Below are 72,089 nucleotides of genomic sequence, written 5' to 3'. Positions count from 1 at the left end.
TCCTACCTGAGCCTTGGCCACCACAGCAGGTTAAAAATAAATCATATATACATATGTGCATGTATTCAATGACATCTGTGTAAGTACATATAATATATTTTATGTATATAATATTCATATATACACATGTGTATGTGTGTATATGTATTTAGCTCATTTAAAATACATCTTCTGGGCGCCTGGGTGGCTCAGTTGGTTAAGCGACTGCCTTCGGCTCAGGTCATGATCCTGGAGTCCCGGGATCGAGTCCCGCATCGGGCTCCCTGCTCGGCGGGGAGTCTGCTTCTCCCTCTGACCCTCCTCCCTCTCCTGCTCTCTGTCTCTATCTCATTCTCTCTCTCAAATAAATAAATAAAATCTTTTAAAAAAATAAAATAAAATAAAAAAATAAAATACATCTTCTTACATGGATACAATTTTTATCCATATAAAAATTACGTACACCTATGTGTATGTGTGTATATATAGCTGGTTAAAATTACGTCCATGTACATGCATACATACCATATTGTATATGTGTAGAATTTCATGCATACAAAATTATACATGCATATACATATACACATCTGCATATGATACAACTTTTTAAAAATTATATATCAATATGTATCTACACACATATGTAATGTATTTTGATACAATTAGAAAGCTGTGGTTAATATAATATATATTATATTTTAAACATATAAAATTCTATACATCCAAAATTACATATATGTATATAGACATGTGTGTATATAACATGCATACACATACATATGTATACATATATATAATTCTGTATGTGTAAAATTATATATACACAAAAGTATATATATACACACACAAGTATATATATACACTATATCTATATATACTATATACAAAAGTATATATACTATGAATATATATATACTTTAAAATCAGCCGTGATACTCAAGGCAGGGTTACATTAACACAAGTGGGATCAACACTTCAGGCATGAAATTCCAAGGGGCACAAAAACATTCAATTGAATGTAATATTATAACAAAACAAATGCCCCCCAAAATCCATGATCAACAAACTATCATAATTTTTAGTAAAGAGACATTCCCTTAGTGTGAAAGAGACTATTTTCCTGTCCACTGTGAAGCCTCGATCAACACCCTATACCTGGAGACTGACATACCTTTCCCTTGTTTTGCCTGGGTCCTCGTTGGGATTGGGCACAACCCTAATTGGATTAACACACTGAGGACTTAATCGGGCTTCAGTTGGGCCCACCTGCACAGAAAGCAGGGTAAGCTGGTATTGATATGACCATATTAATTGCCAATTTCCAAGGCTGTTCATGGACTCATGGACGATAACCAAGACCACTGTCTGGGATTGGCATTTTGCAGAAAGCTGGTTTCTAGCACACAGTCCATGGGAGTTGGTTAAGTCACACCAACCCAGGAAGTGATGGTGCTTTGGGAGCCAAGTTTGCAGAGATAGGATCAGAGAGTGGGAAGCATGCATCTCCCATCAGGAGGCTAGGACATAAAAACTGTCTCTCCAGGAGCTTCATGAAGGAATCCAGAGAAACGACCGATGGCCACCATGTTCCCCGGAAAGCTTCCATGAGCACCATGTAAGTTAAAAACCATGGCCACTTGTGAGTCCTTGCAATTTAAGAACATGGAGAAAACTGGCCTGTTTTGGCAAGCGTTGTGTTAGAATTTTGCCAACCGAGTCCTCTGTTCAGAGCCTTCAGACAGACCAATGCCCTGTGTCTACGGTGGGCATGCAGATGTCTAGTTTGTACACTGAGATTTACTTAGGAGTGCACGACATGCTTGCACATGGTCTCTAACAGGAACCCACCACAGAGACCCTTCACGTGCAGCTGAAGAACACTGACCATAATGAGATGTCTGTAGTGCCCCCCAAAAGGGCACCATGAGAAGACTCCATATTCACACAGTCCCTCCTCTCCCTCCATTGACCACTTTCATGGAAACCGGGGAAGGAAGAAGGGCAGAAGGAAAGCACCCCACACAAACAAGGGAGGGTCCTGCTCTCAGGTGGCCTACATAAGGATGGCTGACTCCATATTTTCCACGGCCAAATGGGTACCACCCTTGCTCATGGGGCAATAGAAGGACACTTCTGCTATTAGCCTGACTCCACAACATGGCCAACGCCATGAACGCAAGCTCTACTTCCTTTACAGAAACAACAATTTCTTGGTTACTGTGAAGTACCTGGCAATAACCCTGAGTTTGAAGAATTAATTCCCCAAAAGAATCCTAAAAAAAGAACACAGCAGAGAAGCTGTCCTCTACTACCCTTTCCAGTAAATTCTTCCAGCCTACTGGGCTTTTCATTTGGCAAATAGCAACCACATGGAAATCTCTCTGCCAAAGGGAACTCTCTTTGAGAATATGTATTTACTTATTTGTGGGTTTTTTTTATTTAATAAACTATGAGAAAGCCAATTTTTTCCTAACCACAACCTAATGCATTCTAAACAGTCATATTTAATTACAGATGCCATTTGTAAAGGCATCCCATTAACCCCTTGCCTTTTCAAAAAAAAAAATCGACCCAAAGCCAATATTTACAGAAATCTAATGCATTACTTTGAGTTTGTTCCATAGCTTTAGCTCCTAATGATACCCAGGAGTGATTCTTAGGTAATTTTTAAACATGTACAATGGCTAGTCTTTGGGTCTTAGGCGATTTTGCTCATAAGGCGGAGTCACTGACTGCATTATTCGCCTGAATACAGAAAACACGGGTTATAACCACAGGGATGAGGCCAGTGGTTAATGACGACGTGGTCTAGGAAGAGCTGATCTTCAGGAGGACAAACGTCTCAGCCTCCTGGGAGGACAAGACAGTACCCAGGGGAGGAAATCAGAGACGCGTCCATCTGTATGGATGAGCAGCGGCATTTCTTAGGCATCTGTTCACAGCCAATGGACCATACTGCAGCTCTGAAGCCACATCCATGCTCACTTTATAGAAAGTGAACAGGCTCTTTTGTTTAAAAAGTATTTGTGGGAAGAGAAAAAAAAAAAACTTTTCTGGCCAGCTTTGTTACTTTGCTCTGAAATGCTCCCCTGAGCCATCAACCACCGATAAAATCCCCACAAATAATGGATCCAGTGGAAGCCTCCCTGTTGTGTTCAGCACTCCGGGGAAAAACACATGCTTTGTGCATGTGAGATGGAAGTCTCTTTGTATCCGCTGAGTCAGGGAGATTCAAAATGAAGAGGTAAGCACCCATAGCTACCTTGTAACCCCACCTCCCTTTGTTAATACACAAAGGGGTGGACCTTTGAATCACGCACTCTTGTATTTGAACACAAAACAAAATGAAACTCTGTGGGGTGGTGATCCATATGGGCATCTGGTTTCAATGGACCCAAATGTAAGTTTTTATGTTGACCTTTTTTTTGTTTTGTTTTTTGGTCCATTGCAAGTCCAGGACTCCTTTAAAAATAGCCACGGGGAAATGCTTATGGAGCCTTCCCCCATTTATGTGTTTTAAAATCTGATTTAGAATGGATATGAACCCCCAAAATAAGCATGAGGTCTGAAGTGTGGATCTGTATGATCCGGTCCTCAAAGAAGGGAGTTGACTCAAAGAGCCACTAATGATTATCTAAATACAGAGTGGGGAAAATACCAGTGACTGGCATTTCAGGTGGTCTGCTTTTGTGTCCTTTTCTCCTTTCTTCCATGGGGGAAACAACTATAAAAAGGATGACCATAAAGGCACTTCTTTTTTTTTTTTTCATTTGTTGTTATGTTAATCCCCATACATTACATCATTAGTTTTAGATGAAGTGTTCCATGATTCATTGTTTGTGCATAACACCCAGTGCTCCATGCAGAACGTGCCCTCTTTAATACCCATCACCAGGCTAATCCATCCCCTGACCCCCCTCCCCTCTAGAACCTCAGTTTGTTTCTCAGAGTCCATCGTCTCTCATGGTTCGTCTCCCCCTCCGATTCCCCCCCTTCATTCTTCCCCTCCTACTATCTTCTTCTTCTCCTTTTTTTTCTTAACATATATTGCATTATTTGTTTCAGAGGTACAGATCTGAGATTCAACAGTCTTGCACATACCCTCCCCAGTGTCTATCACCCAGCCACCCCATCCCTCCCATCCCACCCCCCACTCCAGCAACCCTCAGTTTGTTTCCTGCGATTAAGAATTCCTCATATCAGTGAGGTCATATGATACATGTCTTTCTCTGATTGACTTATTTCGCTCAGCATAATACCCTCCAGTTCCATCCACGTCATTGCAAATGGCAAGATCTCATTCCTTTTGATGGCTGCATAATAGTCCATTGTATATATATATACCACCTCTTCTTTATCCATTCATCTGTTGATGGACATCTTGGCTCTTTCCACAGTTTGGCTATTGTGGACATTGCTGCTATGAACATCGGGGTGCACGTACCCCTTCGGATCCCTACATTTGTATCTTTGGGGTAAATACCCAGTAGAGGAATTGCTGGATAGGATGGTAGCTCTATTTTCAACTTTTTGAGGAACCTCCATACTGTTTTCCAGAGTGGTTGCACCAGCTTGCATTCCCACCAACAGTGTAGGAGGGTTCCCCTTTCTCCGCATCCCCGCCAACATCCGTCATTTCCTGACTTGTTAATTTTAGCCATTCTGACTGAAGTGAGGGGGTATCTCATTGAGGTTTTGATTTGGATTTCCCTGATGCCGATCGATATTGAGCACTTTTTCATGTGTCTGTTGGCCACTTGGATGTCTTCTCACAAAGGCACTTCTAACAATTCTGCAGGTGCCATGTTTGCCGAGCACCAAATATTTCCTGTTCTGTGCTTCTGCACACACAGCATGAGTCCCCCTGTAGCTGAGTGGGGACCCTGCCATCAATTCTGACCTGTCTGCTGTGATCCAGGAGAACAAAACCCATAGGCAGGACTGGAAGTGACTCCAGTGAGCAAGAACCCCTGGAGACGCTCCGTGGGCACAGGATGACATGAGGAAATGAAACTTTGCTGGCTTAAATGCTGACACTTGGGGGACCTTGTCACTTAACCCCTCCAAGTGAACATGACTGATCATGAAACCGGTGTTTCCACCTTGACCTGTGAAGACATTGGAGCTCAAAGAGCCAAAATGACTTATCATAGGTCATGAACCCATGGTTGGTAGAGACAGAAATCGAACTCGGTTGTTTCTGATACAACTTCACGTGATTACATAGTTTTTACATAGTTTTACATGAGGAGCTGTGATTAGGGCAGTGTGGGACCAGGGAAAGGGCAGTGTGGGACCAGGGAAAGGGTTTTCCTTGCACTCTACAACACGCCTGCCCCTCTCAGTTGAGAACTGTGATCTTCATTTTGCATGGACTGAGCAGCAATGGAATGTAGATGCATATCACCATGGCACTAGAAACACACTGGCTTAAGTTCAGACTAATGCAATGACCATCACCTAATCCTTGTTGGAAAGCAGTCTCCCACAGGGAAGTGCAGAGGGCACCACGTGGTTTGGGTAGAGGCAAGAGCTCATGGAGACAAGGTTGGTACTGGGATGGAGGGAGCATAGTGCGGAGAGAAATAACCCAGAAGCAAACTGCCATATCTATCCGTGCTGGTGGCATTTAATGTTGAGCAAGGTTTGGTAGGAAAATACGAAGACTTTGAATACAAACAATGTTTGTTCTGCTTCAGACGAAGCCGGTCATGCTTTACTTGCCTTTGGGAGAAAGTATTGTGTGAGATGTGTAGGCCACACATTCCAGACTGCAGTTCCGTGTGGGAGGCACTTGAGGGTGAGCAAGGACTGTAAATATACCCAGTATGGCATGAGCCAAACACCTCTCTCCTCTCTCTCCACACAGCTAATCCTACAGCCCAAATGCTTTTCCTTAATTGACTGGATGTACAAGAATTGAAGACATGTCTCAACAATGGCCAGGAGCATGCAGAAAATTTTGTAAGTCCCAATAAGGAACAATTTTAAATTTTAATTTTGGAAATCCTTCAACAGATTATCTATCTATCTATCTATCTATCTATCTATCTATCTATCTATCTATCTTTCTATCTATATCTATCTCTCAATCTCTCTATTGATCAACTGATGTATTGATCTATCTCTCCATTCATCCATCCATCATCTATTTATCTCATCCATCCATCCATTCATCCATCCATCCATTCATCCATCCATCATCTATTTATTTCATCCATCCATCCACTATCGATCTCATCTATCTATCAATGCTTTCCCTTGGCCCTGAGATACAAGTATTATTACACACGTTCCCATGTGAGGAAATGGTTTCCAACAGTCAAACAGCCATCAGGGCAAAGTTGTAATGCAACCCCAGGTCCAACAGTTCTGAACTAATGGCTTCATGTATTCTAATCCAGGCTCAGGTTAAATTGCAGATGAGCTCCTAACGGAGCTGCAAATAAAAAGCCAGGTCCAGAGTTCAGTCCTAAAATGGAAGAACCCAAGCTCTGTATACAGGGCTTAGCATTCCACACTGGGACTTTATTATTCCTACACAGCGCTTAATCAATCCCAGTAGAACGCTGGCTTTCGTGCGTTCTGCCTCCATTGTTCTTAATGACATCGTAATGTTCACTTAAGTGTACGAGTTATTTTTAGTAAGTTTACCGAAGTCTGCGATCTCATTGTTAACCAATCTTACGACATTTCCATCACGCCAGTAAATCCCTATGAGTTCATTTACAGTTAACCCCTTTCCACTGGCTCCGTTCCCAGGTAATCTGCTGTGCCTATAGATTTACTTTGCTGAGCATTTCCTGTACATGGAATCTATAATGAGTGGCCTCTGGCTTCTCCCACTTACTGTTATGGCTTTTAAGATCACCCATCCAGTAGCATGTATCTCTTCTTTAAATAAGATGTTTTTATTTTTTTAATTTAAATTCAATTAGCCAACATATAGCACATCATTGGTTTCAGATGTAGTGTTCAATAATTTATCAGTAGCATATAACACCCGGTGCTCATCACATCACGTGCCCTCCTTAATGCTCATCACCTCATGCCCCCACCCACCTCCCCTTCCACATCCCTCAGTTTTTTTCCCGGAGTTAAGAGTCTGTCATGGTTTTTCTCCTTCTCTGATGACTTCCCCTTCAGTTTTCCCTCCCTTCCCTTGTGATCCTCTGTGCTGTCTCCTCTATTCCACATATGAGTGAAACCATATGATTATTGTCTTTCTGTGATTGACTTATTTTACTCAACATAATACCCTTCAGTTCCATCCATGTCGATGTAAATGGTAAGTATTCATACTTTCTGAGGGCTGAGTAATAATATTCCATTGGATTGAAAGAATAAATATTGTTAAAATGTCTATGCTACCCAAAGCAATCTACACATTCAATGCAATCCCTATCAAAATAACACCAACACTTTTCACAGAACTGAAACAAATAATCCTAAAATTTGTATGGAACCAGAAAAGACCCCAAATAGCCAGAGGAATGTTGAAAAAGAAGACCAAAGCTGGGGGCATCACAATGCCTGACTTCAAGCTCTATTACAAAGCTGTCATCATCAAGACAGTATGGTCCTGGTACAAAAACAGACACATAGATCAATGGAACAGAAGAGAGAGCCCAGAAATGGACCCTCAACTCTATGGTCAACTAATCTTCGACAAAGCAGGAAAGAATGTCCAATGGAACAAAGACAGTCTCTTCAACAAATGGTGTTGGGAAAATTGGACAGCCACATGCAGAAGAATGAAACTGGACCATTTCCTTATACCACACACAAAGATAAGCTCAATACAGATGAAAGACCTCAATGTGACACAGGAATCCATCAAAATCCTAGAGGAGAACACAGGCAGCGACCTCTGTGACCTTGGCCACAGCAACTTCTTGCTAGACACGTCTCCAAAGGCAAGGGAATCAAAAGCATAAATAAGATGTTTTTAGAGTAGGTTTAGGTTCACAACAAAATTGAGAAGCACGCGCAGTTTTCCCGTGCACCCCTCCTTGTCCCCACACATGCACAGCTTCCCCTATTATCAGCATCCTCACCAGAGGGTGCGTTTGGCGCACGTGATGAGCCCGCGGCCACACAACATCACCACCCAGATGCATAGCTTAATGTGCATTAGAGTTTATTCTTGGGGGTGCACATTCTATGGATTTGGGCAAACGTACAATCACATGTATGCATCACTATGGTGTCATACAGAATAGTTTCACTGTCCTAAAAATGCTCTGTGCCCCACCTGCTCATCCCTCCCTCCCCCAATCCCAGGCAACCCCCGATCTTTTTACCATCTCTGATGTTTTGCCTTTTCCAGAATGTCCTAGAGCTGAAATCATAGGGTGTAAAACCTTTTTAGATTAGCTTCTTCCCCTTAGTGACGTGCATTTAAGTTTCTTCCATGTCTTTTCGTGGTTTGACTGCTGAGTTATTCTTAACACTGAATAATATTCCATCGTCTGGGTGGACCCCGGTTTATTTATGCATTGACCTGCTGAAGGACACCATGGCTGCTTTCCGTGCATTCCTGGTCCTTGCTGCGTACACCTTGCCCTGTACCTTCACATCACACCACATACACCTGCTCACCAAACAAGCCCCTTGTGCTTGCTGCAAAGGGTCTGTGCCCCTCATATCTGAAGCAGGCTCGGGACATGCCTCAAATGACGATTTCATTCTCAGCCCCACTCTGTCTGCACGTCAGGAACCGCTTTCAACTGTGGCCTTTTTACCATAGACCATCTTTCCACCCGCCCGCCCCGTTGGCTGGCGCTGGCTTGGGACAGAGGGAAACAGCTTGCAGCCAAAGTATCACAACAGACCCGGTGCCATGGAAACCCCGCGGGGACTTCCTGCTTTCTTCCTAATTCCTCCTTAAGGGTGTCTGGCAGACAGAATCCAACAGAGCCTGCCCCCACATCAAAGCCTCGGGGGCACTGTGTAAATCCCGTCCCCCCTGCCCCTCCTCCTCCTCCTCCTCCTCACCATTTGTGATCCCCTTGGCATCGCCTTTTGTTTCTCGACAAGTACACAAAGCAACTGTCATCACCCGGCCGGTCCCACGGGGCAGTTTGCTCAGCCCTCGGAGCTGTGGGCTTGCTGACTTTCAGGGGGCCAGGCTCCCATGTGCAATTTGAAGGCCCTGGGCAGGGAACTCCCATTCTAAACAAACTGAATGCAAGTGAATTCCGCTGAAACCCTGTCAGCGCTTCGGGGCTGGTGATCTCACCGCTGCCTAACTTCAAAAGTGAAGACATTCCCAACAGATCCTACCCACTATAGGAGGGGAAGCTTTGCTTCCACAGGGGAAGGGATGGCGATTTACCTCTCCACAGGCAGCCCCTCTGCCTGGCCACCTCTCCTTTGTGTCTCGCTAAGGGCTAGGAAGTGGCTTGTTCTGTTGGTGACGGTGGGGTCAGATCATGCTCCTTCTGCCTCCAGGAATGGGCACGCACTTTCCCCGTCTGCATGAATGCCCTCCACCACCAGCCCCATGGCTGCACAGTGCCACCTGCAGCAGAGACCAGCATATCTGAGCTGGCTCTGTGGGCCAGGCTGCTCTGAAGGCCACCATGAAACCGTGGTGCACACGCAATCCTCCATGGGCAAAGGGCACTCATGAAAGAAAGCACCAGAGAGACGGTCCACAGAGAAGCTTCCTCGCTCAAAAACAAAGATTGGGCCTTTCCACAGATGGACTTTTTTCTGTCAAGTGCTATAATAATGATTTCAAGTGGAATAATAATAATGATTCTAAGATGAATTTTCTAAGAACGCTAGCCTGACGTCTCTCACGACTTTTCTTTCTCTGCTCCATTCTCTGGTTGGCAAGAAAAGATGGACATAAAAACCTCAACAATATCTGCTCTGTTAAGAACACCCCCCATAAACTAACTTAAACATGAAACAGAATTATATGTATGGGTATGTGCTCAACTGTCAACTTCCCTCCGGGTTGTGTGTCCAAATATTCAGTCTAATTAGCAACATGGAAATGACTCTTTGCTTTCCCCCATAGGTGGGCTCTCCAGGGTTCTTGGAAAACCCTATGCGCCATTTGTGGAGTTCCCCAAGGTTCTTCCTCTGGTCTCAATCTGCTCAACTCCCGTCCCTACTACATGGCGGCCACCATATTGCCTTCTCCTACCTGGACTCTTAGCACCAAAACCTGTGTTACAAGTTCTCATGGGTAGAAGAATTTTATGTCCGTGTCCAGTGATCCCACTGCCAAAGAGCCTTTCTTGGTCCCCTCAGATTTCCTCCACCATCCCACCTGTGCTTCTTAACTATTCCCTGAGTCCCACCTCTCCTTTACAGCCATGTAGTCCTTCCTGCACAAATGAGAAAAATGGTTTCCATCAAGCTCAGTCCTGGCCTGTGTCTGTCTACTCTATGTAATATGACATCGCTGGAGGCAATACAATGATCTTTCCTTTAAAGGAAAAGAAACATGGGCGCCCGGATGGCTCAGCTGGTTGAGCAGCCCATTCTTGATTTCAGCTCAGGTCATGATCTCAGGGTTCTGGGATCGAGCCCCGTGTTGGGTTCTACACTCAGCAGGGAGTCTGCTTGAGGATTTCTCTCCCTCTCCCTTTGCCCCTACTCCTGCTCTCTTTCATTCTCTTTCTCTAAAAATAAATATATCTTTTTAAAAAGTAAAGGGAAAGAAAGAGAGAGAGAGGAATGAATCTAATGTCTGCAACAAAGTTTAGAGCTATCGAAACATGCGTAGAAGAAGTTTCCACCTCAATCCAGCCAATGCGACTGGACCACTGGCATCGGGGATGGGATTTTCAGCATCAGCATGGACAGATTCCTGGAGACCTTCTGAGGGTTCCTGTCTGTCAACTGGCCAAAGCATTCAAATTTCCAGTATGAGAGGCAAATACACCTGTAAACATTAGACATTGAGTTAGAAGCCCCCAGGACCATTACTGAGGCCATTTGTGCCATCGTTGTGGTCATTGCTCAAGGGCCAAGGGCCTCAAGAAAGGGGTCAATGGGACATGCACTGCTTGACCTGAGGAAGGAAGAGAAACATTTCTAGAACATGGAAGACCCTCTCGGCAGCGCAGACACAGTGAACGTCTCATGTGGGCAGGGAGATGCCAGAAGGATGTCTTTTGGGGGCAGCAAGCCTGCAGGAAGTGGGACTACAGGACCCCCAGAACAAGTTTGACCTACTCTCTACTCAGTTTTTCCCAGGAGCCCACTCTGTCAGGAAATCTTGAGCCTCTTAGACAGCAAAGCATTCTTGGACCAGAGACTGATGTAGAAAATCCTACATTTCAAACTTCTGTTCTAATAAAACTGGAAATAAGATGATCACCATCCACTATCTTGGTTATTGAGTGTTCCCTCTGGACAGAGACAATCAGAGACAATCAGAGCTCACCATCTTGGTCATAGATATGTTTTTCCTGGATAGAGGTGATCACGATCATGACCAACCAGTCACAGATTTTTCTCTCTGGACAGATGATCTCAAACACCACCCATCAGTCATAGACCATCCTCCCTGGACACAAGTGATCTTGACCACCACCAATCAGTCACAGACTATTCTTCCTGGACACAGATGATCATGATCACCACCAACCAGTCATAGACTATTCTTCCTGGACAGATGATCACAACCACCACCACGTCACAGACGGTCTTCCCTAAACAGATGATCATGACCACCAGGGTTGTCATCATTTAGAATCAAACTGAGCATTCATGTGTTTATTTGTTCTTTTGGAGACTGTAGTGCGGGCAAGGTACACGTGTTACCTGGAAAGGAAGAGTTGCAAGGGAGAAAATGTAAACTGTAATAAATCAGAACAGAAGGAGATAGAAATCTTCACCTGAGGGAGACAGAGTGACTCATAGAGCACAACCAAACTTGAAGGCATGTATGAACATACCCAGAAAGAGGAGAATGTGTCATCCAAAGAGTCTAGTGAAATGGAACAAAGAAGAAGAAACCTGTCAAGGCCAGGTTGGCAGTTCACAGATAACCCTGCCCAGAGGAGGGCACACCCTGCCCAGCCGAGGTCAAGTCAATGCCTCCAAGGGCGTGCACCACTTTTTTTGTTTGTTTGTTTTTTTTACTGAGTTGAGCTCTACTCCTGTTGCCTCTTGCTTTAGGAAACATTCAAATCACTTCAGTGTTTCGACACTGTGAACACTCATACCCAACCCATCCCACCACTTCTCCAGGTGTTCCTGGATCAGCTACACCACTGTGCAAAAAGCCTTATCTCGAACTCCTGTGTTCATCAGTTAAGCCAAGGATGGGACAGTTGCTGGAATTACCTGCTAGGGTCAACGGCAAGGGGGCAATTTCATGCCGTGACTCCGTTCCAAGGCCTGAGGATGCTCAGACAACCCAACTACCAAGATGGACCTCTTAAAATTGTCCCTTCTCTAAGAGCCTTTGGGTGTCCTTGTACTGATGATCTGGGTGAAATGGCAATGTGGTCAAGGACAAACAACAATTTCAGCTTCATGAAAAATGATTCCATCAGATGAGGGCAGATTGGTTAACAAAAAAGAAGAAGAAAAATAATGAATACTTGGCAGGCATATGAAATATTCCTATTTATATTTTTCCTATCTTCCCTCAATAATGACTTTGGAATGGAGCAATTAGCAGCTATTGAAGATAATGCATACTGTCATATTTCAAGGCAAGAATGAGGTCAGGCTATGGGGTAATTGGGGCCAAGATAAAGTCACAGGAGTAAAACAAATAATAAATCATAAAATATGGAATATACTAGCATATTTCTCATTCCTTTTATTCATTAACACAGATCAGGTCAAGCCAGAGGCTGAGCCATAATTGTGACTGATTTATTTATGGCCAGAAGGCTCGATTGGGGGAATGAGAACATGTTAAGTGACAGCTGTTTAAAATTCCTAGCCCTTCACATGTGAATCATTATTGATCATTAACAAGTTAACGTCTTGCGTTTGAGTCAGTGGTTCAAAAGGGTCACTGAGTTCTCGGGCTGGATTTCTTTATTCCATTAGCAGATCTGTTTTATTGGATATACCATTACTCAAGGTTACCTCTTTTTGTCTCCTCTCAAATTTACACCTGCTTCTACCTGGGTATTCTTATTTCATGAAATTTAGATGTGCTTTATAACCTTCTGCCACTTCTCGTGCGAGAATTGCATTTAGTAGGCATTCTGCTGTGAGAAAACCCACTCCAGGTCTTACTCCTTCCTCAAAAGGTAGTGACAACTGAGTCATCCAACATTTCTCAAAAGTGAATCATCCTTTCTGGTGTTGGAGTAAAAATTCACCTTGAATAACCTGTGGATGTCCCATATCTCATTCCCAAAGTTTTAGTGGAAACAAGAAATACAACGGATGAAAATCTGCCTGCATTACCAAAAATAAATGAATAAAAAAGTTTGGGAAAATTATCTTGCTCTTTCTTACGTAGGACTCAGAGAATTTCACAAGGGATGTTCGAGACGATCCAGTTCAATCTTGTTTTGAAGGAAAGGCTGAAATTGCAAGAGAAGAGCTGATCCATGCAGTGTCACATGACAAAGGATGCATGCATGGTTTCTGCTTATTGCTCTGTGTCTTAGCAGTCAGCTCTGCAGGTGCACTCCCACGCCCATCATCCTGGGAAGATATAGGTGAGATAGAATCGCAGGAGCACTCCCACACGATCGATCTTGGGAAGACATAGATGGGATGGGGCATCTTCCTCCACCTACCATTGGGGTGATGTCCTGATAAACCCATCTTGATTGGAAAATATCCTAAGTCAAAATGCATTTAAAACTCAGGACCTCCCAGACATCATAGCTTAGCGCAGCCTGCCTGACACATGCTTCCAGCACTCATGGTGGCTACAGTTGGGCAAAGTCATCTCACATAAATGTGTGGATGATCTCAGGCAATGTACCGAATCCTGTACTGAAAGGAACACACAGAGTGGTTGTGTGGATGCAGAATGGTCGTCAGTATACAGGTTGCTGACCCTTACAATTGTGTGGCTGCTGGGAACAATGGCTTGCTGTCCAACATGGTGACAGAAGATGGTACCACATGTCCCTAGCCCCAGAAAATGTCCAAATTCAAAATTCCAAGCACAGTTTCCACCAAATGCCAATCGCTTTTGCACCATCATAAACTCGAACCATTATAAGTGGAACCATCGTAAATCAGGGACGGTCTGAATAACTCTCAAAGCCCCCTCCCCATTAACTGATTGGCTCTCTGGATCTGTTCATCAGCATCCTCCTTCTCCAGTTGAGTTAGAGCAGAAGGATGCACTTGTAATAAGGGTCTAAAAATTAGATGTTTTCAGTGAAGCCATTCAAGGAAGGAAGGAAGGAAACAGGAAGGAAAGACGAAGGAAGGAAGGAAGGAAGGATGAAGGAAGGAAGGATGAAGGAAGGAAGGGAGGGAGGAGGGAAGAGAGGGAGGAGGGAAGGAAGGAAGAGAGGTGGGAAGGAAGGGAGGAGGGAAGGAAGGGAGGGAAAGAGGAAGGAAGGAAGAAAGGGAAGGAGGGAGGAAGGTATAAGAGATGGGAGAAATGTTATTACCCACAATTAGAAGAAATTGAAGTGGGTATGGTTGGTCGTTCTGGATTCATAAGTTCTCTGCACCAAAAATTAAAGTGATAAATAGAAAAGCAACCTGGAAAATTATCTGTAAAGCCTGACCAACAAGGATAAACAGTATTCACAAAGAACCCTTTTTTATTACATCTTCGTTTATTTTGACATTTGCTTGTGTTTGAAAGTCAGACATGGATGGGCACTAAAGGTTTTTAAATAAAGCCTCAAATTCGGAAAACAATGACAATAAGCAAGTCCACACCGATTTGGAAACACCTACATTTTTTGGTTCCAGGGATGGAAATTTCCAGAACTCCCGGCTTGCACAGCTGCATTTACTTTGGGCAGAACGGTTGCTAAACTCAATATAGCAGAGAAAATATCTCATGAAGAGGTTCCACACCAACTTGTTCTGTATTTTCCACCATAAACCCACCAAGGTCACGCATGGTTCCACCTTTACGTACGTGTGTACACACTTGAACCCAAGACAGCCATACAAATAAATGTGCATAGACACATATAGGTCCTGCCCACTTTTGCATATAAACAGGGCTTTATTGTACATGCTAATTTTTTTCTTTTGGTTTAGCTTTTCACCTAAATAACCAACTTGCTAAATACCTTTCTAAAAATTGTGGGAAAAGAAGAGAAAAAAAAAAAAAAAGAAAAGAAAAGGAAAGGAAAGAAAGGCAAAGGAAAGAAGAGAAAAGAAAAGAAATAAAAAGTATGGTCAAATCTACATGGCAAAATTGACCATCTTAACCATTTTTAAATGTCCCGGTCAGTGGTGGGAGGTAGATTCACGTAGCTGTGTCATCCATCTCCAGGACTATGGCATCTTGCAAAACCAAAACTCTGTGCCCATTAAACGCAAACTCCCAATTTCTCCTTCCCTCCAGCTCCTTGTTACCTTACTTTTTTTTTTAAACAAGGCTCCACAGGTGCATCTATTGGATGTTACGAGTAATGTCGCGAAACCCATGCTGGGTTTGTAGCTTTGACAGATGCACCATGTCCAAGGAAGCTAACCTGGGTGCAAATGTACCTTTGCAATTTCCTGCACATCTAAAATGATTTCAAAATAAATCCTATTGCAAACAAACAAACAAAAAAACCCAGAAATAATTAAATATACAAAGATCTGGTAGCTGTTTTCGGATGAGTGCCAAGATGGGAAGGAATTAGGGGCTATATCAGGGGTCATCATAAACCGGACTCCCTGGAGCATGGGAGGGGGTGTTCGCTGCTCAGCCTTGGAAGGCTGCAGGTCAGCATGAGCTTGCACAGAGGACACGTAGAAGGGCAGACTCCACCCCAAACCCACTGTCCCACAAACTTTACAGGGTAGGGGGCAACAACCTGTGCGTGATCCCAGCCCCCCAGGGCATTCTGATGCAGAAGCAGGTCTTGCACAAAGTCTGGGCAGCTAATAAACCACCTCTGCATGGACATGAAGCCCACAAGGTTAAGGACCAGAAATAAACCCCATCCAGCCGGGATAAAGCAAGCAAGAGCACAGTGGGAAGAAATCGGGTTTGAGAGACTTAGTGGGGCTTTAAATGGGCAAGGCAAGCCGATTGCATATTTTTGTACCAGCTCTTGCAAACGTGTTGGAAGGATGAACCCAAACTGGTGAATATTATAAATCCTGCATTTGCTGCTGATTTTGGACTAAGAGGTCACAGTGTTCAAGAGCCAGAAGACATGACAGAGAGGGTGCCACGGTCAGGGAGAGATCTGATAGTCAGTTGGGCTAAGGGAGTAAACGAGATGAGTTTAGTGCTATAGTTGACGTGATGAACTGAAGAACAACGTGGGGGAAAATAAGGAATAGTGAATAACTGCAGACAAGCTTTTGGGAAGCAGATGTGCCATTTTCCAAGTCCCGGGCGTTGAAACATTGACTGCAGTTGGAATGAAAAACTTTCCCTCTATGCTCTTAGATACTGTTCCTGGAGGCTGTGAATTAAACTGTTAAAGGACAGTCTGACATATAATTTTATGAATATTTCAGAGGCACTGACGTTTCCAGAAAAGAAGTGAAAACTCAAGGAAGTAGCTACATTCAGGAGTATATATACCATTTTAAGGAAAGGGGGTTTGGGCTTTGAGAGGTGCTAAATTGTGGGAAGGTGACTAGTAGTTACGGGTGAAACTAACAGAAGATGGGTGGGTTGTAACGGGGTTTTTTTTTAAGTTTTTTTTTTTTTTTTACAAGTTTTTCGGTAAGTTTTCTTTTGGTAGACTCATCTTGGTGCCCACTCCCCACTTGCCATGTTAAGAGTCACACTGCTCTTCCTCACACAGGACAAATCTATGCCCTGCTTTTAGGCAGATAAGGGCAGGACAGAGAAAAACTCCTCCTGTGTCTGTGGGTTTCCCACTGCCTTCAGTTCAACACTACTTTTCCCTCACAATGGGGTCCTTAAAATCTAACTCATTGTGGTGCAGACGCCCTTTCTCTGAATGCTGGTCAACTGGGGTCAATTTGTCAATTTGCATGTTTATTACCCACTTTGAACCGTTCCTGCTCAAACCTGTCTGCTGGTCTGACTTCCTGTGGTGGTTGTGGGTCTGAGCCATTCACCCTTCACCTTGCTTTTCTCAAGCTAATGTGACGGGTCACCTTTAGATTATTCAATGCAAAGCATACGTTTATTTCAGGTTTGTTTTTATTATGCTTGCTGGATAAGAATCTCAGGGAAAAAACAAAGAAACAAAAAACCAAGAACTAACAGGGACACAGGAGGATAAGAAAAAGTATACAGTGTTGTACTTTTCCTGGGTCGATTCGCCGGCAATGCGCTTGTAACCAACACCGTCTGTGACCCATGCTATACATCAAGGAAGCTGCCTTTGGAAAAATAAAGGTTCACGAGTCCTTCCAAAAATCCTTTGCCTCATTTAATTCTTTGGACATATCCTATTATACCTTTCCTCATAGGTGTAGAGAACTGTCCTTCCCCAAAGAGCATTTCTGGGTCAAACAGAGTCGGAGCAGATTTTCCTTATTTTCATGCCACCCTATCCACTTTCTTTCAAATCTTTATTCCATCCGGTGGACGGTCGTGGGTTCCCAGGTCTGCAGCACTCTGCAAGGAGTGTATTGTATATTGTATGTATGTCGTATATTGTATATATTTTGTATATTGTATATGTATTGTATGTTGTGTACATTTTCTATATTGTATGTATATACTGCATATATATTTGTATATACATACATGCATGTGTAGACAGATAGCGTGTGTCCTGCACATTCATGGGGAGGAAATGAGAAAAGTGGTATATATATATATATTTTGTAATTCTGTTGCTCCTTCAACTTGAAAGGGAGGAACATGCCCTTAAAACCAGTGATGTCTTTTATTTTAATGAAAGCATCCCTGTTTGGTCTCGGGGTACTGAGGTGGACAAAAGCCGCCAACGTTTACTGCTAAGAAGGGTTTGCTGTGAACTGACTGTTTCAGACGTGGCCCAGACGTGGCCCAGGCAGCAGGAGAGGGAAGCCTGTCACAGCATACACTTTGCTCAGCTGGGCGACACCATCCCATAATAGAGGAGAAACAGGACACCGTCTTAAAATGCCAAACACAGCTAGCATTTAGCTGAGAAATCCTGCAATAAACACACCGCGTTTGTAATTTCTTCTCTGGCATCTCTTACCCTTCCTTCTCGAATTCACTTCGAATTCACAAACCCAGCACTCGAGAAATCAGCCGTCAGCAACCCACGCCCACCCCAGCGCCTTGTGCGGCCTGTCTTTGCAGGGCCCTTGAAACAATGGCTTGTATATTTTTAAATGGCTGCGGGGAGGGGGAGGAAATCAAAACGGAACTAGTTCACGGACATGTGAAGATTATATGGAACTCACATTTGCGTGTCTATAAAGTTTTACTGGAACACACTCATTCGTTCGTACTGTCTATGTACAGGTGGGCTAGCTGACTTCACGCGCAGTAAGGAAAGCATTTGTGCAAGGGGAAACTGAAGCCGACAGCGTCTGGATTCAATCACCCGCATGTCAATAATTTTAGCAGAGTAGGTATTATTAGCTCAGCAGTATAATCAGTTAAAATAGCATCAGAAAAGAACACAGCTTTTCTGAATTATGCGTTCCATACGGCCCCATGCCTGCGTAGAATCACACACACACGCTATCTGTCTGCACATCATGTATGTATATACAAATATATATACAGTATATACATACAATATGCAAAATGTACACAACATATGGTACATATACAATATACAAAATATATACAATATATGATATATATACAATATGCATGTATATATACAGATATATGTACAATATACAGTATATTTATACAATATGCAAAATATATATACAATATACCAAATATATACAACATGCAATATATTTATACAAAATACCAAATATATACAAGCATACTAGGTATGCTATATGTACAATATACAATATATAATATACAATATGCATGTATGTATATGCTATATATACAACATACAATATATTCATACAATATGCTCTATATATACAATATACAATATATTCATACAATATGCTCTATATATACAACATGCAATATATTTATACAATACGCTCTATATATACAACATACAATATATTTACACAATATACTCTAAATATACAATATACAATATGCATGTATGTATATGCTATATATACAACATACAATATATTTATACAATATGCTCTATATATACAACATACAATATATTTACACAATATACTCTATATATACAACATACAATATATTTACACAATATGCTCTCTATATACAACATACAATATATTTACACAATATACTCTAAATATACAATATACAATATGCATGTATGTATATGCTATATATACAACATACAATATATTTATACAATATACAAAATATATACAATATACTATATATACTACCTATACAATATGCAAAATATATACGATATACAGTATATACGATATACAATGTATACAATATACAACATATGTACTATATATACACAATATACAAAATACATATTTGTATGTACATACGTGCATGTGTGTGTCTGTGCATAGGGTGACTATCACCAAAAAGAAAAAAAAAAGTAGAATACCCAAAGTTTACGACTTCCTCCAAACTGGAAGGAGCCCAATTGCTCCACAACCATAAAATGAGTAAATAAACACCGTGTGTTCATACATATTCCACAGCAGGGCACAGACACACTGAAGCGACATGCCCCAGCAAGGACGGATTTCACAGACATTACCCCCGGGGCTGGGAGCCAGACACAGGAGTTTGTGACAGAGTCTGTGTGCCTGTGGGGTCCACGTCCGTGTCCTCGGCTGTAACCAGCTTCCACCTTCCTAGCTGATGATGCCCATGAGGGCATTGCCGACAATCGGCTCCCTTTTGGGGGAATGGTAGGCAGGTGAGTTCGCAGCGAACCACACCTGCCGGTTTTCAAGTGTCGGCAGCTCAAAATAATCAATGTGCCAAAGACACACGTTCTGGGGCTGGGGGCCTGTCCCCAACCTCCCTCTTTCCCTTGACACCACAGGAGCGACGTTTCAGTGAAATGTGTTTACGGAGAAAGCACACAGCTCTCAAAACGCCTGCAAAGGACGTAAGCTTTGTGCTGTTTGTGCAGATCCAACGTTGCTGTGAGTTTGCACGCATGTGTACCGTGTGCTTTATGGGCTGTGACTTTTCATTGACTTTATTGTTTGGTCCCATGTGCCTTCCATTCAGTGGGGGCTTCTCACACTCTACTCAGCTGATCCCTGCCTCGGGAGGGAAGTGGACCCTCTTAGGGTCCCCGCCTGGATGTGAAAATGAACCCGGCAAGGACACATGAGCAGAAGAGACATATCCAGATGTACAGAGTGTGCATTTTATGGGAGCCTTGGTAAGGACATGGAGACACAGGTGTTTGGTGCTGGTTTGGGGAGCAGTGGGTGGACAGCTTAAGGGGTGTGAGTGACATGGGGCAAACGGGGGAAGCTAGCACGGCCTGGGTCTTGGGCTTCTGTCTCCATGACCCTCTGTTTCAGGGCTAAGGATACTCTTTTCCTCGGTTTCCTTAAAGCATATTGCACTCATGCTGCTCACTTCACCCCTCAATCCTAAACATGGGATGCTTGCCAATTTATGTTCTTAAAAAATCACAGGGTCCCTTGTTGGCTTATGGCCTCTGCAAACGTCTGCAGGGCATTTTCTGTGTGGAATAGCATGACCTTTCTCCACCCTTTGTATCTTTTTACCAGACTGATTCTCAGATGGATGCCAAGCGAGCAAATTGATTTTTACAAATGGTTAGCATCCAACTGTCAGGGATCGTCAATCCATTCTGCTTGCATCCCCCTGGATCAATCCCATCCAATCGAGGCATTCCGTATCTGCAGTGGATACTGCAGTGGACCCACGTACAGCGTATTTGCCAAAACCCACACAACCCACAGCTTCTGGAGTGTATCCGGATTTAAAGGGAGGATGCCGTGTAACAATAATGTATCACCCTGGCCTCATGGTTACCTTCATGGTAACAAATTAATTCAAGATATTTACAATAGTGCAAACTCCGAGGGCGACTGGGTACAGAAAACCTCCTGAACTTCCCACTTTTTTTTTTTTTCTGTAAACTGAAAACCCCTCTGAAAATAAAGTCTACCATCTAAAAAAAACCACAAAGCAAAAGGAGTGCCTTTTCTTTGGATATTTGTATTTGGGGTTGTGTGTGTGTGTGCGATACCCATAGTTTTGCTAGAAAATGTAGGTGAGACCTTGGAAGTGGAGATGCTGAGTTCCCTTATTCACTGTGGCTAAGAAATGTGTATTCTTTGCTTAGATATACTTTTATTTATTAAAAAAAAAAAAAAATTTTTTAAGTAGGCTCCATGCTGGAGCCTAATACTTGGATTCTTGGATAGACTTTTAAATGCCTCTCATTCTCCTCCACCCCCCCACCCCTGCCCCCGTGCAAATAACAGGTGTCCTTCCCCCAGGCCCTGCAGGCTGTAGGATTTCCTGGGGGGTCAAGGCCAGGATACTTCTCTTCCCGGCCTGGGGGCTGCCTGGGAAGTCCCCACTAGGTCAGTTCCAAGAAACCAGCCCCCACGTGCTGCAGGAATCCGGCACGTAAATTGTGTGCTTTCCTGCACCTTCTCCCACATGCATCCCCGGGTGATCCGGGACGAGATTTTACTCCTCATGAAAAGACGTGCCCCTTACTTTGTTTCCTATTCCGCAGCATAAAAGCATAAAAGCAGAGCACCTGTGAACTCCGCGTGCATTAACGAAAAGGGACTCATAGTCTAGACGGACATTGCAGGGAGCATCTGAGAGTTGACTGATCCCCTGCACGTGGGGGCAGAACGCAGGCTCCGTCAGGCTTCAGCCCCTAGCTTCCTATCTGGGCCTCAGCCTTTTCTCTTGCAGAACGAGGACAATAGTAAGGAAATCCGGCTTCCCAGCTCTGTGGGGCCTACGGGAGCTGAACCATGGAATGGGGTTTGTTTTTGCAGACCCCAGCATAAGTCATGTTGGCTAATCTTCCCAGGAGGATTCTTTGTAAAGGGATCAACACATGCTCACCTTTCAGTAGAAGGAATAATTCATTATTTTTAGATAGATTTTTTTGTAAAGGGGTCAGCACAAGGATTCATGCAGGCTAACTTGTCTTTGGAAGTAATGACTCATTATTTTTAGATACAGAGAAATAGATGAGATATGTACACACATCTTCCTATTATACACATATACACACATTCTTTGGGTTTTATATCTACCTACACATATATGCTATTAGTTATATTTAATGTTTATAACTAATATATATACATACTATATATAAACATAACTATATATATGTACATGTATCTAAATACACATACACCCTATTAGCTATATTTAATGTTTATAATTATATACATACTATATATAAACATATAACTTTATATATATGTACATATATCTAAATATACACACATACACACCCTATTAGTTATATTTAATGTTTATAACTAATATATATATTATATATAAACATAATTTTATATGTATAAATACACATGCAAATACACCTTATTAGTTATATTTAATGTTTATAACCAATAAATATACATACTATATAGAATTACATATATAACTTTATATGTATGTACATATATATAAAAATACACACACATATACACCCTATTAGTTATATTTAATGATTATAATCTATATATATATACTATATAGAGTTACGTATATAACTTTATATATAAAAATACATATGCATATACACCCTATTTGTTATATTTAATGTTTATAATCAATATATACATACTATATAGAATTACATATATCACTTTATATGTATGTACATATATATATAAATACACACATATACACCCTATTAGTTATATTTCATATTTATAATCAATATATATACATACTATATAGAGTTACATATATAACTTTATATATATATATAAATACACATGCATATACACCCTCTTGTAACTTTATATATATATACAAATACACACGCAAGTACATCCTATTAGTTATGTTTAATGTTTATAATGAATATATATACACACGATACATAGTTACACAAACAACTTTCCATATATGCACATATATATATAAACACACACACATATATACAGAGAGACTTATTATAAGAAATTAGCTGATGTAGTTATGAAGGCTCACCAGTCCCACGATCTGCAGGGTAATTTGGCAAAGCTGGAGCACCAAGATACCTACCCAATAGTGTAAGTTCTCATCCCAATGCCAGCAGGCTCGAGACCCAGGAAGAGCCAACATTCCACACACACTCCAAAGGCAGGAAAACGGGGATGTCCCGGTTCAAAAGCAATCAGGCAGGAGAAATTCTCTCTTACTCAGGAAAGAGCTACGTTTTTGAGCTAGTCGGCCTTCAACTGATTGGATACGGCCCACCCACCTCAGGGAAGGCCATCTGCTCCACTCCGTGGTCTGATTCAGGGCTAATCTCTTCCTGAAACACTCCCACAAACACATGCAGAATCATGTGTGCCCAAACGTGGGTGCAGCCTATGGCCCCGCCAGATTCACACACGTGGCGAGCCAAGAGTCTCCCTCAGTGGGCTCTTCTCAGCAAACTGGCGATGGATTTCTAGGACACACCTTCCCCTCCCCCCCGCTCTGCTCCAGCCCTCTACCTCAATGCGCTGTATTGAGCACTGCAAGATGTGCAGTTAATATTACACCAACTCGGAAAGCTGTGGTGTCCAGCTGTTTGGTCAAACACTAGTCACAGCGCTGTTGGGAAGCTATCTTGCCAAAGGGATGAATATCTACAATCAATTGAATTTTAATAAAGTAGATGATTCGCCACAAGGTGGGTGGGCCTGGTCCAATCAGTTGAAGACTTTAAGCAAAAAAAGGAAAAAGGAAAAAACCAAAGCGGGCTCCCACCAAGAAAAGGAGATTGTGTTGGAGCTCCCAGCCTGCTGCCCTGCAGAATCCTGACCCCAGACGGCAACATCAACCCCTACCTGGTTGGCTGGCCGGCCCTACAGATTTCAGACTGGCTGGCCCCCCCACTTGATTGCATGAGCCAATTCCTTAAGACACACCTGCACGTGCCTATGTATCCTACTGGCTCTGTTTCTCTGCAAAACCTTGACAAAGACGAAGGTAAATAGAGGCAGCTAGCCATCACCCCTATTCCCAGGGCGTTCCCCTGTGTAAGGAAGAGGTACACTGGGCAGAAATGCAACTCAATGCAATGCGCAAGGAAAGGAGTACCCCTGCACTCAGAATTATGGGATCAGGAGTGGGTGCCCAGGCTTTCTTGGGGGCATTTTCCTGAGGGTGTGGTTCCCCACCAGTACGTGGGGTCAGGCACGTGACCGCATGCACTGGGTGTGGGAATGGGGGACCACGTGGACCCAATCCACAGGTGGTGTGACCTCTCGGTGGACAGGTGCAAGCATGCCTTCAATGATGTCATTATGCACACGGGTCTATTACTACCCTGTATATGACTGTACCTGCCCTGGCCCCCGTCCTCCAGGTAAGGGGGAGTCTGCCGTATGTAATATAGTATATGCCCAGCTCCAGTCCTCCAGGTGAAGGGACTGTGCCACATATACGGGAGTATATGCTCAGCTCCAGACCTCCAGGTGAGGAGGACTGTGCCATATATATGGGAGTATATGTCCAGTCCCAGTCGTCTAGGTGAGGGGAAGCCTGCCGTATATAATGTAGTATATGCCCAGTTCCATCCTCCAGGTGAAGGGACTGTGCCACATATAAGGGAGTATATGCCCAGCTCCAGACCTCCAGGTGAGGAGCACTGTGCCATATATATGGGAGTATATGTCCAGTCCCAGTCGTCTAGGTGAGGGGAAGCCTGCCGTATATAATGTAGTATATGCCCAGTTCCAGTCCTCCAGGTGAAGGGACTGTGCCACATATAAGGGAGTATATGCCCAGCTCCAGACCTCCAGGTGAGGAGGACTGTGCCATATATATGGGAGTATATGTCCAGTCCCAGTCGTCTAGGTGAGGGGAAGTGTGCCGTATATAATGTAGTATATGCCCAGCTCCAGTCCTCCAGGTGAAGGGACTGTGCCATATATATGGTAGTATATGCCCAGCTCCAGACCTCCAGGTGAGGAGGACTGTGCCATATATATGGGAGTATATGTCCAGTCCCAGTCGTCTAGGTAAGGGGAAGTCTGCCGTATATAATGTAGTATATGCCCAGCTCCAGTCCTCCAGGTGAAGGGACTGTGCCACATATAAGGGAGTATATGCCCAGCTCCAGACCTCCAGGTGAGGAGCACTGTGCCATATATATGGGAGTATATGTCCAATCCCAGTCCTCTAGGTGAGGGGGAGTCTGCCGTATATACGGTAGTATATGCCCAGCTCCAGACCTCCAGGTGAGGAGGACTGTGCCATATATATGGGAGTATATGCCCAGTCCCAGTCCTCTAGGTGAGAGGGAGTCTGCCGTATATATGGTAGTATATGTCCAGCTTTAGGTCTCCTGGTGATGTGGACTCTACCGTATATATGGTAGTATATGCTCCAGCCTTCCAGTTGAGTGGGAGTCTGCCATATATATGGTAGTATATGTCCAGTCCCAGTAGTGCAAGTCAGGTGGACTCTACCATATATATGATACTGTACGCCTTTATTATGTTCTCCATGTTGCAACAATGTTACTGAAGGGGCATAGGCTGCATCCATCTCCTCAAAACGAGGTGGGTTTTTTTTTGTAATTATCTGGTTAACTCAGTCAGTTAAATTTGCCAAAGTTATTCATCATCCCTAAAAGTCTTATTTCTTGTTCTTTCTCTGATATCACCCTAGAGATTTTTTTAACAATTAAGTTGTGGCAGCATTTCTTTGCAATAAAATAAGCACATTCTGCAATCTTTGCTAAGCATGGCTTTTTCCAAATCTCAGTTAAATTCCATCATAAGTGATTTATCTTCCTGATTCACTTTTGAAGGGCCCACATTTCCCTGTGGGATGTAATGTAAGTGAATGTTTAGAGCTCCAACTACTTTTGGCTTTGATGTTGACATTTTCACATGTTTCACAGATTTCTGTGTCCACATTCCCCCCCCACCCCATTTATTCAAAAACCAATTCTGGGAAAACCACACATTACCTCATTATGTGTTAAGAGTTCCTTGTTCTGCAAAAACACTGGCTAGTCACAGTGTCCTTGAGCTCACGGTGTCTGGGCTTTATCTGGTGCTGACAAGACGTGTGTGACTTTCTAATTCATCAGACCTGGTGATGTGAGCTGCAGAGAGCAGGTCTTCACTATGACGATGTACAAGACACTGAATCATAAGTTATCCCATGTTATCAAGACCACTTTTCCCTATTTATCCCTTTCATGGCCATGGGTGTTTCTTGCTCACCAACTCTATATATGGTATTGAGAAAATCCACGAAAGGTGCAGAAAGGGGACATGAATAATGTGTAGGCACAAAGCACTCTATGATGTTCTTGTCACTTAGTCCCTTGTAAGAAAGATATGGTGACTAGGAGATGGGATTGACCCAAGGGAGCCCAGCCAGCGAAGGGCATGGACCCACTCCTGGAGCTCTATTTTTAATCTTTTTATCTGATGCTGAAATTTCTCCACTTTTTTTTTTTTTCCCCAGAACACATTTGATTGGCAAGCATAAGGATGAGTCTGTAGGTCACGAATCCTCCTTGTAGCAAGCCACCCTTGATTCAAACCTCATTATATTTTGAATCAATATTCTTTTTTACACTTATTTTTTATTTTATGTATTTATTTTTTAAAGATTTTATTTATTTTAGAGAGCGAGAACAGGGAGAGGGGCAGAGTGGGGAGGGAAAAGGACAAGAAGACTCCACGCCGAGCACAGAGCCCCACGCGGGGCTCAATCTCACGACCCTGAGACCATGACCTGAGCCAAAATCAAGAGTCGGATGCTTATCCGACTGAGACACCTGGGTGCCCCATTTTTATTTTATTCTTAAGTAGGTCCACCCCCAGCGTGGAGCCCAATGTGGGGCTCAAACTCACAATCCTGAGATTAAGACCTGAGCTGAGATGAAGTCAGATGCTCAACCAACTGAGCTACCCACGTGCTCCGAATCAATATTCTCTTTGGAGGACCAGTAAATTATTGGTCATTGACCCAGACACACACATGCACACAAACACACACCTGAATTCAGCCCCCAGCATCCTTGTCATTATATTCGGACACATCCCTATTCATCTTGTCTCTCCCCCCTTTCCCTGGGTCTCAGCTCTGGCTGACTCGGCTCGTATAATTTGCCTATTTTGGCCGCCTGTCGACGAAATTACAATCTGGGTACACTCTTCTTCACTTCTCCTAGCTGTACTACTTCTGTTTGTGGCCTTTTCTCCTTCAGACCCACTCCTGCCTCTCTCATGCTCACAATGCATGTCTTTGTTCTGTCGGCCCCGAGCAAAGTAACCTAAGACGCTCGTTCACAATGAGGTATTTGAGGCTTCGAGAGGTACAGAAGGCTTCCAAAAACACCCAGAGTTTCAAGCCTATAGAAGGGTAAAACACACACACGATCATGACACATGGTTTTCATCTCGAGGACTAAAATAATTCAAAAGAGGTCAGCATTTTTAAAATTAATTAGTGCTCTGCCTCTTGGTGAAAAACCAGAGAATCGTCTGGTGTGCAGCAAACTGAGGTCATGATTTCTTTTTCTCCCCCCTTCTATTTTTTTCTGTTCAAGCAGATGGTTTGCATTAAGAATGATACTGGCTAAGGGAATTTCAGCCTTTGGGGACGTTCCTCCAAATGGAGTTTCATGAGATGCAACTGCAGTGTTCGGAAGCCTGCAGACAGCAAGTACAGACAGCAAAGCACCGGGAGAGAGGTTTTCTGTCCTGCATCCTCCTGGGGGGAGGGGGGGCGGGTCACACATGCCTGATGCCACCAAGAGGCAGCTGGCACCCCCAGACAGGCTCAGACAAATCCCCGGGAACCTGCTCGCTTTCGGGTTTGCACATGGAGCCACTCTCTGCATCCGGAACGCTCCTCACAGACACAGCTGATTTCTCCCATCACAGAAAACCCAGTGCGTGCAGGACAGAGGACACGGAAGGACTCGATGGATAACAGAAGAGAAGGAAAACTCCCTGAGCTCAGACACGTCCATGACCGTCATTCCCGACAAATGCTCCTGGATCCTTACCGTGCAGAGACCGAATATCCAAACGGGCCACGGCCACACCAGCTGTACAAACAGAGTTCTGACCCACGACCTGCAAGCGAGCTGCCCACACAGCCCAGGAACCCCCGAAACCATCGGCCCCAAACGTCCAGGACTTGGATCAATGACTGCCAAGATCTCTGTCACCCCTTATTCCACCTTAGGATCAACCCCAGACAGCACAATATGCTCCCCTGAAGGATCTCATAGGATGTCCTGCTTTGGGTGAGCTGCTTCTGGCTTCTTTCCGTGACAGGACACACCTGCATCCTCCCTTTTATCCTGGAGTCTCTGCCCAACACAGATGCCGATGGCCGACTCCTTCGCCGGCTCTGAATAAACGGCCTTTGCATATTCTTGCTTGGGTCATCTTCATGATTCCCTCACCGTATCTCTACATCTTTCATAAAGTGTCTGTCCCCTGGTCCCTATTTTCAGCACCCAATGTCTGCAGTCTCACGGCTCTGAGCTTTGGCACCTGCTATCCCCTTGCTAGCAGCCCTGAGCCTACTCCTCTCCTCTCCCTTCTAGGTAATTGTCATGGGCCACGCATCCTGCAAAGCCCACCCAGGTGCTCTGGCCTCTGTTCCCGCCCACGTCCGCGTCACCTGTCCCAAGCTCTGCAGACCTTCTGTTTTCCCACAGCTCACATCCGTCAAATCTCGTGTCCCGGCTGAAGACAAGGCAGCCTGACTCATGCGCTGGGAGGACGGGCTCAGCCTGCGTATTCATCTCTGTCTGTAAAACACAGACGAGCAAATCCTCTGGGCTTGCATGATGAAGCTATTTACCCTGATCTGTCCAGTCTCCCCTCGGTAGGCATTCATATGGCTCACCTTTATTTCCATGCTATACACCACGTCACGACAAATATGATCCCCCCTGCGATTTTAACATATTTCCTGATATGCCTGGATCCCTGGCTTCTCCCAATGGTCTGTGCACTCACAAAGCTGCTTTTTGAGGTAGAATCACACTGCTAGGAATGCCTGAAACAGCCTTATTTTTCACGGGTGTCGGGAAAACACATTGGGAAGAGCACCTGTCAGGTTCTTGGAAAGGATGGTTCCCAGCCTCGCGGAGCCGCCGTGGACGGCGTCAGCTCCAATACACGGATACGCGGCTGTGAATCCAAGAATCCGATGAGCCACACGTCTCACTGCCGGATCTCTGCACCCCCAGCAAACCCTGAGCTTCCCGAGGCTTTGGGATCGATGGGGGACCACATGACTCAAGGTTGGCTTTAACACCTGTAAACATCTCTTCGGGGAGCAGGAAGCCTGATATTTCATGAGTGCAAGTATCAGTCATTTCCAAAAGCACAACAAAGGAGAGATTCACGGGCCCTGATGGTGGGTTTCCACGGAAGACACACACAGTTCCAGCTTCCCACTGATTTCTGTGTGTGTGTGTGTGTGTTTATAAATTCATCTCAACCCCCAACACGGGATTCGAACTCACAACCCTGAGGTCAAGAGTCTCAGACTCCACGGACGGAGCCAGCCAGGCGCCCCTGACCCTGATTTCTGACCGACAGTTGGCTGCCCGCATGAAGACCATGAGGACCCAGGAGGACCACAGCCGTTGCATGTAGACAAGCCTGTTTTCACAAGGACGTCTCACATTTTATCCATGGATCCTTACGTAAAAATATACATATATTTTTGTAAAGTATAAGGAGAAAATTATTATTAAAAAAAACCATATGCTTGAATGTTCTAAAAAGGCACGATGGCTCATTTTCTACACCTCTCATCTGCCGAGAGTCTGCCTTCCGGGTGGCGGGAAAAGCAAGCCACTCCAAGGGCCACTCCCATAAAACATGTCAGCTGACAGCGTGGTGACCTTTCCGCACACGGCTCACCCATGTCCAGCTCATGCAAGCAAGGTGCACGTGTGGCCCACAGGTGCATGAACAGGGGCTCGACATCACGAGTCACCAGGGAAAAGCACATCGAAACCGCAGCGAGGGATCTCCCCACACCTGTTAGGGCGGGTATCACGGAGAAGACACGTGGGATGCCACGTGTTGGCGGAAACGTGCACACAAGACAGCCTGAGCCACAAAATCTATTCTTGTAGGATTATTAGACTTGCAGACGCCACGCTCATGCTGTGTGCTTAGCATCTTGTGCCAGGAAGTGACGTTGCTCAGACGAGTCGGGGAGGTGCGGAGCCCTGACCGAAGGGAGAAAAATGCACCCGTATTTGAAAAGATCACTCTCTGATGTCTGGCCTCCCATGCTGGATCTCTCTTTATTAGGACCCCCTCTTCCTGGCCCAGCATTTGAAGGATTCTCCCCAATTTGTAAGTCTGTGGCCCACTGTCCATCCAAACACCGAACTGGAAAATGGGTGTCTTTGGGGGACCCCAGGTGCCAGAGACTCCCCTTGACCCAGAAGGTGCTTCCCCACCAGAACTGACATGGTGGGGGCCCCAACCCCAAACCAGAGCCTCAAACCGCCCCACCCTCCCAGTGTGGTTTCAGCCTTCCATGCTCCGAAAACATCAAGACTCTACTACAGCCGACCCCATCCCAACACACGTAATAGGTAACCTCACCACGTACTTCCAGGAAAGACAACACCCATCAGCAGGGAATTCGCCCCGCTTCCTGCTCCCAGACCCACTGACCTCCTCGTACCTCCTTCCCATCTTCTCGCAGAAGATGATGCAAGGCGTGCCCTTGAGTGCTGTCGTGGGTTGAACGGTGTCCCCCCTTCAAAATGCGTGTCTCCCTGGAACTTCAGAACGTGACTTTATTTGGAAAGAGGATCATTGCAGGTTAAGGTGAGGTTGTACTGGAGTAAGGTACACCCTGAATCCAAAGGCTGGTGTCCTTCGAAGAAGAGGAGAGGACACGGATCTAGAGAAGAAGTGCTTGTGAAGACAGAGGCGGAGATTGGGCTGATGCTTCTACAAGCCAAGAGTAGGGGAGAGAAAAACCTTTTTCCTCTACCCTGTTGTGTTCTGTCACTGGAGCCCGCAATTTAAACTGATAATAGACTCATAAGAGAATAACTAGTTTGAATTATGTTTTTATCTACCCGTGGGAGTTCACAAAGAAAGATATAGTTGAAGGAGGCATGGCTGGTGTCCTTCGAAGAAGAGGAGAGGACACGGATCTAGAGAAGTGCTTGTGAAGACGGAGGCAGAGAATGGGGTGATGCTTCTACAAGCCAAGAATAGGGGAGGGAAAAATCATTTTCCTCTACGCTGCTATGTTCTGTACCTGGGACTTGCAAATTAAGCTGATAATAGACTCATAAGAGAACAACCAGTTTGAATTATGTATTATGTGCCCGTGGGAGTTCACAAAGAAAGATGTGGCTGAAGGAGGCGGTCGGATGATTAGGGTTTGTGTAGCAACTTAGACTATACAAAGGAAAAGGAGTTTGGGCTTCCTGTAGGAGGAGGCAAGATACGGGAAGGGAGGGGAGGAAGTGTGTGATAAATAGTATTGTCTTGTTATGTATACGGGACTCTCTCAGGTAATGAGAAACGTCTCTGGAATTAACTGTCTCTCTAGTAAGAGACATCTCTGCAAATGTAGATTTCCTTCTACAAAAGGGAAAATTTATATGCTTTATCTTTAGGAGTTTGGGAAAGGTAAAGAGCTTTTCTTGCTTCTGTGGGTTCGCAATCACCTTTAGTTCACCGTATACATAATGCTTGATTCTTCTATGCGTACCATTGAATTCAAAGATTTATTTTTCTCATTCTGCATGTTTTAGGCCATTTTTTTGGTAGCAAGACAGCACCGTGTACAAGGATAAGTTTAAATAAACGTAAATCCGAGTGGAGTCTGTCCGATGGCAACAATAATCCCCATTGCATTTTCTTTGGCAGACAAGGGTTTCGTATCATGTATGTTCCACCTTCTTGGCTTTCATGCTGCCCTTAGCTGGTGAAGCATTTTCACACCAAGCAGCGTCAACTGGCTCAGAAGCTGGGTCCGTCCAGTTGTGCCTGTGATCCGCACCCAACACCAGCGACCTTCCTAATTCCCCTCGTCTCTGACCCCACAACACGCCCCGGGGAACACCAGCCCTCCCGCCCGCGCACAACACTGGCCCCCACCATCCCTTCTCCAAAACGAAAAAGTAGAATGAAAAGTAGAGGTCACACCCTGAGACCACAGATTTTGAGGAAAACTTCATGTTCTTCCAGATATGGCTTATGTGCTCCCAGTTTGGAAGATTTAAGAGAAATGAGGCGGAAATGTGCACCATGCCCTGGGCTTTGCACATAAACACCCTTCACTGGGCAGCCGAGGGGCCAGCATCTCTGATGGGGAAACAGGTGCACAATGAACAGGGACTGGGGTGCGTGCGGTTGGGGGCGGGGAGGAGAGCCCGTTCGGGAATAAATATCTCGGCTCTGCGTCTGTGTGTGTATGTGTGTCTGCCTCTGTGCCCGGCGTGGGACCTTTCATGTGTGTTGTGATCACACTCCGCAGCTCCACGACCCCAGAGGAACCCGTGACCCCAGCTCCCGCAACCTTTCCCTGGTGGAAGCCTCGGGCGCTTTTCCGTCCGTCCCTTCCAGGTTGCCTCCATGGGCCTGGTAAGGAAACTGACTTCAGGCACAGCGACAGGAGGAAAGAGACATCGGTTTAATCCTGTACGAATGGGGCTCATAGACACAGGAGCCCCACGGAGGGAGGGGACCCGAGCTGGCTGCCTCCATCCCCTTCAGACAAGGAAGCAACAGATCGGTCAGGAATCCACGGGGCAAACGAGGCTGGGCTGGCACACCAAATCAGGAAAAGTAACACAATCATTGTGCATACAGCCTGGTGGACCCCCGGCTCCCCGTGTCTGGACATCAAGACGCCTCCCCACATCCAGGTGCCCAGCGGCCACCAACGCACACTTCTCTCCTGCATCCAGGCCACAGACGGAGTCCCCATATGCGTCCTGCACCAGCTGTGTCCTAACCAATTTTAATTCAGAGTTGGCACATTTGGGGGCGGCCAGCCCCGAACCCCAGCAGCCTCCCGCACGACCTGGACTGAGATAAATAAAAAGCCGACCGTCTTTGCAAAAAAACTACACATACCTGCCAATTTCACTGTAGTGAGAAAAACAGGTGGTCAAGTTCTGCCACTGCTAAGCCAACCTGAGATTGAAGACACCAATTCTGGAGCTTACAACGCCAGAAGACGGTGAACCCCCACATGGGACAGTAAGGGATGGAGAAGGCAGGTGTCCCGGGTCCCCTAAAAGTATGCAGATAACTGTAAAGAGTGTCAGCATGTCTCGATGGTGGGCACCAGACGGTCCTACAGTTTCTTAGTGTCCTTCCTTGCAATGGGGAGACTATTCCAAACATCACAGGGAGAAAAGACACGTTCCCCCCTTCAACCTGATTCTCAACAAAACAAAAAGCCTCGGATCAACACATTCTCGGCACTTGGAAAATCGCCCCAGAGCTCACACGGGACATACCATCCGGGTGGATGCACGGTGGCACAGAAACCAGCCTGCCCCACCCCCCAAACCACCCTGAGCAAGACTGAATCCGCGGATGCTGAGGAGGAGGACTCCTGAGGAAGGGGTCCAGAAGAGGAATGGGATTGGGTCAGGGGCCTTTGTCTTCCCTGCCCTGCAGCTGGCTGCATTCCATCCTTCTTGGGAGACCCCCGGGTAGGGGGTGTTTGTGTAAATAAATGCCATCACTCTCCCCCCTGGGCTTCCATGGGGGCGGCTCATCTCTGCAAAATGAGTGGGTAGGGTCACCCTCAGAGCCAGCTGTGAATCACCCTGCTGAGCTGCCGAGACCAAGCGTGTGTATATTTAATAGGCAAGAAAGACACACAGAGACAGAGAGACAAGACGGAGGCGGGGGGGAAAGGGAGGTCCCACTTCATGGGCAGGTACATTTAAAAAGCCAACACACCCCAGGCCTCGAGCAAGACAACTAGACAGAAAATAAATCCCCATAGTCAGATAACTAGATTTTCTCCGTTCCCCAGGAGAGCAGATGGAAAGCCCCGACTTATTTTTCTCGATCCTGACTCATCGGCGAAATTCCTCCCACATTGTGGCAGTCATGGGTGTGCCCATCCTAATTTAGGGCCCAGGCGAACTCTGGGTGTTTCTCCTTAATTTTCTGGGAGAGGTGGACGTGGATGCGGGTGGGGGGCATCAGGGGTGCCAGCGAACTGGTGTTTAAGGGGAAGCCCGCTTGCCGAAGTGGGCACTCACACTCAGGCTCTGGCTGTCAGCTGGACGCTCTGTTTTATGCTCTTTTATCTTCACTGTGATGCTTTTGCACATTCTGATTCTGAAACGGAGCTCTTCATGAACACCTTATCACTCCCCTGGGGCTCCACTGTCAAGGACCCTCCTGAGGATGATATGGAAAGGTGGGGTTGCTTCTTGCTGTTTGCAAATTGAGTCAAGCCTGCCTGGCATTTGCGGGGGTGGGGGGAGGGTCTTGGGGCTTTGCATGACATGCAATCATGCAACCCTCATCCATGATGAGGAGCACCACTCTCCTACTATGCCTACAGTCGAGATGCCCATGTAGAAAAACCTTGAAAAATTATCTGAGCTTCCGACGGTCCTCGGTTTCACATGGGAAGCAAGTCTGCAAACACATAGAGGAAGATTTGCTGTGAACATACATGTGCTTCACAAGGATGGATGCCAAACAGGACAATGTCACCTTAAAAATGATTGAGGATACCTAGAGACATTTGCTGATGTTTGAAACTCTCCGAAGTGTTTAATGGCAATAAAAACTTTCTGTCCCCCTACATTACCCTGCCTGACGCGGACGGAACATTGCAGCCAACTTTCAAAAAGTTCATTCGGGCTGTTTTAGCAACTGACAATCTGATTCAACACCCAAAAATTCTTAGTGAAAGGCTCTACTAATCAGTGAGTGCTGCTTTCAGAAGTATTAATAAAGTTAAGAGGGTGGCCTTGGATGACAGTCTTTTATACACCATAGAATAAGATAGCCTTCAGAAAAAGTGGTGCTTGGACATTTTTCTCACTACTCGACATGTCTGTATAATTCTTGATTCAAGTAAGTAACAAAATTGAATGATTAACCAATAAAATATCTTCACATGAATCTATATATAATTTGTCTATCTGTCATCCATTATCTAGCAATCATATCTATCTATCTATCTATCTATCTATCTATCTATCTATCTATCATCTATCTATCTATCCATCCATTCGTCCATCCATCTATCCTATCCTATCTATCCATCCATCCATCCATCCGTCCATCTAACTATCCATCCCTCCATCTTTCCATCCATCCCTCCATCCCTCCATCTGTTTGGACGCAGAACATGAATCATTTTTGTTGAGGAGGCAGGAGGAGCAAAGCAGGACTAGCGTTGTCCTTGGTAATGAAACAGTTGGAAGCTTATCTATCTTATCTATCTATCTATCTATCTACCCATCCATCTATGATCTATCATATCTATCCATCCATCATATTTTTCCATGTATCTATCTTTTTTTTAAGATTTTATTTTATTTATTTGAGACAGAGAGAGAGAGAGAGCACAAGAGGGGATAGGTGAGAGGGAGAAGCAGACTCCCTGCCAAGCAGGGAGCCCGATCCGGGACTCGATCCCAGAGTCCTGGGCTGAAGGCAGTCGCTTAACCAACTGAGCCACCCAGGCGCCCTCTATGCATGTATGTATCTATCCATCCATCCATCCATCCATCCATCCATCCATCCATCCAATCTATCTATGTATCTATCTATGTATTTATCTATGTATCTATGTATCTACCTATCTATCTATCCATCTATCCATCCATCCATCCATCTGTCCATCCATATCTACCTGTTATCTATCTATCGTCCGTCCATCCATCCATCCATCCATCCATCCATCCATCCATCCATTCATCCATCCTATCTATGTATCTATCTATGTATCTATGTATCTATCTATCATCTATCTATCTATTCATCTATCACCTACCTATACATCTGCACAGTTTCATCCCTTTCCCCAGGACTGTATGGACATAACAATGTGAAGCCAAGCAGCCACCACATTTTCAACAGCATGTTCTGTGTAGGAGGCATTTGCAAAGAGTCCACATTCCTTTCTCTGCAGGAAGTGATCAGAGCCCTTTGGCAGTGAAGCCAGCTAAGCTGTGATTCCATTTGGATTTAATAAATGATTCCATGTAACTCTGCAAAAACAACAAGTGAGTCTAGATTTCATGCACGGTGACAAGATCTGGGATATGCATTAACGAGAGAGAGGCAATGATGAACTTAACATTTGTCTGTTATAAATAAGATTTGCCGTAGGTTTGTGTGTGTGTGTGTGTGACCCAATTATAGTTCCAACATCAATTTTTAAAATTACTCTCTCTGCTTTTGTTAAGGGTCAGTGACACCTTATGGTTTATGGTATATCCATCTGTTCAGAATTTTTCTAACATTTTAACAATTTCTGTTAATATTTCAACTCCACGAGTGATGTTTAGAAAGCTAAAGAGTTTAGACTCTGGGTTGATCCCACTGTTTCAAAAGCACCAGTTGGGCTTATAGTATTTGAAGTGGAAGAATTTTTTTTTCATGGGAGTGGAATTTCCACATGGCTTTTAAAAAGCACCTATGAGCCATGAAGGGCAAGATAAAATGCTTCCCCTAGAATTGCAGTTGGGTGTATACCAAGCATTTGCAAACCCAAACAAGCACAATAATCAAGGGTGTTTATTTAATTTTGCCAATAAGCAGAACTGATAGATATAGGCTTGTTTCATTTTTTTTTAAGAGTTTATTTATTCATTTGAGAGAAAGAGCCTGGGCAGGGGGAGGGGCAGAGGGAGAGGCAGGCTCCCTGGACCCCGATGTGGGGCTCGATCCCAGGACCCTGGGATCATAACCTGCGCTGAAGACAGACGCTTAACTGACTTAGCCCCCCAGGTGCACCCTAGACTTGTTTCTTTATACACAAAATTCTGTGCACCTGCATGACACATGGGCCCTCACGTATCTTCTGGGCTTAGACATCTGCACAACTCAGGTTAACACAACATATAAGATGAGGCATTTCAAAGAACCATTTCAGAGTTTCTCCCACTAGAATAGCCATTTTATACATTCAGCTACTCTTCTGCTGCCAATATCAATCCATTTTCTCCAAATATTAGAATTCTTTCCTTTACAAAAAAAAAAAAAAAAGAAGAAGAAGAAGAAAAAGAAATATGCTTTCCTTTAGGTCAGAACCAGCAAGCTTTGTTTTTAATGAAACGAAATCTTGAAAGTCACTCTGCCTTCATTTTTCTACCCGTTTCCAACCAGCTACTTTTTCCATTGACGTCGACATGTACATGGAATTCTGCTCCCTCGGAAATTATATTTCTCTTGCTGGTTCTGAAGCATAAAAGGTGTCTGGTGAGCTGGCAGGAAGTAAGGTTTTGACAACTTTTGACTTTTCCTCAAATTCATCCAAGACGCAAGTCAAACCAGTAACCGTCGATTCCCTGCTATTTATAATAAAAATTCATTAAAGCAAACGTAGAGACTTTTTAATTTTGCTAAAACACCCAAGTGGTAGGCCAGGAATAACAGTTTGTGATCGGTCCCCTTTCAACCCTCAGAAACACACAGAAACCCAGTATAATCCACTGGCCGCTGGGCAGATACCTAATATGGAAACTTTTGTGGGTTAAATGGTGACTCCCAAAATATATGTCCAAGTCTTCATCCCAGAACTTTTCAACCTGAACTTACTTGGGAAAAAAAAGACTTTTACAGTTGGAATAAAGTTAAGGATCTTGAAATGAGGTCACTTTAGTTTATGGTGGACCTTAAATCCAATATCACTGTCTTTATAAGAGACACAAGAGGAGACACACACACAGAGGAAAAGCCACGTGAGGATGGAGGCAGAGACAGGAGGGATGTGGCCACAAGCCCAGGGATGTCTGAAGCCCCCAGAAGCTGGAACAGGCAGGAAGGACCCTCCCCTGGAGCCTCAGGAGGGAGCATGGCCCTGGCCCAGCTGGATCCCAGCAGCCCTGCCGCTGCTGGATCCCAGCAGCCCTGCCCCACCTGGATCCCAGCAGCCCTGCCCCACCTGGATCCCAGCAGCCCTGCCCCACCTGGATCCCAGCAGCCCCGCCCCACCTGGATCCCAGAAGCCCCGCCCCACCTGGATCCCAGAAGCCCCGCCCCACCTGGATCCCAGCAGCCCCGCCCCACCCGGATCCCTGCAGCCCCGCCCCACCCGGATCCCAGCAGCCCCGCCCCACCTGGATCCCAGAAGCCCCGCCCCACCTGGATCCCAGAAGCCCTGCCCCACCCGGATCCCTGCAGCCCTGCCCCACCCGGATCCCAGCAGCCCTGCCCCACCTGGATCCCAGAAGCCCCGCCCCACCTGGATCCCAGAGCCCTGCCCCGCTTGGATCCCAGCAGCCCTGCCCCACCTGGATCCCAGCAGCCCTGCCCCACCCGGATCCCAGCAGCCCTGCCCCACCCGGATCCCAGAAGCCCCGCCCCACCTGGATCCCAGAGCCCTGCCCCGCTTGGATCCCAGCAGCCCTGCCCCACCTGGATCCCAGCAGCCCCGCCCCACCTGGATCCCAGAAGCCCTGCCCCACCCGGATCCCAGCAGCCCTGCCCCACCCGGATCCCTGCAGCCCTGCCGCACCCGGATCCCAGCAGCCCTGCCCTACCCGGATCCCAGCAGCCCTGCCCCACCTGGATCCCAGCAGCCCCGCCCCACCTGGATCCCAGAAGCCCCGCCCCACCTGGATCCCAGCAGCCCCGCCCCACCTGGATCCCAGCAGCCCCGCCCCACCTGGATCCCAGAAGCCCCGCCCCACCTGGATCCCAGAGCCCCGCCCCGCTTGGATCTCAGCGGTCCTGCCCCACCTGGATCCCAGCAGCCCTGCCCCACCTGGATCCCAGCAGCCCTGCCCCACCTGGATCCCAGCAGCCCTGCCCCACCTGGATCCCAGAAGCCCCGCCCCACCTGGATCCCAGCAGCCCCGCCCCACCTGGATCCCAGAAGCCCTGCCCCACCCGGATCCCAGCAGCCCTGCCCCACCCGGATCCCTGCAGCCCCGCCCCACCCGGATCCCAGCAGCCCCGCCCCACCTGGATCCCAGCAGCCCCGCCCCACCTGGATCCCAGCAGCCCCGCCCCACCTGGATCCCAGAAGCCCCGCCCCACCTGGATCCCAGAGCCCCGCCCCGCTTGGATCTCAGCGGTCCTGCCCCACCTGGATCCCAGCAGCCCTGCCCCACCTGGATCCCAGCAGCCCTGCCCCACCTGGATCTCAGACTTCTGGTCTCCAGACCTGGAGGAGGATGAATTCCTGTGGTTTTAAACCACTTTGTCTCTGGTCATTTGTTACAGCTCCCCCAGGACACTCCTACAGATATTTCCTGGATCTCTTGGCCTCTCAGTTTTTAGCAACACCCATTTGCTTTGTCTCTTTATGCAGGAATCACTCCTGGATGAAAGCAGAATGGGCATCTGTTTGGAAGTGGGGCTGTGAGGGCCCGGCCTCTCAAAGGTGTGTGGGTGTCCAGCTGAGTCTTGGTTTCCTGGCCTAAGAAAGTTGTTCCCCAGGGCTGTTCCCATCTGTGCCACATCCTGCCTGTCTTGCCGTCTCCAGCTCCAGGGACCGGAACGGAGCTGACACACCGCTTTCCACCTGCCAGAGATGGTTCGTGTACAAAATTAAACACTCAAGGTAGAACGTCTTTCCTTTATCAGAAAGAAGGAAAAACAGACCCACAGGGGAAAGGGAATTCAGAGGTAGTCAGTACAACTTCTTTGGCGTAAGAGCTTTTCCCAAGCGAGCGCTGAGCTTGTGAACTTACCGATTCAAACCACTGTCATCACGATCATGGGAAGACTGACCTTCAATCCGGGGGCAAGTGTGACTTGGAAATGATTTCATTAACACCGGCAGACTCTTTCTTTTATTCCTGCTCCTGCTGGACAACACAGGCATTCTGCAAATCCCAGTTCGGGAGGGACCCCCACGTGGTCTCTCCTGGGCTCTCATACAAAGCAGACAAGTCTACGCGACGTAGAAAGGGAACATGTCTCTCTTTTTGCTCTTGAATGTTGAGGGAACAAACCCAGGGAGTCCCCCCCACCATCCCCAGGCCAATGGTGCCTCTTACCCAGTCTTCACCATGTCCCGCCTCCTTGGTATTTCCGCCTGGACATTTGGTGGCCCCACCTCAAACTCAGAGCTTTCCACCTGTGGATTCCTCCCTCCAGCCGCCATCTTTGCAAATGGCCCCAGCATCTCTCCATCTGCTTAAACAAAGAAGCGGGAAGTCACCTGCGATAAGCATCCTTTCTGTTCCTTTGCATCCCTTCCTCAGAACCAACCAGCAGCAAGTCCGGTTGCTTCTACTGGCGATACATGTTGAAAAGCCAGGCATCCTTCACCATCTCTAATACCGTTCCTGTGGGTGAGGCCACCATCATCGGCCACGTGGTCTGCTGCCCCCACCATCTCCCCTCTTGTGCCTGTGTGCTGTGTATGACCTCCTTCACCCCCCACAGCAGCTGGAGTGATGGCCAAATAAAGACCTGCCCTCCTTAAAACCCACCACGCCTTCCCTGCCCCTTGGGCACATCCTATAAGCTGCTGTGCGGGACCTCAACCGCTTTTTCCCCATTTCACGCAGGCCTGCAGGGACCTGCTGGAAGCCACCCATCTCGGGTCATGAACCCTAGTTGTATGTCTTTCCTCCACCGCTGGATCCTTGCAATGGCAGCTCCTTCCCATCCTTCAGCGTCAGCCTAGAGACAGCTCTTCTCTTAGACATCAAGAGCGTTCAGTACAAGTTTATGCACACCCAGTCTCACCTCAAATGTCAGAGATGCTTTCGATAAGCACCGTAGCTCGTCCCAGAACGCCAGCACAGGTCCTGGAAGACACTCGCGGGGAAAGTCACCTGCAGTCAGGGCGGGCTTCCTGATGCGCACCCCTATGCAGTCACACAGAAGCCCCTCCCCCCAGCGACGGCCACACCCGGCTTAACGCTCTGCCGTCCCCATCCCCACATCCCTAAGGATTTTGAAAGGCAGAGCCCAGGGCTTTCATTCCGCACGGTTCCCCTCAAATCACACCGCCCGTCCTGACCACAAAAGAGGACACCCCCAGACTGAACTTGCGTATGCGGTTATCGCTCAGACTGAGAACCCACAACAGTGAGGTTCAGATACACAAAGCCTGTCTTTGCAAACATGCAGATTGTGCATATTTCTTAACAATTAGATTTTTGGAACGGTCCCTCAGGCACGGACCTCAATTTGGATTTCGGGGTGGCAAGGCGTCTGGATCACTGATTAAAGTTCTGCTAAAAAGAAGCAGGGATTTCCTTACAGTTAAGGAAGGATAGCGGTGAGGGAGGTGTGGGGGGATATTCGCATTTCCCTGGTGGAACTTTTGTTTGCCTTTTATCTAAATGCAGTAGAAAATTGTGTAGAACATGCCTGGGGAGGTGGTAGCAAGCTTTCTGAGTCAGAAATCCGTATTCCATCCTGACGCCCATCCTACAGAATGCACCGGAAAATATCTATCGCTGCCTTGACACCATCCAGAGGTGGCTGGCTAACTGGCCCTCATCCCAAATCCCCCTCCCCAAGGAATCCAGATGACCCACACGGACTGATCTTCTTGAATACCTGGGCTGTTTCTGGACAGCCCGCTGTGTCCTGGACACTCAGTCTGTCCAGAGGCTGGGTTTCAGTACCAGAGGCCACATAAATGCTAGTCCTATGGGTCCTTCTCATCTGCCAATCCATCCAACTGGGGATAGCCTCCAGAAGCCCACTGGCATCCAGAGTCACATTTCATGAGAGATTTGGATTTTAAAATGCACTGCTTCTTTAGACACGTTATATCCAGATCGGAAGAGTAGCTGCTGAGTGCAACAAAACAAATTAGAAGTATTTGTGTGCGTATCCCACCTTGAGTTACCATTCTTTCCCCAGTCCCTGGAACAAGAGGGTCTTAGATAGGAGAAACGATGCGTCTTTGCTCCTCGTTTGTCTGGAATTTTCTAGGTGTCCGATTAGTGCTTCACCATAGTCAGGATGGATGAGCAAAACACATCACAGATACTACTTGTAATCAGTATATTATTGCTTAGAAAAATCCAGATGGTAATTTATGCACATTGAGTATTCTCTCTCGTTCTGTGTGTCCTACTTTAATTTTTGCTTTCTGTGATTCCTACTAGAAAATTTAGGTCATACCACCCCAATCCCATCAATTTGGGGGATGTATGTAACATAATTAACCCTAAAAATGCACAAAGCAGGTGGGGGCCAATTTCCTGAACCAGTCAGAGCAGATACATTGAAAAGAGTGTCCGTCCCTTGAAAATTCCCTTTTCGGCAATGGAGTTTAAACTTATGCTACCTTTATTTAAAAAAAAAAAAAAATGAAAGACATGTATACATTTAGAAAGTTGTTTCTTAGGGATTTTGAGTCAGGGACGCACACAGCTATATTTGTGTGCCCCCTAGCGGTTAAGTTAATCTAATGACTAAAAGCATCACATGCTCAATAAAGCTTAGATTATTAGCTATTAAGGATGGCAGAAAGGAAAGAAATTTTTTATATATAAAATATTTTTAAAACACTTTAGTTTCACAGCAAAATGAAAAGAAGGTACAGCCTACCCGATACCAACTTAGAAAATAGACATTTTTAAGTTACTATATATCTAGAGAGGACTTCTTTTTATTTTATCTTATTTTTTTAAAGATTTATTTGTTTATTTTAGAGAGAGAAAAAGAGAGCACGAGCAGGGGGAGGGGCAAAGGGAGAAGGAGAGAGAGTCTTTAGCAGACTCCCTGCTGAGCATGGAGCCCAACCTGGGGCTCGATCCCAGGACCCCGAGATCATGACCTGAGCCAAAATGAAGAGGAGTCAGACGTTTAACTGACTGAGTCACCCAGGCGCCTCTGTAGAGAGGATTTTATGATCTACAACTCCATTTTGAGACAATGGTTAATCCACGGCCGTTTTGACAAATGGCCAAGGCGTGCGCCATTTTGATTTATGACATACTTTACATTTTAAAGATTTTATTTATCTATTTGAGAGAGAGAGTGCACGTGAGCAGGGAAAGGGGCAGAGGGAGAGGGAGAAGCAGACTCCCTGCTGAGCAGAGAGCTCAACGCGGGACTCGATCCCAGGACCCTGAGATCATGACCTGAGCTGAAGGCAGATGTTTAACCAACTGAGCCACCCAGGTGCCTCAAGACTCAGAAATATTCAAATATTCAAATCTTCTCATTTGACCATATTTGACAGAAAACATATTTTTAAAGCAACTTTTGGAATGATTTGTCCTATTTAACAAAAGGTAGTGTTAACCCTTCAACCCTTATTTAGACATAAAATGTGAGGGTTATAATATTGCAAGCCAAAGACCATAAAGTTATTGATATGTTTCTAATACCCCAATATGGTGTATGTCCTTAAACTTTACAGGTGTCCCTCGGAGATATTGCTGGTTTGGTTCCAGACCACCTCAGTAAAGCTGGTGTTGGAATAAAGCGAGTCAAATGAATTTTTTTGTGTTTTGTTTGTTTTGTTTTCTTGGTGCATTTTGAAGTTATGTTTACACAATACTGTAAGGCAGATGCTTAACTGACTGAGCCACCCAGGCGCCCCAGACGGACCTCATACTTTAACTCAAAAATTTAAAGGTATCTTCAAAACAGGTCATGGAAAAGCAAATACTTATCTAGTGCTCTGTATGGGACCATATGCTAAGTCTTTTATAGAAATTATCTCCACGAATCTTCACAAAAGTACTGTGATGGAGGTCCACTTGTTACTGGCATTTTGCCGATGGAACCACTAAAGCACGAAGTGGCCCAAAGACACCTGACTGGTGAGAAGCACACTTGCTCTCCATGGTGCACAATGGAAAGTGTGTCCTCAGCTGGACATGGCTTGCTTTTTCCTACAGCCTTCAGGGCAACGTGTGACTTGGGAACACGGAAGGGACACAGCTGGGATGTAAGAGGACTCCTGAATCCAGGGGTCACCAACCTGCAGTCTTGAGCAGGTCATCCTGCTCGTGCTCCTATGTGGCCTTGGTCAATCCCCCTCATCACAGCACACTCTATCTCCTTCACCCATAAAATAAGGGGCTTTGGTGAGAAAGTCTCGGAAGATCTTTCTCAGGCTAAAATTCTCAGATTATCTTCTGTGACATACTAAATTCAAAATGAAACATCTCATAAGATGGATCATAAAATAAGGATGTGTTGGAAACCGTAGGAAAATGAGTGGTGCAGACATGAATCAGCCTTTTTGTAAATAATACTCTTATGGATGAATAAGGTCCAAAATGGCTACCTGGGATCACTTAGGAGAAAAACAAAATCCTTGTTCAATATCCAATATAAATACGGTTATTTGTGTTCAAGAGTTATGCATGGGCACTCGATAGGATGGTCGGGGTCTGATACCAGTCCAACAACACAAGCCGTGTTCTGCTGAGCAAGTTACAGAACAATTACAGATAGTTTATTGGTTATGTAGGAGTGTCGTGGATTGAATGGGCTCCCCGGAAAGCATATGTTGATGTCCTAAAACTTATTACCTGTGAATGTTTCCTTATTTGGAAATAGGATCTTTGCAGTTGTTAGGAGGACGTCCTACTAATACAATGACAGGTGTCCTTTTAAAGAGAGGGAAATTTGGGGGTGGGCTCATAGAAAGGGAAGAAGGTCCCAAGAAGTTGGAGACAGGGACAGGACTGGTGTATACACAAGCCAAGGGACACCAAGCATTGCTGACCACCACCGGACGTTGGGACAGATCCAAGCAATGAAGGATTCTACCCAGAGTTTCAGAGGAAGCACGGTCCTGCCCATGCTTTGAGTTTGGATTTCTGGCTTCCAGCACTGACAGAGAACAAATCTCTGTGTTTGGAGCCAGAATGTTTGTGGAGACCTGTGAAGGCAGCCCTGGCAAACTCAGGCAAGGAGTCATACGTACATCATGGTGGTGCAGGAAGAAGGAAAGAAGAGACTCCATCAAAGTTCTGGCCCATCTTCAGGGGAAAACCCACACAGGGATCCCTCCCAAGTTTTTGGTGTCCTACTCTCAATTCAGTTTCTGTGGATGAAAATAAATCCTTTTGGTCGGCTTAATGGCTACTTTAGACTGTTTCTTTTCAATGCACTACAATTTCATCCATTATTATTTGTCAACTATTCAATTATCCAGATTGCAATTATTTTCAATTATTCAATGCGAATTCAATCATAATTTCAATTATGATGCTTTAATGGTTGGCATTTTCCCTTTCCCAAGCAACTAGTTGGATGTACACAGGACCTTACATGGAGAGTTTGCTTTGGAGAGCAGCAGAGCCAATGGGGCCAAAGGATCTGAATGCTTGTTTTCTAACACCAAAAGACATGTTTAGATACATACTTATCACCAAGAGCAGAAAAGAAGTTAACAGACACCGTCACAACCAATGGGCATTTAGTAATCTGGAGCGGTAGACAAATCCATTGGCTCTCCAGTTCCTTCCTTGAAATTTTGCAGGTGCCAACATCAGCTGATGTTGGCTGCCCGATCTCAATTGCTACTCCTCCTTACGCCCCCACAGCTGAGGTGCTCCCCTCCGTGTCACACAGACAGAACGGGAACACACCACAGCAAGGCTTCAGCCACAGGTTGTCATAATTCAATCCCGACAACTGTTGCTGGACAGGAAGGATGCTTTTCTCGTGTTCCCTCACAGCGTTGGCCACCGTTTGGATCACTGCATCAAACAAGGGCTCCGTGTCCCGCGTCAGAGGTGTGGACTCAGAGGGGTCCTTGGTGATGTCGAAGAGCAGAGGAGGGTCATGGTAGGTGACCAGGTTGCCCGAACATCGGCAATAGGTAGTCTCAAAGCAGGCTTGAGCTCCCGGTGGCTGGAATATGGGTGTCACATAATGAACCTTCCACACTGCCTCACCTGGACCAGAAAAGACACGTCAGAGACATCCAATCCCTGTGCCAACTGACCTTGTGCTCAGAAGAAGTTCAGAAGAGCTTGTGCTCTTCTACCTTCTCAAGCATTTGTCCTGGTCTTTCTCTTTGCCCACAAGTTAACGCTATATATCATTCAATCTTTAGAACAATACTAAGAAATCAGAATCCTGTAGTACAACTTGACGTTTGGAAGCATCCATTCGTTCTGCTTCTCAAAATGCATATTTCTTCAAGACATCCCCCTGCCTTTCTAAAGAGAGTGGTTCTTGGAAAGTTTTCCAAGAAGGTATTTTCAGTGGTCACCCCAGAATAAAAGGACTGGTCTGGGGGTGAGGGGGAGGGAGAAAGGAACAAAGTGCTGAGCGTGGACTTGAGCGACCGTGATCTTGGCATCCACAGGTACTCACTGTCCTTGGGGTGCCAGCGCACAGCGTGGAGAAACACGCCACAGTAATGGAACAGGAACTCATGCTCCGAGCGCTGCACTTCACCCTGAAGCAAGGGCATGAGGTTCCGGCCATCAATCACCCTGCAGACACACACAAAAAGGACATCAGGCGAGGGAGGTGGGCCAGCGAGCTGTTGGAGGGATGCTCCGTGCATTCCATGACATTTCCTGGGCCCAGAGCACAGTGTGCTGACTGTTCCGGAAATCCATGCACACTGTCAGGGACATTGCATTCTCATGGGAAAGACAGGAGAAAAAAAAAACTAAAAAAAATAAAACTCTAAGCTTTTGCAGTGAAATGACAAGACAGAGGAATGCGTCAATGCGTGTCCATCTAAAGAGCACTTGGGTCTCTGGCCACAGAAGGTCTCAAAAGCTCAGTGTTCCTGATGACTTCACAAATCAAAATTTCATCTGCAATTGCCTTGCTACCCTGAAACGTGATCTTGTAGAACCTCTTAGGGGCGCCTGGGTGGCTCAGTCAGTTGAGTGTCTGACTCTTGATTTCAGCTCAGGTCATGATCTCAGGGTTGTGAGATCAAGCCCTGCGTCAGGTTCTGGGCTCAGCACGGAGTCTGCTTGAGATTGTCTCTCTCCCTCTGTCCCTCCCGCTCTTTTGTTTGCTCTCTATAAATAAATAAATAAAATCTTTAAAAAAAATGAACCTCTAAAAATCTGATGCTTTTTAACCTATATTAGAAAACAGATCTTCTCCCTCACGTTAGAAAAAAATAAAACCTACCTTGTAATAAAAAATACAATAATAGGTGTCACATCATCCTAAATATGATAGTAAAAGAAATAACATTGTCTTTATTCTCAGATACAATGATTGCCTGTGTTTATAATCCCTTAAAAATCTATGGAACTAATTAAGTTTGGTAAGATCACCAGTATAGAATTTTATTTCTGTATCTTAGCAACGAACAACCGGGAGTTACATTTTTTAAAATACCATTTACTACAGCATCACAAAACATGAAATATTGAGGGATACCTTTTTCTAATACTAAAATTTCGTGTGCTGAAGCCACAAAACATCTGATAAGAGAACTGAAAGGAGAGAGAAACAACGTTCATAGATTGGAAGACTCAACATTGTTAAGATCTTGATTTTCAACAAGGCAATCTATAGATTTAATGTAATCTCAGCCAAAATCCCAGACGGCTCTTCTGTACAAAGTGAGAAATGTATTCTAAAACTGACATGGGAGAACAATCTGGAATAGCTTAAATAATTTTGAAAAAGAAGAAAGTAGTTTGAGGATTCAACTAAATATTTCCAAAATTTACCAAAATTTAACAAGGGTAATCAAGCCAGTGTAGCATGGTCATAAGGGTGCGCATAGGAATCAGTGAAACAAGAGAGTCTAAGAAACAGACTAATGCATATATCAAGCAATTGATTTTCAACAAATGTCCACGGTAATCCAGTCGAGGAAGGACAGTCTTTCCTTAAATGGCACTAGAACAACTGAATATCTAAATGCAAGAAAAATAAATCTCAACCCATACCTCAAACTATATAAAAAATTAACTCAATATGGACCATAAACCTAAATGTAAAACCTGAAACTAAAGAAATCATAGAGGAAAATCTGTGTGACCTTTGAATAGAAAAATACTTTTAAAAAATATTATAAAAATCACAATCTATAAAAGAAAAAAAGAGTAAATTGACCCTTATCAAAACTGAAAATGCCTGCTTTTCAGATAATAATGTAAGAGAATGAAGGCGAGCCACAGAATGGAAGATACGATTGACAAAACACAGATCTGATAAGGAACTGTGTTCACAATATATAAAGAACTCTTACAATTCAACAATAAGAAAATAAAATTCCCAATGTATGGGAAACATATGGACAGATGATTTGAATAGATAATTCACAAAGAAGGGACATGGATGGCCAGTACACGGAGAGGTGTTCGACATCATTCATCATGAGGGAAACAGAGACTAACACCACCATGAGATTTGACTACACAGTTATTATAATGGTTAGGATGGAAAAGAGTGACCATACCAAGTGTGACCAAAGATGTGGAGCAACTGGAAATCTTACACGTCACTGGCAGGAATGCCAGATGGGGCAGTCATTTTGAAAGTCAATCCGACAAGCTTCTCATAAAAATATATCAATAATATATCAGCACATTATTGATAAAATGACCCAGATTTGCCGCTCTTGGGCATTTACTGCAAAGAAATAAAGCATTGCTGTCTACACAAAGACCTCTATGCAAATGTCCAATGCAACTTTAATCATAAGAACCAAGTTTGCTTTTAGAATCGCATGGAGTCCTTCACCTCAGTTGTCCATTGACGAATAAAAAAAATATGGGGAATAAAGATAGGACATTTTTAGAGCTAATTCTGAAAAAAATAAAAACCAGATCAATTCTATGAAGGAAAATCCTAATCAGAGCTCAGACGACATTATTTCTTGAGATTATAATTCTGCATAACCTTTTGTGAGTCCAATATATAAAGTATAGCAATGTCCCAAAGTCAGTGAACCCCACTGATAGAGTGGAAAGTTATTTTTATGACTATGATTGGCTCAGTTAAAAAAAAAAAACTACATTTGCACTCACATTACTATTTTTTAAATAGGTCATTTAGCTGAAATTGATAGATACACTTCTTAGTAGAGGTGACTTGCATTCTCTTGTTATTTTATATGAATTCTCAATAAATCCTATGATTTGCTAAAAAGAAGGTAAGAAGAAAAAACAATGAGGAGGTCTTTCTTTGTTGCTGTTTCTGATTTGCTTCGGGATGCATTCTATTTTGCTTCCGAAAGAGATGAGGTCCCTTGCCTGAAGAAGGACACATTAGAATCGGTCTTTGGACTTACAAGGGACACGTGGCAGTGGGTTGGAGCTGCTAGAATAAACTTATGAAGAGGTCACCTGCAAGCCTGCCTTGGTCATTGGCTCCCAGGGAGTGGCGCCATGTGATAGGAAGGCTCTCCTCTTGCTCAAATTCAAAATAGTCACAACAGAGTTCTAAGCACCCATGGAATGACCTACCTTGATGTCTGCCTTCTGGATCTTGCACAATAGAGTGCAGCAAATCGTTTCTTCTCTTACTTGCAAGAGCGTTTTGCCCACCACAACTTCATCTCCAATCTCCCTCTGTCCATTGTCCTCCCCAGTGAAGGCCATCCAGTGTGTGGAATGTGCCGTAGTCATTTAAGACTGTTGTCTGCTACATCAATGACGCTCAATAGACTTAGCCAGAGATGAAGCTAAACTTCCCTAGGTACCGGGGACAACATCTAACCTGTTAAGATAGACTTTGTTGCTCTTGTCCCGAATGCTCTGAGAACAAAGATGATGTGAACACAGGGTGTGGCATCACCTGTCCTGAGGGACCATGCCTCCCGACACGGCCGCTAGCGTGGGGAACACGTCCATTAAGCTTGTAGGTTCCTCAATCACTTTCCCAGCTGGCAATCTTCCCGGCCAGCGGATAAGTCCCGGAACGCGGATTCCACCTTCCCAGCCGGCCATGCCTTTCCCACCTATAAGGTGAGGTAACAGAGTGCCAGTTAAAGTGGTCGCAGTAGCAAGACTGCGTAGAAATGTAAATGAGTATCAATGCAGACCATGTGCTCAGAGCCCACCCCGTACAGAGTCCTGCCGTACGTGTCCGTGGATTTACTTTTCCCTGGGCTGCTGATAGGTTTTTAATTGACTACTTATCGTATTCCGTATGCGACTTTTCTACAGGCTGTTTTGTCTGCCTACAACACTGTTACCCAACAAATACACCTGCTATGTCCCCAGCCGCCTTCATACGTTTGCTCAAAGGTACTTTCTCGGTGGCAAACTTCCTTTAAAACGACAGTCCCCCCCGCAACCCCAGAAGTTTTTCTGCTCTTCTTTCCTTTTTTTGGAGACCTTTGCTATCCTATAACATATCATAGAATTTACATATTCTCTTTTTTCCTGGTGTGCCTCCCTCCACTAAAATGTAAGTTCCACGAAGGCACTGATTCTTTGGTTTTGTTCCCTGCTGAATCCAGCACCCTGAAAACAAACTGAATAGAATAGTATAGGTATGTGCTAATTTATTACCCCAAACCAGGGTATTATAGAGCATGGACCCAGGAGGCAACAATGACCCCAAGACAAGAGTTATAAACTAGGGTTCCCTTGAGCGAACCAGGTGGAATGGCCATTCTATGGTCTTAATGGAGTTTTATTAGTTCATTAAATTACTTAAAGTAGAGTTTCAATCACAGCACGTGGAGAAATGGAGATTTTTAAAAAGATGTCTCCGTAGGTAAAAATAGAGTTCAACAAGAACACTTTCCCTTATGGGATTTATTTGTTTTCCTAAGTAGGCACTTTACTTGCAGAAGCCCTAAAAAAGCAGACAACCATGCCCTATGGCCAGACTGAGGCAGAGACTATCCCATTCATGCAACAATCATTATTTCCTACTGAATCTATATTATCATTATTCATGCAAATCTAGGCTGGGTTGTTTTGCATTCAGTGGCAAAGCATGAGTATTATATTTTCCTCTGGAAAAAACTTTGACATGTCTTCCAATAGATAGGATAGCATGCGCTGAACATTTTCCAGATAATTTTCTTACCACATCAAGGTGCATACTACGGACCAGGCCAATGTGGTGGCTAACGGAGTATGTTTTCATGCACTAACTGCCACGCCCGGACATGGGGCTGGTATCTGTGCATTTAATTAAAAAACCAGACACAGGCTTGCTACTTTGTGTGCTAAGCCATACCCTCACAAGAGGGCACCCAAGCTTCCTTAATCATCAAGGAGCCTCTGGGTTTCGTCCTCTGTACTCTGCCTACCACACTGAATCTTCTATCAACAGCCTTGTACGTGGAATCAGTGAGTCGATTCAAAGGCATGTGGTTATGTTGATGTTTTATCATCTCACAGGGTGGCCATGGAGGCAGATTTCTAGATGCACCCTCAGCAGAAGGGCTAGCCTCCCCCATAATGTACTGTTGGTTACTTGCTCCACTTTATTCTACCCAGAGTCAAATAAAATGCACTTGTTCACTTTTTCAGGAGTTCATCTGTTCACTTCATGGATGCCCATTATCATGAACATGGGAGAATTTATTCACAACCATACCCCACTCCCGATTCCCACTCCTCACCTTTGTATATTCCATTCCACCCACCACGCTGGGAATGGCCCACCCGTGCCTCCAAATGTCCCCCGTGGTCTGATGCAAAGTAGACAAGCGTGTGGTTCCTCAGACCAAAATCATCGATGGCATTGAGAATCTTGCCTGAAATAGTAAAAAAAAGGGACACATATTATGAATGTCATCATGAGCTTTGGGCTATAACACCAGTCCGACTTGGGGTGCATTTCACTACAAAACTCTTTCTCATCCATGATGCACCTGCTTCCAGTGGGTGGTGTGTGAGCTCAAGAATAGCCACGTTTTCTGAATTCCTCATCAGTGCCTCATGTTGGACAGATGATTATATTAAATTGGGAGTGAAAATGGATTCATTCTTTATGATTTTACTAGTATTCATTGTTACACTACTATTGCCTAATAATCATTTATTTTTTATTGTCTTATTATGTGGACACCAACATTTATACTTTTAACTTACAAGTTATATTGAGCTTTTGCTGATTTTTCTTTTGGGGGTTTCACTGGTTCTGTTCTCGATTTATACAGACTCCTTTATTAACGAATGACACCATGTTACATCATTGCTAAAAGTTCCTCTGTTTGCAAGGAGCGTCAGGTGAGCTGTTCATGATGCACACTTCTGGTATTTCGGGAAGTCTCAAGGTCTCTGCCTCTGTTGTGACTTCAAGGTGTTCCAGCAGCTCTGTGCTCACGTGGGCTCCTCATCCATGTATGCATCTGGGCCTTCACATGGCAGACGGGTCCTCTGTGGTATGTCTGTGTTCGTGCTTCTTGTCTTCTCGCAAGCACACCTGTCCCATGGCATTAGGACCCACCCTAATGACCTCACCGTAACCTGATCCCATCTGCAAAGGCCCTATTTCCAAACACTGTAGCATTCACAGATTCCAGGAATTAGGACGTGGACCTTTCTTTTGGGGGACACAGTGCAACCCCCAACACCTACTTTGCCCAAGATATTCCAACCCTGCCACCCTGAGTTAATTTCCTCCACGCTACATTCTCCTCCTCATTGGACCATCTCCAGGGCCACCTATTTCTGCTCTCCTGATCTGAAAGTCAAACCTTCTGCATGTAGTTTAGTGTTTTAAGTTCTATTTTTTTTTTTTTTTAGATTTTATTTATTTATTTGACAGCGAGAGAGGGACCATAAGCAGGGGGAGTGGGAGAGGGAGAAGCAGGCTCCCCTCTGAGCAGGGAGCCCAACACAAGGCTCGATCCCAGGACCCTGGGATCATGATCTGAGCTGAAGGCAGATGCTTAAGCGATGGAGCCACCCAGGCATCCCTTAAATTCTATTTTTGTTAACTCTTTCTTTGCAACAACGCAAGTGGATCTTGATCCTTTCTCTTAACTGGCCTCCCATCAGATGTCCTTGGGCAGTTTTGTTTCTTATCACTTTGTTCCCCTCTGTGTACTTCATCATCATCTTGGTAAGGCGGGCTCCCCAAGTAAGAGTAATGGATACTTTCATTAGAATCACATTAAGCTTCGATATTAATTTTGGAATCACTAATATTTTAAGAGTCACCGTTCCCATCCAGAATGTGGTATATTTCTATTTACTGAAGTCTTCTCTAAGGACTCAGTTGTGTTCAATGCGATCACTTACTTTTTAAATGTATTTCTATATATTGATTGTTGATATTGGAGCTGCTATGAATAATACTCTATCACTTACCGTATCTTGAAATGGGTTATTTTTAACATAAAGAAAAAGTATTACTTTTGGTGCATATTTCTAACAGAGAAACGTTGTAGGACATACATGTTTGTGCATATATATTAGGGTATATATATATATATATATATAAGCATAATAAACTAATTATAATATTACACTAATTCTGTACTAGGAGTATACTACCTAATTATGTCAATAACATGTATTTTCTCAATGCCTATATTATTATTTATATTATTGCTATAGTATATACTAATATAGCATGCTATTAATAATATCATATGCTAATGATATATGTACGCATTACATTATATAGAACATGATATACCATTACTAATAATACATGTATATGTTATATCATTATATTTTATATTATATTACATATGTGAAGTATATATTTACAGTGATGCTGGCAAGCATGTAAGTATTTTCATGGTTATTAATTAATAATTTTTTAAAAGATTTTTTAAATTTATTTATGAGAGAGCACACACGTGCTAGAGTAGGGAAAGGGGCAGAGGGAGAGAGAGAGAATCTCAAGCAGACTCCACGCTGAGCGCAGAGCCTGATGCAAGGCTCAGCCCCTGAGAACATGACCTGAGCTGAAACCAAGAGTCAGACACTTAACCCACTGAGCCACCCAGGCCCCCCCAGTTAATAATTTTTTAAAAATCTCTCAAAACATTGAGAACAGAGCCAATTAAAAGCATTGGCCAAATTATGCTTAAGGGTAAAACGTTGAAGCTATTTTATTAATATCGGCTATAAAAGAAGACTTTATCTGTTATTATTATTATAACTCATATTTTTAAGATTACTTGATTAATGAAATTAACAGAAAACCTAAATACACGTGTACTTAGAATAAGACCCAAAGTTGATACCATTAATGGACATAATTGTCTATACTGAGAACCCTAGAGAGTGTAATCAAACTATTATTATATGTCTATAATATGTAATATGGATATTTAATTATAATATTGTATATAATCTATATATAAAATAATAGATGAAAATATACTAATAGTTGTACACTGATAATATATTAATAGTATATACTAATAATGTAACTATAGTATATATTATACATGATATAACATAATTGTGATTATAACATGCAGTATGCATACAACTATTTGTTTTATTACACTCTCTACAGTTTTCAACATAGATAATCATATCCATTACAGTTGTCAAGTTAGTTTGGGATGTTTCTATTCTTAGTATTTCAAGAGATTTAAAAAAATAATTATGTAGCGGCCATGGAAATGTTTAACTCCTTTATGTAAGAATAAATTTATATTATAAATATAATATGTATATTTCTAGCATCAACTGAAATAGATTATGTAAATAGTTATAGACATTATATATTTATACAGTCATTGAATTTTTATTATACATAGTATATTACATAAATTTATATTATGAATTATATTGTTATGTATTATGTTATATATTCTACATTGATTATGAGTTATATATAATATTATATATTTGTTATGTATTATACATTGTGTTTATTATATTATAATATTATATACCATAGATACTGTATAATACAAAAATATATGCAACTATATATTATCTTATAGATGCTGTATAATACAAATATATATACAAATATTATATATTGTAGATACTGCATAATACAAATATATACACAAATATTATATATTATGGATACTGTATACTATAAATATACACACACACATGCTTCAGTTGATGCTAGACAGGTGCTAATCATTTCCATGGCAACTACCTAATTATTTTTTAAATCTCCCTCAAAGTTACTTGACACCTGTAAAGAATATAACTATCTATGTTGGAAACCCTAGAGATTTCGGTGATGCTGGAAATAGGGGTGTCATATTTATCATATCTACTTACATTTTAAGTATGCATTTCATACATGTGTCTTGGTATTTCCGTGTGCACGTAACTTTCTCAGACAGTTTGGCCCTGCCCATGGGAGCTGCCGAGCGCACCTGCTGCCGAGCACACCTGCTGCACTTGCATACCCAGCCCAGAATGCAATCCCAGCCAGCATATCTTCTCTGCAAACCGGTCCAGCCAAGCCTCTCCTCTTGCTCCCATGGTTCACCCTTCTGCCTCATGTTGGACACTCACCCTCTCCTCCCGTTCTGGAGGAACCTGCTCTGAGCTACTGAATTCTCAGAGACTCGTTTTGGATGCATGACTAATTAGGCACCAGAGGATTTCCCCTGGGTCCTGTTGGGGATGTCATTTGAATTGGAAGACCCTACCTGGGTCTGAGGAAGCAGGAAGCCAGGTGGAGGGTGTGGGAGGGAGTTTCTGAAGCTTTCCCATCACCTGTGAAATGACAGCCTGTGGGAGTCTGAGGAGTTATGGGATGCTTCAGAAGAATGTAGCCATGTTTCCTCATCTCTGTCCATAATGTGTGGCCCTACACCAGCAGCTGCTGAGCTAGCAAATAAGAATGAGTAGGTTCTGATCCTGGCTCCCCCAGACCTGTCCTGTAACTTTGAGCAAGCCCCCAATATCTTGTGCCCTTGTTCCCTCATCTGCCAAGAGGGATAACAATGCTGAGTATGGTCCCCATCTCCTAGAATGTTTATGGGGATCCCTCCAGAACACACTTGGAACAGTGCACGTCCCATGCATCAAAGGGTTCATTCAATCAATAGACCCCACTGTTTAAGGGTTAAAAGGGCACGTTAACAAATGCATCAGTATGATATCCCTATCAGGAATCAATAAAACTTTCTAACAAAACTTTCTAACAAGGAGAGCAGCAATTCCCAAGACATGGAGTTCTGTTTTAGCTTCCAAGGTGGATATTTTGGAGAAAAATAAATGTTTTGGTATTTCTGAAATTACATATTGAAACAGATAACCATTTTCCTGAAAGCTCAGTTCCAACTGGACAGACAACACATTCACAGCCCATAGGTACCAAAGGTCTGTGAACCTCAGGGACACTCTTTCAAAATATGGCTTTCCCGCAAATATTCAGCACACCCACGGATAGCTGTGTCATTACTGAACACCACGGAAAAAAAAAAATCCCATGGAGATCAAACCGCACCCAGAGCACCTTATTTGGTGCCTTAATGTCTGTTTTATTAGCTTAGATATTTTGAACACCTTGCTTTGATTTAAAATTTTAAAGCAAATAGAATTCGGTTTTATTCTTTGTTTGCCTGTTTTTAGTGATCACATCCACTACACATACCACATACACATATGCCTTCTTAAGTATAGACATATGTGCCTATGTTTCATTAAATAGTATTTATATTTAAAATAATTTTTAGAGGTGCCGAGGTGGCTCAGTCAGTTAAGCATCTGCCTTCGGCTCAGGTCATGATCTCGGGGTCCTAGGGTCAAGCCTGGCATTGGGCTCTCAGCTCAGCGGGGAGTCTGCTTCTTCTTCCCACTGCTCTTCTTCTCTCTCTCCCTTTCTCAATAAATAAAGTCTTTAAAAAATAAAAAAAAAAAATCCCGGAATGTGTTCTATATCTTTAAGACTGCAAATTCACAATATTTTACTGGCTTCCCTTTGGTCGGGATTGAATTCTTTTTTTTTTTTTAAGATTTTATTTATTTACTTGAGAGAGAGAATGAGAGAGAGAGAGCACATGAGAGTGGGGAGGGTCAGAGGGAGAAGCAGACTCCCCACTGAGCAGGGAGCCCGATGCAGGACTCGATCCCGGGACTCCAGGATTGTGACCTGAGCCGAAGGCAGTCGCTTAACCAACTGAGCCACCCAGGCGCCCCGGATTCTTTTTTTAATAAAGATTTTATTTATTTATGAAAGAGAGAGAGTGCACAGGGGGAAGAGCAGAGGGAGAGGGAGAAGCAGATTTTGCATTAAGCACACAGCCCAAGGCAGGGCTTGATCCCAGGATCTCGAGATCATGACCTGAGCTGAAACCAAGAGTCAGGTGTGCAACTCATTGAACCAGCCAGGTCAGGCTTGATTTCTAAAGCCCCTCTCTGCTTACTAAAATCCATTCCATGCCAACATCCTACGTTTGGAAAATGTTGTAACCCAAAGCTTCTGTCCTGCCAACACACGAGGCCAGCATCATGTGCTTTTCTGTCTTCCTTCTCAGAAAACTTGAGTCTGATTTGCTAATATACGTATCATGGAAATTCGGGGACTCACAGGGACAGGGCAAGCATTGAGGGTGGTTTTGTGCCGACTTTGTCGCAGGCTTCCACCTGCTACTTCGTTGAGGCTGCCTGGGGCAGGGAGGGACGTGTCTCGGTGTCCTGAACTATCAAAGCACAGATTTCTGGTCTCCGTAGGTCCTGCCACTTACCCACCATGGAGTCCATCTCCTGCACGTTGTCCCCATATAAACCATGCTTGCTGGTCCCGATGAACTCCGTCGTCGTGGGGAGCGGCACGTGTACATGCAGAAAGGAGAAAACAAGAAGGAAAGGTCCTTTGCGGTGCCTGGGGAGACATCAATCGCTCCATTTATGAGTCTGCAAAGTCTGCGAAGGGGAACCACAGCATTTTTTGTCCCACAGACCCAGTGTCCACTCATTATCTATGTGCCCCAGGAGGGGGGATGCAAGCATGAGGTAGCCCTTGGAGAGAACATCCTGGCTGGAGTGGATGCCAGCATCCTCCACCATCTGGACTGCTCCCCAGGACATGTGTGGCATGGCTCGATTCCTGAGTGGCCCCGCCTGGCACAACGCAGCTCACAAGCCCATTCAGCATCGCTTGGCACACTTTTCTTGTGGCTGATCAAGTCTCAGGCCAGAATCACACCAAGGGATGGTGGCTCAGGAGTGGTTTCTTAGAAACACCAACTCTTTCACAACTCCCAAGCAAGCATGGACAGAACAATCTGGGTGAGCTGTCTGCATACCTTCCTGTGTCCTCAAAGGACACAGGAAATGAGGTTGACCCATTTCGAGCCCTGACAACCCACGGGGAAGGTAGATCATCAGCTAACTAGGGCAGCACACAACACACATGCCACTCTTAGGGAAATTTCTTCTCTGATGACATATGAAAAAAAAGTTGGGTCACGGTGAGCTGGGTTTAATGGCTCCCTTCAAAACTGGTGCCTACCTGGGGGATCAGAATGTGATCTCATTTAAGAATGGGATCTTTGGAGATGTAATTAGTGGAGAGGAGGTCATCCTGGGATAGGGTGGGGCCAGAACCCAAGAACCGGTGTCCTTAAAAGAAAAGGATGGTTTGCACGCGGTACTGAGGATTGAGATTATATGGATGTTGCTTTACGTTGCAAAAGGAAATTTGCAGATGGGATGAGGTTCAGGATCTTGAGATGGGGAGATAATTCTGGATTATCTGGTTGTGGACCCAATGTCATCACAAGGGTCCTTGTATGAAGGACCCCAATACAGTCAAAATCAGACAAAAAATAGTGTGGATAGGAGGTAATAGAAGCAGAGATGCAGCCAGACAGCTATATATCAAGGAAACCCTGCAGCCCCTCCAACCTGGGACGAGAAACAGACTCTTCCCTAGAACCTCCAGAATGAGCTAGTCCTTCCAATGCCTCGCTTTTAGCCCCGTAAGATGAGATTCAGATTCCTGGCCTCCAGCACTGTAAAATAATAAACTTGTGTTGCTTTAAGCCACTCCCACTTGCAGAAATCTGTTCTAGCAGCCACAGGAAACTCAAACACCAAGAATCCAGATAAAAGCAATTTCTAGCATCCACGAACCTAAGCCACTTGCTCATGGCCACATCACTAATCAATGGAGTAGCTTCCAAATCTTCGGAGTCCCCGTTCACTTTCCACATGGTGCCACTGTGGATCATATAGACATTCTGAGGTTTTGGTGATGGAAGCACATTTTCACACCCCAGCATTTGTTCTTGATGTACTAATGTAAACAGCAAGCCACAACATGTGCAGGTGTCTTCAGACACATTTTAATGTGTCCCTTTGCAAAGAATCTGCACCTCTGTACATATGGAAGTTTCCAGGAAATGAGTTTGCCCTAAAAGAAACCAGCCATTCCGTTGCATCTACAATGCAAAGGCGGTTTAATCTCTCTCAGAGTCTAAATTTGTATTGTGCCCACCTTGGCTATAAGGTAAAGAAAAAGCTAGCTACAGGTTGCCCAAGATCCTTTACACCACCAGACAACTCTACTTGCCAGTCAAACACACCAGCTTACAGATCCCTACCACCAGGATGATCTCATCCTCACAAATTTCACCTCTGAAGACCCTATTCCCAAATAAGATCACTTTCTGAGCTTCCAGGTGGACATGAATTTTGGAGGGATGCCATTTAACCCAGCTCACCATGGTACAACTTTTATAAAAAATTCGTTTTTTCCCATTCCCAGAAATTTTTCAGAGTGGCATTTGCATTATCTGCTGTCCTCGTTAGCTGAGGACCTATTTTCCTTGTGCTTGAGCTTCATGCAGTAATGCCTGGTACCTGTTCTCCAACTTGTTCTTGCTCACCTTTGAAGATTCAGTTAAGATATGTTCTCAAGTACGGCCTCCCTGATATCTTGGAAATTCTCTACAGTTTGGACTGATAGCACCTGGATTTATGCCCATTAGCTTATTTCTTATCATGGGCTTGTACATCTGTTGTCATTACTAACTGTGAGCTTGTCTTTGAAGTCCAGACCGCAGGATGGTGATTGGTAAAGGTAAAGCCTTGGGCAATGTTGAAATGGTGAGTACAAAATGTGTTCACAGTCTTTAAAAAAAAAAAATGCAACAACTGGAGGCCCATAAATGTGACTCCTTTGGAAAGTTTCCAGCAATTATGTTTTGGATGCATTGGGCTTTATAATTATCACCACTGATCTCAGCCGAATAATATCCTTTACATACCTCGTGCTCAATGATAAGCCCTCTGATTTTAATCCTCAGAGAAGTTTCTTTCCTAGTAGGAAAACAGTGCAGTGGTCAACTTATTCTACTATCTAGTTTCTATTGTGCGTTAATAGGCAGATAGTATGCATATAAATGCATATGCATGCATTATAAATTAACAAGCCAGATTTGTAATTTTGAGTCTAGTGTGAGTCTACCTGCTTGGTCTGACTAAATATGAATTTCAAGACCAATGGAGAAACTGTGATTTTTAATAACAAGAACTCAAACGAGATGGCCCTCCTTAGGTACTGCACGAAGAGTCCAGCTTGCCTCCAAAACATACAGTATTGTATTGTCTAGCCCTAGCTCGTACTATTCCATTTCTTAATTCAATATTGTTCAAATCATCACCTTTTACTTAAAAAAAAAAAAATGCTCATTGAGTCATGTTTTTAAAAGACTCCTGTCTTTAAAATACTCTGTCTTAAATCCATTAAGATACATGGATTTTTTTTTTTTTTTTTTTTTGTAAATTACCTTTACCTTTCCATAAATGAAATCGCCTCCTTCACCATGATGGAGCCAGCTCGTTCTGCCTTCATGGGCTGTTCGGTGATGTCGTGCTCTCGCATTAGGAGGCAATCCCAGTACAGGGGAGATGTGTAACTGGAGAACCAAAAGTAGCCCAGCAGAAAAATAAAAAGAATCATAGAGAGGATGAGGGACCAGGGAAGACAGATCAAACCACTCAGTTTCGCCAAGGTGAGAGTGAATGCAGCAATGGTGACCAGCTGCACACAAAGCCAGATTTTGTTCTCGATGGCTAATTCTGTGTCACGAGAGGGGTCTGGCCAGCAGGGGTCAATCAGAGTGAATGGCATGCCATAGTAGTAATCAAACCCATAATGATATGGATGATGGCACTGGTCATGTCGGGACTGGCAGTTTAAGCCTTGATGCCATTTGCCTGAAATTACAAACAGACAAATAAAGCATAGTATGTTCGCACACCATGAAGACCACGTGAGTACTCTTCCTTCAAAACGAATGACTTGTGCACAAAAATGGAGCAGCAAATAGTTTTCTTTTGCCTAAAAATCTGAGTTCAGCACCCAATTCATCTTTTGCTCTCCTATAGTTCACAGAAATTTGTGTTAGGATCTGGTTGTGAGTGACCAGATAGGACGAAAAATCAAGGGAGGAAAATACAGTTGTAAGTTTGTAGTAAGGATGTAAACTGGGCAGTTTCTCATTCACAGAAAGAAAAAAATCATAGCAACAAAGATAAATACATGACAGAGACAGGGTAGATTATACGTGGTGGATAGATAGGTGAGTAGGTAGGTAGATAATTGATATTAGATAATGAGATGTATATGATATAAGATGGATGGACAACAGGGAGTATGGATAGATGATAGATAGATAGATAGATGATAGATGATAGCTAGATAGATGGTAGATAGATGATAGATAGATAGATAGATAGATAGATAGATAGATAGATAGATAGATGATAGATATGGATGAATGATGGAGAATGGGTCAAGCATGGATGATAGATGGTTGGATCGTTCACTGGATGGAAATCCCAGGTCTCCTACTAAAGTTCACTGAACTTTATTTGATAAAACTTGCCACACCTTGAACAGTAACAAAAAGACCCATGGCCATCCTGTTGGCATGTGGACTCTAAGAGAGTATGATCGTGTGTATCTACTAAAACATGAATGGTTCCCTGTGTGGAGTTAGAACCACGTGAAGGATGCATGTACTCATATCTCTGAGCACCTGAGGGGGTAAACAGATGAGAAGCAAGGCTATGGTCCAGGTTTTTCTGTCCTGCACCTCCACTAAGATTGTCTTCTCTTATCAATGTCAAATTGGCTACAAAAATTGATTTAAAATGGCATGTTATGGGAGGGATGGGGTGGCTGGGTGATGGACATTGGGAAGGGTATGTGTTGTGGTGAGTGCTGAGTATTGTGTAAGACTGATGAATCACAGACCTGTACCCCTGAAGCAAATATTACATTATATGTTAATAATAAAAAAATGGAAAAAGTGGAAGAAACTGAGGTCCTTGAAATAATTGTTGAACCCCAGAATTAACCAACTCTGGAATGACCCTACCTCAGATTTATTTTATGTGAGTTAATAAACGTATCAATGGCTTGAAAAAAAATAAAAAACAAAAACAAAAACAAAAAATAACAAAAGTAATGAGAGGGTACTAGTCTGCCATATTTTAAAATAATTAATAAAACAGCATATGTATTTAGCCCCCCCAAAAAATAGTAAAATAAAATGGCATGTTATTTTCATGCCAATTGAAACCCAGGCTCTGAAATGGGGACAGTAAGTTTAGCTTCCAATGGGTCATCATTGGTTGACATCTATCATCTTTGGCAGTGAGAAAAAAGACATCCGTACAACATCCATGGTTCCATTTTAATGAAATAATGAGGTGGGCAAGAGAACTTATATTGAGAAAATATTCAAGCACAGAGATGCTTGAATACTTGGACAAATCTGATTTTATTGTGCAACATTTGCATTAAAACATCTCATGTGTCTCTCAGCCTTGGAAAGAACCAATTTCCTTATCTTTGAAATTAGGGAGATGGTTTATTCTCAGACATCCCTTCTGCCTGTAAGTTACCAATGATTCTGTCAATGTGCAGTGCAATTAACTAGGGATCATGATCATTGCCATCCCAACGCAATGCAACTGGGAGACTAAATGCAGACTTAATCATTGCCAAAGGGAGCAGCACAGTTTTCTCCTCTGCACTGACTCTCTTAAGCTGTGGGAGTGGTGAAAGGAGGAGCTAAACCAGGGGGACAGACTGGAAGGGGCCAATGGAAACTTTCTGAGGCAACTGAAATGCTCCTTATCTTGATCTAGGTGACAGATACAGGGTGTAGACCTTTTTCAAAAGGCATTTTTTTTTTAATATATTTTTTTTCTATTTGGGTGATGGACATATGGTAGAGACAAAAGTTGACACTCCATAAGAAGTTAATGATGCATAAAGCTATTTGTGTGTTCTTGAGAGGGCTCGTCACATTTCTTAAATCATACATGGTGAGTGAGATGAAGGATTTCAGAGTCAGCAGAGAATAAAATGTAGTAAGACCATCATAGTATGGTGGGGTCTATGCAAAGATGAAGAACACAGGGTGATACAGAAACACATGGGGTGACCATCTGGCAAGGTCTGGGGGTCAGGTGGGAAGGGGCCTTCTGTTGCACCTGAATTATGTCTGAAAAGGATAAACAGGTGCCATTTAGGAAGGAGGGTTTGTGTGTGTGTGTATGTGTGTGTGAGTGTGTGTTGGATGGGGCGGGTCATTATGATAGAGTGTCCCAGGTGAGCAAAACACAACAATGAAAGAGAGTTCTGGAGGACATGGGGAATACATTTATTGAGAAAGACCATATAATATATGAAGCAGATTAATGTTGAAAAGTAAAGAGAAAGGTCGGAGGTAGCCAATAAAATGGCAGATGTAGAGCCTACATCCTAGAGAGGGTCTTCTCTGCCATAGCCAAGATGCACACTTATTTTGAAATAAAGGATTTCCAAGAAAACCACGTCAAGTAGAGAATACAGGGGCGCCTGGATGGCTCAGTCAGTTAAGCATCAGACTCTTGGTTTCTGCTCAGGTTGTGATCTCAGGGTTGTGAGATCAAGCCCCTCGTCGGGCTCCATGCTCAACCCAGAGTCTGCTTCAGATTCCCTCTCCCTTTCCCTCTGCCCCTCCCACTTGTGCTCTCTCAAATAAATAAATAAATCTTTAAAAAAAGAATAGAACAACACGTATTGTCTCTTTATAGTGAATAAGTCATGCTTTTGGCCACTTCTTACCTATCACTGCTGTGCTATACCCTTGCTTTTTCAGTAAGTCTGCAAACGTCGTCTCGTTATGAGGGAGTCCAGCAGGGACTCCAAGTGTGATGATGACACGGTCCACTAGACTAGAAACCATTCCTAAGTGGGATGGAAAAACAAAACCAAAAAATAATAGAACACACACAGTAGATGAGTAGATGTCCATCAGCTGAAGAGGAAGTGAGTTATGGCGGGTTCAGGAGCTGGAAGGTGCAAATGTAACAAGTGAGGAACAGATAATCATCCTGCGGGGGAGGAAAATTGTGTTCCCCAGACAGAACTCACACTGGTCCCCACTACAGACCCCTTTACAAGCTTCCATGCATACACACAACACTACCAGACATGCACAAACACACCATTCAAATAGCGGTCTACACATAACTTCCAGCATGTTTATGATGACACGGGGTGTCATTTCAATAGACACTGATGATTGAACATCCAACACAGGCTACCCTTGGTGGGGGAATCACCGTATTGGAAAAGGAGCCAAAAAATGAAATCTCATGAAAACTTCAAACCCTACTGTTTCGATAATGGATTCTTTTTTCTGACAATAGGTTTTAGCTGTATTTGTACAAAAGATGGATAAGCCAAATGTCTGTCAAAAACATTGACATTGGGGCATCCAGGAAGAGTGGACACATAGTTTTGAACATCTCCATTCCTTCCCAAAAACAGAGCAATAAGAAAAGAAAACTGCTCATCCCCATGGACATCACTAATGACAAATCTAGGTGACAGGTAGATGGGGACATGTCAACCACAAGCCCAAAACCTACTTTTTACAGAAAAGAAGCAGAAGAAAACAAACCAGTTTCTGAAGGATCCAGTAACCGAAGAACCTCAGAATAGCCATCAGGTGTTCCCCTGAAGAGCAAAAACAGAAGGACTTTTCCCAGTCCTACTGCTAGTGATTGAAGGTTTCTGGGTGTATTGAAAATGTTGGAGCAATCCGGCCTGAAGAACTCCCTAAACTGACCTATCCTGGCTTCCTTCCAAAATGGCGGCCCAACCTTGAAGCAAAATCTGGGAGTGCAGAGGAAATTGAATAAGACAGGACAAAGTGGGTGAAAAGAAAGAGAAATTCTAGATAAAAGCAAGAGAGACAATTCGAATGGAGACTTTCAGAGAGGGAGCTCCCACTGTTTAAAGGCCAGATACAAGGAGGCAAGAGAAAAGTCTTCCAAGTTAGATTTGGTAACCATGCCCTCTACATGAAACCATCTCCTTCTAAATGTTAGGGAAGCTAGTTTTACATACAGTGAGCAGCGCAGAAAAAAAAAGGAGTCAAATCACCTATAAGTTTACCATAAGAAAACAAAGAATAAAGAATTTAATGTTTACCAGACCTGATTCACCTTAGCACCAGCTAAGCAAGATATCATCAACCTCACGGGATACAAAAGGTTACGTGACACCCTCAAGGAGCTGGACAAGGGGCTTCTCAAGCTTGACTAAGAATTGGACATAAACACTGACCTATGAATTGTATGCTCTGCTTCCTCTTAAACTACAGAATCTGTGCCCATAAACCATAGCCGGTCTGATCACCCTTGAAAATATAACCATATGGCCCATCCGTCCCACCCCTTGGTATGTATCCAAAAGACCTGAAAATATGTGTTGAGTCAAAGACGTGTACGGGCAGGTACACAGCAGAACTATTCATAAGAGCCTAAAGCCAGAAGCAATCCAATGGTTGATCAACTGAGGGATGAATAAACAAGACGTATTACATCTATACAATGGTTAAAATGTGTGATGAACGTTTGAGACATTCTGGCAGGTCCTCCTCATGACACCCCCAATTAATGCAGATGCATTTTTTTAATTACTTCCTTCCAAGACAGCTTCTCATTCTTGCCCTAGGATGGAAAGTCCCACCTAGCCTGATCACAGGACACTCAGGATACACAGTCAGCATGGGGTGAATAGACATAGCCGTGTGCGTGCGTGTGCATGTGTGTGTGTGTTTGCACTTTTTTGGGGCAAGTTTTTCGAAATGGACTAGCTACATTTTCATTTCCTTGAATCCTAATGTGTCCGCAGAGGGTAACAGAGGCTGGTCCATCTACACACCTGATCGGATGGGGTATCTTCCTGTGAGGAAGGCAGCCCGGCTTGGGGTGCACATGGAGGCTGCAGAGATGTGGTGATTCAGCTGCACTCCTTCCCTGGCTAGGCGGTCAATGTTAGGCGTCCTGGAAAGAGAAACAGAAACAGAATTGCAGAGAGGAGGAGGGGAGACACAGACAGAGGCAAAAACCAACACCTCTGTTTATGATGATTCCCTGAGCTCAGAACAGGAGAAAAAGAAACTGCACACAGAGTCCTATTTCCTTTTTCTCCCCACATCATGGAAAAAAAACAGCTGAGGTTTTAGGCACTGGCAGTCTATTGCAGGGTTGATATAATTTACTTCTGCAGTATGGTGTCTACTGAGTATATGGCACTGCCTTCTAAAATACATATTTAAAAACTTACGTGTCTGTGGACTGTTAAATTAAGGCTAATGACTTACAGACCTTAATTATGCCTAGCTACTTATAGACACAAGGACGAGTTTGATGCACATGTTCTGTAGACAGATGTTCCTGCTCTAGATGAAGGTTGCAGCCCCTGCCTTGTCATTTCCTGTAAAGATAACTGGAGATAGGAGACCATCAGACAGACTTCTACAGAAGAGTCACTTGGCTGGATGCCAGTAAAATGTAGTGAGACCTAGTTTTCTTCATGAGACAGATGATAGAACAAGATGGAATTATTAAAGTATAGGATTCACACGTCTTGCTGAGATGCTCTCCTAAGCCGTGGTGTTGGCATGATATCAACAGCTTTTGTCAATGGCTTTTGTCGCCTACTACAGAGCCCTGACTCTGTTTCACATATGTTTTTTCTTCTTTCAGAGTGCCTGTACTTAAAGTAGAAGGATATCACCTTAAAAGTCTTCCAAAGTTAGGAAGCATAAGATGACCAGTTCCACCAAGTAGAAGTATGCATAAAAATCATCACTCATTAGGGGCACCTGGGTGGCTCAGTCGGTTGAGCAGAGGACTCTTGGTTTCGGGTCAGGTCATGATCTCAAGGTCATGGGATCAAGCCCTGAGTTGGACTCCGTGAGCAGTGGGGGTCTGCTTGAGATTCTCTCTCTCTCTGTCCCTCCCCCACTCTCTCTCCCTCTTTAAAATAAATAAATCTTTTAAAAACTCATCACTCTTCATAATATTGCATATTACAGAGGGCCCACTATGCACCAGGTATCTACTCTAAATGCTTTGCACATATGAACTCACACCTGTATAATACCCACCTGTGTGCACAACCAACAAGAAAGATAAGCAAGGCACACAGAGGTTAAGTAACTTGCTCGAGGGCACCTGGGTGGCTCAGATGGTTAAGCGTCTGCCTTCGGCTCAGGTCATGATCCCAGCGTCCTGGGATCGAGTCCCGCATCGGGCTCCCTGCTCCTTGGGAGCCTGCTTCTCCCTCTGCCTCTCTCTCTCTGTCTCTCATGAATAAATAAATAAAATCTTAAAAAAAAAAAAAGTAACTTGCTCGAGATTTCACAACCGATAAGTGCAGACCCAAGATTCAAATCCAAATAGGCCTGATTTTAACATTATTTGCTTCTTTTAAGGCCAAGTTGCAACCCATGAATTTGGTTTTCCATGTGATGTAGTCATAAAACTTTACCAACCTCCCAAGCCCAGACAACAGATGAAATAACATGACTCAGCTTGAAGCCATACCTCATTGTGTCATTGCCAAAGCAGCCCAGGTCCCCAATCCCAAGGTCATCAACCATCATCAGGACTATATTAGGCTTATCATCATGCTCCCCTTGGGACTGGCATGGGTTTAAGAGTACACATATCCAAGACAGAGTGATGAAGAGGCTCCTGAAAAGCAAGCATGGATTTTATATGATGATTTTGGGAGCTATGTCCCATTGCAATGTCCCCTTTACATGAAAGCAACAGGGCTCACTGGAGACCAGGCACATCTCCCTGAGGAACAGCCGAGCCTCTCGAATTTCTCTTCCCAAGCATTGGCTACTGTAGTCGAATGGAGCCCCTGATGCTCAAAGGGAGCCGATCCTGGGTTTCCCACTCACATACACTGCATGCTTTTCCAGGAGGTGAAGTCTGAAATCGTTTATTCAGAAACAAAACATTTCTTAGGCCAAAGGCGATAAGACTCCTGAGGTCACACCCTGGGAAGAAGGAGCCTGCTGACTTTCCTTCACACCAGACAGAATTCAAACATGGGCAGGTGTAGAGCTTTGCCAAAGGGACATTTGGTTGGAGCAACAAACAACAACAGCAACAAACAGCAAAAAAAAAACCAAAGAAAAAGCAACCCTAGCGTAAAGGAGAAGGGTGAAGAACTGAATTCTGGAGAAGGAGCAGCCTGGAATCTGAAGACCAGTCTAGTCCCCTTCATGATGCTGCTCAGTCCCAACCCAAGTCCCATTGTCTCAAAGAAATATATAATTCCCTTCCCACCAGATCCCTACTCAATTATCAGGTAATGAATATTAGACACTTGAACAGTTGGTTCAATCTCCATCTTGTCTTTATCCATATTTCAAAACCCACCTCAAATATTTCCTCTGGGAGGGAGGAGAGAAATGGACGCTGACCCTCATCTGCTCTCAGAACCCTTTGTAAATGCTCAGAAACAATGCTGGCTACATGAGCAGCAACACTTTGCTTTTACCCTAACATATCCCCCCAAGACTGTGAACTTCTCAAAGGCGGGACCTATATGGCCAGGAATTTTCCCATTGCCAAATCATGATAATTACGTGCGTGTTTTCATCTACCCAACATGGGTTGAATTGCTTTTCTTGTGTCCTATTTTTACAACATTTCATTGATTTTTCTTTCTGTCACTGAAGTGTAGTGAGCAGACAGTGTGACATCAGTTCCCGGTGCACAGCACAGTGATTGGACAAATCTCTATGTTATGCTGTGCTCACACTGCAAATGTAGCTACCACCTGTCACCATGCAACGCTAGTAAATTACCTACAGCATCTTAAAATAATACGACTATGTTGGAAATCTGCAATTTACATTTGTATCCGTTGCAAAGACATCTCCTATTTTATCGTAGACTTACTGAATCCAGAATATCAGTGTAGACGTCTACAACCAACCATAGCTAGACAACATGACCTAGAATGCCTGTTATCTGTAAAGCTGAATTCACAGGTGTCCCCAGATTGTCCATTACATTCAACACATTTGCAAAAGTGCTGACTACTTCCCTCACCTGAGCTTCATCACACAGCGCCAAGTGCCTTCCTATTTTCCTTGGCCAGAGATAAAATGTGCTGAAAAAAACAAAAAAAAAGGCATTATTTTCATGTTAATGACAATAGTCCCCATTGTTAAATCCTCACGAGATCACAAAGCTATATTTCCACTTCTGATATTTAAAACTGGTTTTCCAAAATCTGTCAAGACACAAACCTTCCACCATCAATGTCTCTGCCACTCTTAGTTTATTTTTAAGGAGCTCGCACTGTGCCAAGTCCTGGGTCCACCTGCTTCTTTCTGCCTCTTAAGTCAACTGGTCCAGTCCCTAAATCTACCCTAAAACATGTCTGGATGACAGTATAGGCTTGAGGAGGTGCTGAACCTAAGGGCTTATATTCAGAACGTCTACATGGGATGAATTTGGGTCACCCGAAAAGAGGTAATTACTTGAATGTATCTACTATTTTGGTTTTGCATTAGCATGAATCAACACCACTATACAGTGATTTTAGGATAGTTAATCACCATATATCACGAGGTGGGGCTATGATGAGCACATGGTATTACCGCAAAATTCATTGCAGTGAAAGAAAACACTCATCTTTCACCTGCAAGCTATCACTCATATATGTAGTTAAAATAATATTGGGGACATAATATGCACTACCTCCTTCATCAATCTGTCTTATCCAAAGCAAGATGCCAGAGACCACAGAGAAAGAGCTATTGGCTAATACATGAAGGAAGGAGGGAGAAAGGAGAGAAGCTTATTCAAACAAACATTGGTTTGGATTCAACCTCTCAATGCCTAAGCTGATCCATTGGGCTCTATAAAATAGTCAGCCAAAGGGGCTTCCAAAATCCCAACTCTGCCCCTGATAACAAACTAATCAAGAAGCAAGAAGAGTCAAGAATGTCCGTCCTAATAAGACTTCCTTGACTCACCTGTCACTGGTTTGGTCCACCTGTCGTCCAGGACAAAACCAGAAGGCTGTCTTGAAGAACTCTTGCTTCTCCTCAACAGCCACCTGGACTTATTAGCCAAACGTCACCCTGCTGGTACCACCTCCCTCTGCAATGTGGAGGCTGGTCAACGCTCTGCCCACCCAGATGGTTCAGGTTTGTGAGACACAAATGAATCAACCTGGCTTGCCTCCCTGATTTGCATCTCCTTGTACAAACTCAGGGGGGGAAATGTCATAGTCAGCAAAGCCCTTGGCACCCTCCCTGTATTAACCGAGTGTTCTTATCTGTGACTACCACCAAAATGATTCATCAAGCTTCTCTACTACAGAGGAAGAATCGCTTGAGCCTGGCCATTGCATTCTGATGACTTGACAGACTCCAGCATTGCCCTGGGGCGATCTGTACACCTAACCAAAGGAGGGGAAATACAGTCTCTCCCTAACTCCCGGGATTATTTCTCAGTTCTGCTCAACAAGACCAACTATGGGGAATAACCTGGGGGGGGCTCATGGATATGCTATTTGTCAACGCCATGCCCTAAATGGATTGCCATCCAGCAGCAAGTGAAGCACAGCGAGACAGAGACAGCCACCTTCCCACATAATGAAAGGATCTGTGTATAAGAACCAAGGCATTCTCATCCTACACACAAAGAAAAGCTCATGAATACCCAGTTAAACAAACCGGAGCGGATTGCTTGGGGATTAGCCGCACAGATTCTCATTATAGATAAACCAGACCTGTTTGCCTGGGGATTAGCTGCACAGATTCTCATTCTCCCCTTTTCCAATAGAACATAGTTTTTTGTTTTTGTTTTTGTTTTTTTTTTGAAATGGGATGTTTTATTCCAGATGCCACTGTGTGGTTTCATCAACTTTAGATACCAGATCCTGGACCGTCAGACCCAACATACAGATGATCCCCAGGTCATCTTTGTTCTTGGGGAGCTCTGCATGGGAATTGCATAAAAACACCAAAAAGCATGCATGAAGAAGTTCTGAACCCATTCTTTGGAATGAGCACCATGAAGAGTATACCAAGTTTTCAGCCTGAACAATAAATTTTAAGGCATAAAAGTGTTTCCAAATACAGATTCCCATGACAGCTCCATAATCACCTGGTTTAAAGTCTCATCAGTGTGTTCATTCAATGGTTCTTCTACTTCCAGATTCTGGGGGCTCTCGTTATGCATCTCATCTTTCCTTGTGTTGTGGGTTAAGTTTCTTAGGAAGTTACTCAGGGCCCTTACTTATCGTACCATAAAAGGTTTTCCACTCATGTACAATTGCGCTCCCTGTTAGTAATTTGTTTCCATAGGATTTGTGCATCTTGATATGTTCGGTACTTGCTGGCTGCCACTTTATGTTAATAAATGCAACTAAGTGACAATTGTCTGTCAAATTTCAAGTGTTGATTAATGCTACTTAATCAGTCATCTTTATGTAATGCAATACCGCTATCATAAGCAACCATTTTAAAGTCCAGAAACGAAACCATTGGAAGGTAAGACACAAGATATTGGCCAGACTGGGGCCATGTTTCTTGAGTT

The 72,089-nt window shown here is 44.1% G+C and overlaps 1 protein-coding gene across 1 annotated transcript; it reads right to left on the bottom strand.

Moving 5' to 3' along the window:
* Positions 1-45,900: 45,900 nt before the first annotated feature.
* On the bottom strand, positions 45,901-68,200 carry ARSF (arylsulfatase F). The gene is made up of 9 exons (XM_064574801.1): positions 68,061-68,200; positions 66,391-66,512; positions 64,282-64,404; positions 60,953-61,376; positions 57,899-58,035; positions 51,887-52,021; positions 50,101-50,263; positions 46,693-46,814; positions 45,901-46,268 (listed from the first exon to the last, which is right to left on the bottom strand). Exons 1-9 carry the CDS (start codon positions 68,117-68,119, stop codon positions 45,901-45,903), a joined length of 1,653 nt encoding a protein of 550 aa, XP_064430871.1. The 5' UTR covers positions 68,120-68,200.
* Positions 68,201-72,089: the final 3,889 nt, after the last annotated feature.

This window comes from Mirounga angustirostris, unplaced genomic scaffold, assembly GCF_029215605.1.
Source record: "Mirounga angustirostris isolate CCGP_5_RB_7025 unplaced genomic scaffold, mMirAng1.0.hap1 SCAF_11, whole genome shotgun sequence".
NCBI classification, from domain to species: domain Eukaryota; kingdom Metazoa; phylum Chordata; class Mammalia; order Carnivora; family Phocidae; genus Mirounga; species Mirounga angustirostris.
Note: the sequence above shows the minus strand (reverse complement) of the source record. Positions and strands in the feature narration are given on the sequence as shown.

What these genes read in the sequence shown, in the direction of transcription:
- ARSF (XM_064574801.1), bottom strand. Translation starts at nt 68,119, where the DNA reads ATGATGGTTGATGACCTTGGGATTGGGGACCTGGGCTGCTTTGGCAAT. An exon ending in GCGATTTCATTTATGGAAAG is followed by an intron (nt 58,036 to 60,952) that starts GTAAAGGTAATT and finishes ATGTCTCCCCAG; the next exon opens with GCACCGCAAAGGACCTTTCC. An exon ending in GTGGAATGGAATATACAAAG is followed by an intron (nt 50,264 to 51,886) that starts GTGAGGAGTGGG and finishes CTCACCTTATAG; the next exon opens with GTGGGAAAGGCATGGCCGGC.